General features: G+C 36.1%; 1 protein-coding gene across 4 annotated transcripts; it reads right to left on the reverse strand.

The window, feature by feature from the left end:
• Positions 1-6562: 6562 nt before the first annotated feature.
• Positions 6563-21125, reverse strand: LOC131054264 (probable protein phosphatase 2C 15). 4 transcript variants are annotated; one of them, XM_057988743.2, is made up of 11 exons: positions 20916-21124; positions 20659-20691; positions 20297-20534; positions 19318-19654; positions 17195-17366; positions 16698-16851; positions 16500-16563; positions 16249-16356; positions 15925-16050; positions 15498-15730; positions 6563-7089 (listed from the first exon to the last, which is right to left on the reverse strand). In XM_057988743.2, exons 4-11 carry the CDS (start codon positions 19558-19560, stop codon positions 6873-6875), a joined length of 1317 nt encoding a protein of 438 aa, XP_057844726.1. In that variant the 5' UTR covers positions 19561-19654; positions 20297-20534; positions 20659-20691; positions 20916-21124; the 3' UTR covers positions 6563-6872. The 4 variants fall into 4 exon arrangements, with proteins under 4 accessions (XP_057844726.1, XP_057844724.1, XP_057844727.1 ...); XM_057988741.2 differs by having other exon boundaries at positions 20220-20534; positions 20659-21125; XM_057988744.1 differs by lacking the exons at positions 20297-20534; positions 20659-20691; positions 20916-21124 and adding an exon at positions 20038-20222.
• Between the last annotated feature and the right edge of the window lie 50964 nt (positions 21126-72089).

Here is a 72089-nt window from a genome sequence, read left to right on the forward strand (position 1 = left end):
TAGATGATGGAACTCCTCAATATATTTATTCTTGCATGATCATCTCTTTCTATCTCATGTTTTAGAGCTTCTTAAATAGAATCATCTCATAATATGTAGGCAAGAACATCACTCTTAGCTTAAGAATCATCTTCCTCCAAGCATAGATCTTCTCTTTCCCTTGTCACTACCTATCTTTCTAGATTTGATCCCACCATAATGATGCATTCCCCTTTAGCTTGGTGCATGCAAATCTCACTCAACGTAGGTCTTCCATGGACTAGTACTCAAGGTACTTTTCTAACACTACAATCTAATTAATCACATCTTCTAGACAAAGACTTCTTGAATAGTTGGAAATTTCCATGTGCAACTTCCCGCCCATCTAAGAGATAGCTCTCAGCAATCTTCCTTATGTAGGGTTTTTGCCAAAATTGTCCATGTGTATAGCTTGCACCTCATCATCAGTCAATTCTATGTCCATATCTCTCAATCAAGTGTTCTCTATTGCTTCCAACCTTGCCTAGAGGTCGTGCATCACATTCCCTAAATCCACCACTCTGGGAGCTCAATTTCAACCTCCTCTACCAATAACAATTCCTCTATTCACTATTTCTTTTTTCTCGCGCAATTTCTACACACCTTTTATCCAATTACCAATGTGTCTAAAGATATCTAGATTACCTTCTACTCATAATCATATTTAGTGGAAGATAGAATCTCTCAGCTACCAACATTAAGTCAAAGCTAGGTGATATTTCTCACTACTCTATGAGCCAAACCTTACGCTTTGATATCAAACTGATAGTAGTCATTATAAGAGTTTTAATTTAAGGAATGTCCAATCACGTAGCATAGAGGCAAAATGGAAAAAACATACTTACAATGAAAAAGAATACAAGAAAGATGGCAAAAACAAAGATCTTTATTGATGTACATGTTAGAATTTACAAATTATGATGAATACATGAAAACTCTCGATCGTCACAATCAAATGCTTGAGGATCTCAACTATGTTTATGAATTTCATATTTGAGATCTTTGATTCAAGTTATCACTCACGTTTAAAAAAAAAAATTATGTTCTTCATTCCAATGTTGATAACTTGTATGATTCTACGTGTATCTGTGTACAAATGTAGCCTATTTTATGCATGCTATTTTATGCATGATTCTACATGCGTCTGTGCATAAACATATTTGAGATCTTTGATTCTAAATGCGTCTGTGCACCAAGAAAGATAACAGATAAGACTTTGCAATATTATCTACGCAAGGCCTACTTTGGACCCCAAATAAATCCAATACAAGCAGCATGCGTAAATCAAAAGTGAGAGCCTTTTCCAATCAATTGAATATAATTCCTCAACTGTATGATGTGGTTACTGATGGATGCCAACAATAAACTTCAAGCATAAGAGGCCTGAAGAGACCTTTAGGTTCAGAACCCAAACAACGTTGTTCCTTGAACGATGAGGTGATGACTATTTTTTAATCTATTAGCATAGATCTCACGATGGTGTTGGATCCATTTAACTTTTCTGTTCACCTTCTTGTGTTACATTAAATCCTTCTACAGATATGAGCTTATGGTTGACATATGCACATCCAAAATTATTTGTGCAAAAGGCTTTTTCATGCCATAAATTTGATTAATTTTTTTTTAACATATTTACTAAAGTTCGATTTTATACCAAATATTTTGTTCAAAGCACATGTCTATACAAATACCAAAATAAAATCAATAATTTTGTAATCGGTTAGCACAAACACAGGGACAATGGTCCAAACACTGAGAGGGGGTGAATCAATGTTCTGCAATTTTTAACTTTCCTAATTTCTCCTTTAAACCACTTAATGCAGATGAATGAAAGCAAAATGCAGAAACGCAAAGTAAACAACCACAACACCAGGGTTTTTAAGTGGAAATCCGATTAAGGGAAAAAACACAATGGCATTCCAACCCACAATATTAATATACTCTGTTAGAAATATAAAAATATTACATAAAGGAATGCACATGCATTCAGACACACTGCCTAGAGCTCACTGTTCAAAGTTTACAATAAGGGTCATAACCCGGAAGGCTCACTACCTTGCAAAAGAGTTACAAAGGTAACATACATGAAGATGAACTATGAAATAGCATCTGGAAATGCCTGGAATAGTTTCAGTTAAGCACAAAGTATTGTGTCTTACTCAACTCTATAGAACTGCTCTGTTTTGATATTCTGCAACATACCGGAACACAAATCTTCACCTTGCACATGTGAAGCTGCACATAATCAATCATATATGCACCACACACAACCATCGATCTCCCAAATGATCAAATAAACCTATCTTATATATTTGCATCACCAATTTAGATTAATTCCATGTCGACCCAAAACCGCATAACACGCAACATGAGACGTATTACCCAAGTCAGCTCAAACCGATCCAAAACAACTGAGCGGACCAAAACAAAATATCCACACGCTTCCCACATGTCAGCTCATCGACCTCAAACACATAAACACTCACCAAAATTGATCCGCAAGATCCACACATAGAATTTTCACACGCTACTGCTAATGAACATTGTTCTACCAGAAAATTGTCTACCGAATCTTCCAACCAACACAAAACTTAACCCCAGAGGCCATAAACTTGGAATAAGGTAAATTTCGTATCCACGATACATCTCCCAGATCCACAAAGCAAAATACTCAACCAAAATAATCCATTGACCACCAAACTGTACGCTCTGTCGGATACACTGTTCTCACCAGACTACACAGATACTTGATCAATCTTCAATCAATCTTCTGGAATGATGAAAACATGGACTATGGATGCCAAATCTGATATGAGTTGTCATCAATGACAACATCTCAATATGCATGCAGTGTCTCTTGCCAACACACACATCTAGTATTATTCCCTTTCCTTCAATTGCGATTGACCCTCTAGTGAGTAGGTCACCTCTTCTCTCCCATCGTAATGGGGTCATGGATAATAGCATTGCTTAGACTGTAATTTGTATAAGTCAGAAAGGTCATTCCCCTTCTCCCCTTATTCTTTCATGTGTAGTGAAAGGGAATTCAATTGCTTAGTCTCAAGACCCTTGTCTCCCACTGGTTCCCAGCTCCAATGAAAAGCTTTCCCTCTTTACTTATTTTCCCATCACAGCACTTGTGAGATTCATTCCATTTGCCTTGATGGCTGCCATGTATTGGACCTGGACCCTTACCACCATGCTTATCTGATCAAAACAAATCCAGGGATTTGTTTTATCTGCTATTGCATTAGTTTTATCATCCTTGCATACAAAAGAATTTTGTATTGGTGCTAAAAATTTGACTCCCCGACTCAAAAATCTACGTATGCTTTGGAGGGCACTTTCTGTTCGTAGTGATTAGACGCTTTACCAGGTGTTTGTGTATAGCATTCTTGACACAAACTTTAGTATTGCTTGTTCAAGGGTATTTACAGTTCTCTTAAGTGTTATAAATTGATAGCCTGTTTTGGACATTCGTAAACTAAAATAGTCCAGCTTTTTGTATGACCCATCCGATCAAAAGCCTTCAAATTCAAATTCATATATGATAGGAATCATTTTTCATGACTCTTTTATCATAACATAGACTTCATTTGCACACTGATACGTATAGAATTATACATAAGATGCACAGACGCATGTAGAATCATGCATAGAATAGACTACATTTTTACACAGATACACATAGAATCATACAAGTTATCAACACTGAAGTGAAGTACAGTAAAAAAAAAGTTGGAACTTGAATAACATTGAAAAGGAATGTTGATAATGGAAGCCATCACAAAAGATTGTGCTCAACAGTGGTACTTAATCATTGTTACCTCGTGTCGTGATACTTTATTTTAGTTTTATATGGTTAGATACAGAGTTCCGTGACTCGCGGCGAGTCACGCGAGTCACGCGAGTCAGCGGGCCGGGTGACCCCTGCCGGGTCACAGTGACCCTGACCTGGGCTCGAACGGGTCAGAGGGCGTGACTCGCCTGACTCGCCCCCTGACTCGCCGAGTCCGAGGGTCGTGACCCGGCTGGAGTCACTTAATAAAGTGCAGTTAAAAAAAAAAAAAAAACATAACATTTTTTAATGACTTTTTTCGCCATTTCTCTTTCTTATAACACCCGACGCCTTTAGAAAACAATAAAAGTATTTTTGGCCTCGCGGGGCGCTGCCCCTCGACCCCGCCCTGTATCGCGACAGGGAACGCGCAAGGGGCGCTGCCCCCAAACCCCCGTTGAAAAATATAGGGGGAAACTGTGGCGATAGAAGTAGGGAAAATCTAACCTCTGACTCTGATTAGGCTCCATATAACAACGCAACTTAGAAATCTTGGTAATTGGTATTTAGATTTAGTATTTCAAATTTCCTCTAGTCTCATTTGAAAATGTAATTTTTATACTGTAATACTGTCATACATCTTTTCAAAACTAGTTTTTCAAGTACTATATGTATATGTATAACTATATCAGCACCACCACCCCGCCACCCCCCCGTTGTCGTCCCCCTGCCGTCCCCAAACTTAGGCCCTTGGTCCCCCCGTCCCGGAAACACGTCCCCTCGTCCCCAACACCTATGGCTACTCAGACTGGCACATCACAAGCAGAGACTATGGCTACTCAGTCATCCAGGACCTACCTTAGACGCCTTTCTAGGAGGCAGATAGACGAGGCTGAGCTAGAGCCTGAGCCATAGACTTGTTTTTGTTTACACTTTACAGTTACATATATGTTTGGGAACATTTGAAGTCATGGATTTTATATACATTGGACAACATTTATAACTCTGTATATCTATGTTTTCTAATTCCTTCAGCTACAATTTACATTTCTACGCATGTGATGGATGTATGTTTATGTATGTGATCAAATTAGCTTCTATTTGATGATGTTATAGTGTCTTTAAACTTAATTCAATAATGGGTGTATGAAACAAGTTTTAAATCGTTAAAAATCTCTAAATTTCAAGGGTTTTCTTATATTGCCGAGTCGTTGCCAGGTCACGAGTCGAGTCAGCCTTGCCGAGTCAGAGCCGAGTCCGAGTCTGGGAACTTTGGTTAGATATAATTTTGACTCCCTAGGGTTATGATTGCATTATGTTTTGAAGCTTTACTTTCTGTTTGCCATGTTTATTTGATAATGAAAGCCATCACAAAAAAAGTAAAATCTACAGGAGCATTTGTTTAATCGTTGTTACCTCTTATGGAATGTATGGGAACTGATGTCATGATATTTATTTTAGTTTTACATGATTAGATGTAATTTTGACTCCCAAGAATTATGATTAATTTTTGTTTTAGAGGTTTACTTTCTGTTTGCTGTGTTTATGTTCATAGTGAAAGCTATCACAATCAATCATGCTCGACAGTGGCACTTGTTTAATCATTGTCAACTGTTGTGGATGCCTAAGGACTTTTGTCATGATCCTTATTTTATATGGTTAGATATAATTTCGACTCCCTAGAATTATGATTACTGGTTTACTTTCTGCTTTTAACCAAATGTTTGTGTTTGTCATTCTTCTTGCAACTTAAATACTTGCTTGTTCATAATAGTTTAATGTCCTCTCAAATGTTGAAAGTGACTGCAGCTTACCATTTTGGGCCATTTTTAATATAAAAAAATAAAGAAAAGAAAAGAACAGTTTTTTGGCTGACCCATCGTATGCCAGCCATCAAACTTATGCATCAGTCATAATTACGTATTCAAGTAGAATTTTACTAGTCTCATTTAACAAGTTTTTTATATATATTTCAGAATAAAAAGATGGCTTTCTTTGACTTGTACCTCCTTACAGGGATAAAATGGGTTTGAACTTTCGGGTCAATTACGCTTTTATGCTATTATGGCCTTGATTACATACAGCTTCACTATTGAAAATACTATTTATTTTACTGTCTTTCTCTTTAATTAGTATATTTTTATTTTAAAAGGAGCCCACATACACAGTTTAATACTGTTTGAAATATATTAGTTTGTATGATTTTCTGTAAAATAAAAAAGATTATTTTGGTAAATTCTGTACTGTTTTAATTGCTACTTTCAATAAATTTCTTTTTTTGGACCAGAAAGGAAACCTCTGGCCTTTTTTAAGTGTCAAGTGGCCAGACCAATGAATTTTTGCCAATGTACGGAATCTTGTATTATAGTTCAGCACTATGTTATTGAAGGATATGCTTTTCATGGGCTCCCCCTGCTCGCATGGGCATTTAATGCCAAGATACCCTACGAAGTAGAAACAACTTCAGACAAGTGTCATTTTCCAGTTTTGATGACAGCCTTACAAAAGTTTTCAACATATCTAAAGCAACTCAGATTTGTCTGCTTTTCCACACAGGTCAAATAATTGCACGGTAAGAAATATTTTAGCATAACCGGTAAGAAATATTGTAGCATAACCACCTTTTAGGCTTTTGTCGTAGCTTCACAGTGTAATCCAGCTTTACAAATTAATTTAATGTGCTGAGTACAACTTCAACGGGCAGTAGAATCTAGTAAGGCTGTAACTACAAAAAGAGCTCCCCTGGATTTTCCAAGTATAGAAATATTGAAGAACCACTCTTTATTTACTAATATTAGATACAAATGCACAACGATTAATGGTCAATACATCTGAGTAGTCCTTTCCACATAACACGTTGATCAATGGATCAGCAAAACAGGAGTCGCAATGCTAGTCTCAAAAACAAGACAACAGCAAATGCATTCCCCAAAAAAGAATTATGAACTTTAACCTGCTAAATTGGAGAAAATGAAATCATAAGCCATGCTCTAAAAGCATAGGTTGAAATTAAGAATAGGGGTGGCTCAAGGAAAATATAATTCAAGCTCATCCGCACTTTTAAATCTACAAATTGTTATGCAACTTTTACTCCACTAGGGCGCTTTCCTTCCATTGCATCCTTTTTCTGTCGACAATCTGCACAAAGAAAAGGACCTTCCCATGGCTTAGCACTCGTTGAGAAAAACGATCCTGCATGCACAGAGATTCCTTCACTTGGAGCTAGATCTGCCTGGCAAACAGCACAGGTGAATAAACCCGATGTTGCAAGTGTTGATGATTCTGTTCCCAACCTGCAAATAAATAATCAATTAGAAACGCTAGATGTCTGCCTGGTACAGAAAAAGGATCTGAATTACTTTCAGAATAGCCCAATATCTTTTCATGTCGAAGTAAATGAATAATCAACATGAAGCATATCATCGGGACACTCCCCAGCAGCTTCAAGGTAAAAATTATTGACTTGGGATGAGATTTGCACGGACCAGCATGGGTGATTACATATAAAACCAAAAAGACAGAGTGCCTATTAGTCATATGGATGATAGCATCATATCATCCTTGTTTCCAGAAGACAAGTGCACAGCAACACATTCGTTCAAAATGCATGCAATCATTAGTGTGCATGATGGAAGTTATGGGCAGTGTTGACCACTGGATGTGTAGAACAGTATGGTATTAAATCCTTCCGATTTTGGGGATCAATACTAAATAACTAAATTTACTTTAAATTAAGATCATTTAACTTATAGCCAATGGCTATTTATAAACATTTATTATTTTATTAAGCAGACCCACAAAAATTTAACTTATTTAGCCTTCAACAGAGCATGAAATGTTGTATTAATCAAATTTAGAGTCTAATTAGAATGACATGACTCCAGATTAAGTACAACCTTGTGCAGGCTTTAATATGAATTTTCAGCTTAATCTCTGAATAATACGAGTTCTAATAGAAGTGATTCCAATAACAAAAAGGCTTCTTAATATATTCTTGCAAATAGCTAAAACACAGATACAAAGACCACCAAGAAAATCTCAAGAAAATTCAGATTTCCAGATTTCAATTAACAGGAAATCAATACTATTCAATCACCACTAAAACAAACCCAAAAATAGCATGGGACCAGACCTGAAGTTTGTTTAATTAAAGAAAATTAACAAATATTGCTCATCACAATATATCTACAAAAAAACAGGTTGACTTCTCTACAACTTCAAAACTGTCTTTCTTCAATGCCCCTTTCCAACCCCAAAATAAAATGAAAATGAGGTAACTTTCAGAGTTATTCAATTTTATTTTCCCCTTAGCAAATTACCTATATATGGCTTACAATAAATTTGATCAATGAAATAAACAACTAAGTGCCCTAGGCCTAAATTAATTTACTTGATAAATTAGATCATCATTTTTCTTCTTATTTTTTCTATTTGTCATTGTCCTTTCATTCTTCAACACGGTTTATGTTGTCTTTCTTTTTCTCTTTTCTATTGTGCTCACTTGTTTGATTTTCCAGTCCTTGTATTTTAACCTAGTGAGTATCCGGTTTTTGGAAGCGTTAGGCTAATTCCATCTTTGCCATCCACATTGGAGTTTCTCCCTGTGCTCAAGAAGATAAGGCGTGTTTTCTCTATGTCTATGGCTTGTACACATCTTGCACCCATTTTCTCAGTGATAAGAGGCACACAGATACAACTTCAAGGACACTCACTATACACATTGTCTGAAGAGTTGGACTAAACATGTCAATACTTGTAAAATCTAAATTCATGCCTGAGATGAGAGTCGTGAGTCCTTTTGAAAGGAAAATGTCTTTATCTGCGGTAATTGCATAGAAAAATCAAAAGATCACGAAAACATGGGAACTGTAGCCTTTTAAGTCACTAAATGAATTTGCAGGATACAGTCCTGTTTGTGCATTAGGGATTGGCATGCTTGTGCAGAATACAGTCCAAAAATATTCCGTAGATGGAAAATTATTTGGAGGAGTTGATGTTGAAGTATCGTTGAGTAACTCTGTATGAGATTGATTCTCCATTTTCAAGTTGGCCATCAGTCACATATAAATGGTATTTGTAAACAAGTGGCAATTGCAGATATATTGACAGCATAGTCAGAGAACACTGAAAAAACAGTTGTAAGTACAAAATGAAATGGATCTAAGTTAGGCTAGCTAGCTGGAAGGAGGTTTTATCCTTGTGTTAATATAGCATCAGTAGGTGCCATCTCAGACACCCCCTGTGGGTTGGCAACGGTGGCACAACCCAGAGGAACTTGAAAAGGAACTAGTTCTATGTTGTTTGTTGCCCTGCAATAACACATTCCGTATTAAAGAGATGCTATTGCTGCCCCCTGCTGCTCCCTGAAATGTAGCCATCTGATTTAATCTCTTTGCATTTTTTTGTAAGACAACATTTCCTTAAATCCTTCTTCTAGGAAGTATCCGTGCTGATAAAGAAGAGCTTATGTTTTACTTTTGTTTCTATTTGTAAATGAGTTGCCACCTTGCACTCTCTTTCATTTAGAGTAAAGTTTCTACAGAGAAAAATAACTGCTGTTGCAAATTATAGAAGCTAAGTTTCCAATCTTCAATTAGAAAATCATGATACATTGACAAGACAACCCTTTTAACTTCGTAGTGACTCCATAAAAAAATTTGGTCACCTACCTCGTCTAGGATCAGTTTATCAATGATATATATTGGCAGCCTATTCAGGTGAGGTTGTGAGTGTTCCATCAAAACCTTGGGAATGGACAATCTAAGCTTAAAAAAGAAACCTAGTGGTTCTTAATCCCTCTCCAAGGATATCCTTCAACATTCTTTATTGTGAATCTGATGAATGCGCAATGTGCACTTGTGTGGCAAATGGCAATGAAAGAGAGCAGGTTCAGTTACTTGCCTGAGGTGTTCATAATTGGAATAATTCACAGTTCATAACATGATAAGCACAATTGCAATCAATAAAGTAGGAAGCCATATAAAACCCTGATATCTATGTTCTGCATTTCTGGATCTATGTATCCAAGCGAAAAGAAATGATCTAGGACAATTTGAATATTGTCCCTCTCCCTAAATTTTGACATAGTAAAGCGCATCCAACCATCATCTACATGCACACTATCTCAAGACCCTGTAACCCTGCACATGAGGACCATGGTGTTCCTACCATTTGATGAAAAATTCCATACTGTGCATTGACTTGGTAGTTTTAATGACCGTAATAGTTCAGGATAATAATATTCAACCCAAACATCTTCAAAGTAAGGCTTGGTGGCCCAAGCATCTAACCGTTCCAATGTGCATTTCTTCTTTGGATTAAAGAGTTTATAAATGGGATGCAAGCACTGGGATGAAAAATTGCTGTGAGCTTCTTCCAAGATATATCTGTGCAGGGAAAAAAATCAAATTTGGAAGCTGAAGCTTGTTGCTCAACTGCTGCTTCTCCCATTTCTTTGTTCCCCCTTTTGCCCATGATTTTTTTCCTCTATAGCTAGCACAATACCTAACCAAAGAAAACTGACAAACAATATATTATTATTTCCCAAATATACAGTGTCTGAAGAAATGCAGCTTAAACAGAGGGCAATGGCAGCAATTCTTCAATTTTGGGTATGCAAAAGTGGTGTTTTAAACTTCAACAAATCAAGTGATGTTTATTAATGCTAAAGTGACCTTAATTCTTTCTCAAGCAGTTATTAGTGTTGAAGTTTATAGCTTCGAGAGAGCTCATCTTCTTGCATTGATGGTTTCTCATTCGAACAGCAACATCATCTTTGTTTTTGCATTCGTCAGTTGCAAGCTTCTCCGTCATCGTTCTTCGTGGTTTATTTCCTCCAGCGGTTGTATGTTGAAAGGTTATCTGTCTATAAGATAACTGCTCTGCTTATGTGTGTGTAACTTATGTCTTCGTGAGAATCTTGCATGAGCTGGCTGCCGTGTCTCCTTCCTGGATTGCTGTCGGTGTTATAACTGTCATCTTTCCTTCCGTGCTTGTCTTTTCATCTTCCCTCACCATGAGTTATGTCAGGTGAAATGTTGATTCATTTTGAGCGGATGTCTCTTCGTCTTTCCACTATGAAGAGTCAATTCAATTCGTTTTCTCTTCTCTTAAATATATTTTGTTTTGCCTCAGAGTTGGGCGGTTGATTCTTTTTCAGGTGTGCACTCAGATTTTATTCATCGCTGCTGTGTTTCTTATGGTTCGGAGGTTGCAACAGAATTAAGCAGGCCACTTCTTTCTTTGGAGGTCTAAGTGTGATCAAGTCTAAATCATGATATCTTCAGCAGCCTCAGTTTTCTCAGTCTGATTATTGTGCATATGATTGATGTGCAATCATTGTATTTTGTAGAAGTCATTTATCAGAAGTTTTGGCTTATGCTGTTCTAGTTCAAGTGATGTCAATCACTGTTGACTGAGTGTAAGAGCTGCATGTCAGATTTTCTCATTCAATAAAGTTTATACTTTGGTGTGGCTGGGTTTTTCACCCTCAGGTGGAGAGTTTTCCCAGGATAACTTTTGTGTTCTTGTGTATTCTTGTTTTCAATTTTCTGAGTTTGTTCTTTCTGGTTCTAAATTCAACAATTAGAAGCAAAATTTATGATAACATACAAATCTTTGGGGATCTTCAGGTTCAAACAATTAAGATAATGAAATAACATTGAGCTGTTTTGTCAGTGTAGTATGTTTTAAGCTGTTGGATTAAATGCATGGTAATGATGAAATTTCAGATTGGTTCCATGCTACACAACAAAGTCCATGATCAAAGCAGCACCATGATATTTAGATCTAACTTGTCCACTGATTCCCAGGTTCCATGGTTAAAGAGAAGAATTTTGGAAGACATACAGTAAGTGAGATGTTGTAGGAGGGAGAAACTTATCTCAATTTCATTGCACTGTGAACGCACAAGGGTGAATAGAGTTCATAAATTTTTCAAAGGTTCATGCAAGGAGCTTGCATGCAAGACTCTGAAAAATGGAAGTCCTTTGTAACACAACATATATAACTTTAAAGAATATATGTATGCATGCATGTATGTTTACTTGACTATAGAGTGGCTCTCTTATGTTGGATAAAGTTGAAGAAATTAATGCTTCCTCCATCCTCAGTGATTCTCCTATGTTGGATAAAGTTGAAGAAATGATGCCGCCTCCACCTTCTTACAACTCTGTATTTCATCATGCATGAGGTCTCGAAGGTTGTCAATAGAGATCAACCTCTCAATCAAAGTTATAAAATGGGGACTTGGTAGCCCAAAAATTTGACTTGGACTAGAGACGTCTACATGCTTCAAGAACACCAATGTGATGCAAGGAGCTTGCATGCAAGACTCTGAAAAATTGAAATCCTATGTGACTCTTTTAAACATTGTTTTTATACAAGATCGAAACAATATTTTATGAATATTGAAAAATGCATGGGATGGAGACTCAACACACAACAGTCTGTCAATATTGAAGAAGGCATGGGATGGAGACCCTTTTCTCCATCTCATGCAACTGAAGTGCTTCAGTTCTTGCAGCATTTATTTAAGTTCACACAGGGTTGGGGATTAGGCCAGGAATGAGAGGGCACAGGATAAGGACACTTATTCTGATCTCAAGCAGTCATATTACATTTGGTTTGTTTGTTCTTTTATTTTATTTATATCTTCTTCATAACTGTGAGGGTAAATGGGATAATGACACTTATAATTATGTTGTTCAATATGCTCAAATATTCAAAAGTCATAGATAGTACCATAAGATAAAAAAGATTTACAGTCAAAAGCCTTGAATAAACTACAGATTACAAAAGAGACTAAGAATGCAGTACATAAACATATTATTCTAAGAAAGAAAACTGACTTGCAAAACACAATATACAAAACCAGACTTCTAAACAAAATTAAAGAAAATTTGGAACTCAAACCATGAAAATGCAAAGAATTTGCTCCTAACAAGAAGTGGTTCCAATTTCAGGGATTTGGGTGTACTGGTGACAACAGGCTGGCTACTTTTAAGCACAAACCAAAAAACCAAGATTTCTGAGTTATCACCAATGTCTGATTTCTATTCTGCTGGTGACAGCCAAAAACAAGGAAAGCATATTTCAGGGGGATAGGTTATAGCTTATTTTGAAATGAACGCATTATTCAGCTCACAAAAGTAAATATGAGAAAGAACTCATTTCAATTCAGTCAGTCAAAGGCAATGGACCTTACTGCACAAGGACCTCAAACATTGCAGTAGAAGAGTCTAATTCAGCACCATTGGAAAAATGATTTTCAACATGGTTTTAGTGATCTGCTAAAGCCTAAAACATATGTATTTCATTATGAATTCTGCAAGAAGAGTTTTACAATCACTGAAGAACCAAAACAAAGTAATTGTTTCCTACATTCTTCATTGTTCCCCACAAGAAACCCATTAACAATTGAACAATCACATCCATGGTAACCAGGAAACCAAAATACATTTTAGAGACACAGAAAAAAGCGTGAGAATGCATTAGACACCTGGGATGTCTCCTGGTGGCATTCCCCAACATTTAGGCAACATCTAATAGAGGAATTACAGGTACCCTTTAAAACCAAAAAAAACTACAAAACATACCTTATCTTCTGCCTTGCAAGCTCTAAACACTTTCTTGGCTCAATCTACAGGCTCTCTGAAGCATCTAGATGTTGAAAGCTACATTACCAAAACAGCAGAAAAACCCTACGTTTCCCAGTATGATTCATCTTGATATTGGATTTGGTTGTAATATCGCATGTGGAAATGCGCAGGGTTCAATTTTCAGTGGTCAGAATTGCATAGAATCGTTAAATGGTGTATCCATGTGATTCTAGGGTCAACCTGACATTTACAGATCAATTCAACTGGCAGACAAACCCTCTGAAACCCTGATTTGATATCTTGGAAAGTTATCAGTACTGCACTCATTGCAACTGCCTAGAAAAACTTTATTTTTAAGGTTTAAGTGGAATTAGGTTACCAATTCATCCCCTGCCATGCCCAGATCTGGATCCTGCTTGAACCCAGTTTTAATTCACAACTGATTTGCCAGGGGATTCTGTCAGGGCACATGCAGACAATAGTGTGTTCATCCTGGATGAACCTGGTGATTAACAGCAGCGTTCATCTTGGTACTATAGATCATCAGGAGTTAAAATAGACAGCAAATACTAAATGAGCTGGGGTATTCCGAACAGAGGCCTCAGCCTATAAGATTGTACAGAGCTATAATATATGTGAGCCGTAAATGAAGCACAATATGCAGGCTGCCAATATGTACATCAACAATGTAGTGTGGATGGATAGGGGTTGTGGGTGCCAGTATGAAGCACCTCAATAGTACAAAAAGAAGAAGCCTATAACTTTATTAAAAATATCCAGTTGTACGGTAGAATGGAGCTTGCAATACTTAAAGATATTTAAAACTACGCCCACTTTTTGATGTTGCAAGCCTTAAACAGAGGTCCCTATGGCAACAAAAAAAAATTATTAATGAAACCCTTTAAAAAAAATTAAGACACTATTACGTTAAAATTTATTTAAAACTTCAATTTTAAATATGAATATTAAATGTTCTATAAATACAAATTTAAAAATTATAAATATTAATGTTTTTAGTTTTATTATTTTTTTTTATTAATTCAATAATGGTGTGATGATGTGTAGTGCTAATGAATAATAATTTTATTATTTTACTATTGAACAATAAACTTAATTCCTGCTTTTACTTTTTTTGCTAAATTGTATATGTTATGATTTTTATATGTTTTTGTATGGGTGAACCCAAAATAAACCCAACCCCAAGTTTTTTTTGGCCAAAACCCATGAACCCAAACCTGAACCAGAATTGTTAACTTAGAAGTGGAAATGCGATAATGACTTATTTGAATGAGCATTTTTCATACAGAGAGCACCTCTACAACATCATGAACTGTAAAGTTATGTAGATCTCTTTTTTTCATTTGGTGTAGCTTTTTATTGCTCGCTAGAGGCCTTCGGTTCAAAATTTATGGACTTTTGAGTTTGTACTCCTGCCATGGCCCTAGACCCCCACTAATATCTCAAACAAAAACAACAAATAGAAATTACTGGGGCAGTATTATAAAATAGTTGCTTAAGCTCTTCAAAAGTTCTTTCTTCCTCCTTGTCTACACAAATTTAACTCTTGTCATGGACAAAGAGAAAAGAAATGCCCTACTCTGAAAATTGAGACGGAGAATCCCATTAGCATCAATGATTAAAGACCCACAACAGGATCTTATAATATCTATACAAGAACAGCCAGATCTGAGTCATTGCTGAGTGATCCTTAAGGGTTGCTAAGGACGTCTATAAGAAATTCTCATGAAATTCAAGGCCAACAAAAACCGATAAATTATGATAAATTGATGAACAGATTTGTGATAAACCGACCACTGTGGAGCACAGAATCTCTAATTTCCTGTATTTGATTGATTTCACCATCTATTGGCAGAGTGAATACAATGTAACAGTAAGAATTTGATAATGCAACTTCCAGATGACAGACAATACCACTAACCACTACAACCTAACTCTTTGAGGTTATGTGGAAGAAATGGATATCTTTATTATCATTTGGAGACCATAGAGCATCACAAACCAGAACTACTGTTAATGACAATCAATTGAAAAGCTAAAATGTAATTCTTTCTGGGGAACTCAAAAAAATAAAAACTGCTAACCTTTCATCAAGCATTGCTGAACCATCTTCAAAGAGTTCCTCCGCGATTCCAAGTGCAGAAAGCTTGTTAGCCAACTTATTCATTGAATCTCGTGATCTTTTTCTAAATATAAATGATCTTATCTTGTTTTGCTTCTTAGGAGGTAATGAAATGGGAGCAGAGTGGTCTGGTGGAATAATATCAACTACAATACAAGTTGTGTCATCTTTCAAACCCCTTGACCTCAATGCCTCCTGAAAAGAAATTGAACGGTTAAAAAAAAAAAATTCAAAAAGATAAAAGAAATATTTCACAAAACAGCTTCTTAAAGGAACAAATATGATTGACTGGAAATTCAAGAATATTTATCAGAAACAATGACAACGTTACTGCAACTGGGAAACAGGTTTAACTTTGCAGCAAGTAGAGGTCTAAGCAAATAGTTCACCTTGACAACTTGTCTTGCAGCAAGTTCAGCTGGTAATCCTCTGCAGGCCTTTGCAGCTTTTTCAGAGAATAGTGCATCCCACACACCATCAGAAGCGATGATAAGCCTTCCCCCAGCATTTGAGAGCTTCAATATCAATGATGAATGTTAGAAAACTGTACACTGTACATTGAAAATAATTATCATATGTTTGTAACCGACTTGGAGGATTGTCATGTGTTTTCTACATAACGATATTTTATACATAAACATATGAAGAAAGTACCCAAAAAGTGTACAAAAAAGAATAGGCCAATGTCATAAGAGAGTAGGATGATGTTTCACCTTAATTTGTTTAACATAAGGTATTGGTACAATGAATTCACCAACATCCATGTCTCCAATCGATCTTGAAAGGCAAAGACCTCCGGGCCAACATCGTAAAGGGCCAACCTGAAATAGTAATTTGGAAACATATGTTAAGTTCTTGACTGGAATTTACCGATTCCTAATCACTGCAACAAGAATAAAATTTCTGTATGGAACATAAAGCAGTCTTAAATTTGAGATGATCGCATGTACAAAATAATTTTTACCTCAGCACCACCAACAATACTCAGCCTTCCAACTTCACCTCCACTTGCTGTAACACGTTCTCTCCTGGACAAAAAATCAATTTAGGAGATATTGTTTATTCCATGCATATTATCTATTTGCATCTTCATTTTTTCATGTTCTCCAAGCATACGGCGATCATTTGTAACAACCATGTCTGAATTTTAACAAGTACTCACTCTTCAGCATTTTCTTCTAGCCTGTGATCAACTGTCAGTAATGAGATTAAACCGCCCTGAGAATCCAATATACATCGAGAATCTCCAACAGAAGCAGTTGTAACAGTCCATCCATCAATCACCACAATAGTAACTGTGGTTCCAGAAGTTTCCTCTGGTAACACCCATACAAACAAACATAGGCATCATTTAGCTTACAAATAATTTAAGAATATTGATCCAAACATTGTGGAAAGCATTAGATGTTTCCATTATTATAGGCATTGCATGTTTGAATTGTTAAGGTTATTATATACTTTCCTAGTTGTAGGCATCAAATACTTGCAATATAGTGACTGTGTTCATCAAAAACCAAATACTTCCTCAAGGGTAATTACAATATTTAAAATTTAGCCATGTCAAATCTAAATTTCATTGTTAGCAACACGGTAACAACAGGACATTTGATAATAATTGATGCATATAAAAATAGAATTTACATCTACATACAACCATACCTTTCCTCTGAAACTCTTTATCAGTTTTAACGAATCCTGCCACTAATGCTCGAGGTAATGCTTGTAACCATTCTTCTCTGCTAAGACCTGGATGCATGGCACTCATTACATGGCTAAGCAGGTTATCCCTGCAATATATAGCTGCTGCAGCCCCATTGTGTCCATCAAATATCTGCAAACATAATTTATCACTTTAATCCACAGTCAAGTTTCTGATTTGATTTGCATGTGTGGTTGGATGGGTGGTTCATTGTGAGATTGTGGGTGTGAAGACATGTCTGGAGATCTGGATGCATTTAAGAGTGGGTGGGTGGGTGTGACCATGTGTGTGTGTGCGTGTGTTTTTGTGTGTGGGTGTGGGGGGAGGTGGGAGGGTAGAGCACGGTGGGCAGCAAGTGGGGAGGGATTGTATGTGAGCTTGCATATGGGTACGCTTTTGCATGAGTACACATACTGCAATCATACTTTTATCACTTTAATACACAACAAGTCTAAAATTTGATCTTTCATCCACTCACCAGTTTCAAATTTGATGTATATGTGTGTGGGTATGTTGGGGTCTGTGTGCATGTGGGGCTCTGTGTGTAGGGGGTTATGGGTATGGGTGCGGGTGGGTGAGTGTGGGCATCTGTACATGTACTGCAAACATACTTTTCTCACTTTAATCCACAGTCCAGTAATATATATAAATTACAAAATGAACTGTGGATTAAAGTTATAAAACTATGTTTGCAGAATATGTTTCAACTTAGGCTAGTGGCTTTGCAACCAGCAATTAATCAAATAGGAGTTGCTGCCATATATTTTCTTTCGGAAAGACGAGATCCCAAAACTCCCCTCTCATCTTCGCCACCAGTAACAAACAACCGATAGTAACCATAAAGGAGAAAATGAGCCCCAGACCTATTAGAAAAATAAAATCATTTACATTTCTGTATATGTACGAGCACTATTCTACTATGCCTCTGATTAAGGTTAACAAAGTGTAAATTCATGTATTGGTGCTGGTGTGGATGCATTTTCATGCCTAGTATGGGAATAGCAGGATCCTCAAATTTACAAAGCAGAGATGTGACAATATATAAAACATCATATATACAATAAGAACAAAGAAAAATCATCCCACAACAGAAAACAATATATTGAAAGTGGAGATGCTTGCATACAGAATCACAAGAATATGAACTAAACAAGTAAATACTCAAACAGAAAGATAAAATCTAGCCAGGAAATACCTTATAAATGCATGACACCCTTATAAAATATTATAATTCAATTACATTGCAACTTGAGGATCTCAAATGGCCCTGAAAAATCAGCACTATACCACCCAACAATCTCAATTACCGCTGATGTATGTGAGCAAAGCAACAAAGTTTTCTGAATGCAATGTTGGATTTTATTCAGCAGGTGACTTCTAACATTTCACAATGTTTCTGAACATGAATTTAAGAGTCAAATGTTTTTTGGACCTGTAAAAGCCTCTTGAGCTAACAATTGTGTGAGCCAGCTACTTGGAGAACCCTAAAAGAATGACGTTCAGACGTGGGCACACCAAGTAAAGATTCTAGGAACACTACATCCTATGGGTTAAATATGCATCAATATTAAAAGTAAAACAACAAATACTAAACAGTGGAAACCACATATTTGTCATCCAATTTAGCAAAATTAAACAATTGGATAATATCTTACACTAAGACACAAACTGATCTCAAATTTTAATAATGTCCAAACTCTTCAAGTTCAGCTTTCATTCACATGTGTGCATGTAAGAAATACCTTTCAAAACACTTTATCCTAACAATAGCAAACTTCTGCTGTAGATCTTGCATGCCAGTGACGTAAATCTAACCCTGTAACACAAAATAGGTCTTCAACACTTCTAAGAAACCAACAACTTTCCATGTGCACACAAACTCTGTTAACGTCCCTGTGGAGGACTGGAATTTGCAATTTACGCTAAATATTTTTCTCTACATCGTTTGGTTTATAGTAGAATAGAAAACTCAAAGTGCATTAGGAATTATATCTTAAACATGCAGGTGTTCCAGACATCATAATTACTAATGTCGACCCGTTTAAGCCTGAAAACTTAAACAAACAATCTTAAAAGTACTCACCCCAAACACCGAGAATGTAGAAGAGGAATTTCCGGGGATCCTCTGACAATCCGTTTTGATTAGAAAGTAATCCTCCCCCTTTTTGGATTGGGCGGCATGGCCATACCTAATGCAGGGCCTCTTAACCTTCTCATGCCTAATCTCCTGGCTGATCAAAGAAGCCAGAGGAACTAAGTGCTGCCGTTTCCTTTCTTCCCCTGAAACGGAGCCATTTCTATGTTTCATTGTCGTAATCTCATTCATGCTCCAACCTTCGATCCCTACACCTCTTCCTACTCTTCCCTTAAAATTACAAAGCTACCTTCCACGAATCTCATGTCGAGCACCAAATTCGTACCTGCAATACAGCTCTTCATAAGAAAATAGAAGATCTCTAGTGCCTGACATTCTTCACATTTATTTTTCTGATACAAAAATTATTTTCTATTGTTTGAGATTCTAAGCAATACTAAAAGATCTTTGTACAGCCTAACATCCTTTGCCCATTGAAACTCAGAAATACAAGCAATGAGATTTCACGACACATTTTATTTGCATCTCCTAGTCGGCAATTATAAATTCTAAGCAACAGGAAAGGATCTTCGCAAAGACTAACATCCTTTGCAGATTGAAGCTTAGAATGTAAATAATGACATGACTAGACTTCACATATATTTTATTTGCATTTTCTTATTCAACAAGTGTGAGTTTCAAGCAACGAGGGAGGATCTTTGTACAAACAATGAGGGAGGATCTTTGTACAGATTAACAAGCTTTCCAGATTGAAGCTTAAATCAGTGTTAATAATGTAAATAATAAGTTATAACAACGGTTTGACATTTTCGAAACATTTATGTATGGCAATCTCTTATCAGCAATTATAAATACTTGAAAGATGCTGCAACAGAGAGAATTCGCCTTACATTGAGCTAATATCGTTGTCATCGGAATTTAATATTTGTGTTAGTGGAAAAGGGTTTGTTGACAATGTGAAACTTACACCAACTCTTAGCGCAATCTTCGTGAGGCGGAGTTGTCACGGCGCCGAATTTGGAATCCCGCGTTCCAAAACCGCGTTCTTCAATTTTTCCTGTCAAGTCACGCGAAAAAAAATATCTACTAAACCCTAGCTAGCTTTCACGTCAGGTTTCCCCATCAATAACAGCCAGTAACGATCACATCTACAGAAGAAGTCACTTTCACTGTTCAATCTGAATCGGCGCGGTCTCTGTGGCCCCCTGAAAAATCACAACAGCACATCAAATGTCATGCTTGCGTTTATTATATTATGTTTTAAGCCTGTCAATAAAACTGAAATACAGTAGAAATTTGGATGAAACGGTAGTTGACCGAGATTCGAACCTTAGACATCCACGCCCCCAGCCGTTGGATTCGCTGTTGTGAAAGTACTAAATAAAGGAAACGTTAGTGGAACAATTTAAAAGCGTGCGACAATTTCAACGCACGCAGAAAGACTTTAAAGGCCTACAAGCCAGAGGTCCCGAGCTCGAACCTCAGTGGAGCATGGGGAGCGGGGTCTCCTGCCTGAGCCCTAAAATTTTACATTACAGAAGCACAGATAATATATAGAGCGGTAAATTGTTTATGTCTAACCAAACCTGTAATTTTCTTTTTAAGTTGAAGGTTTGTTTTCAAACACCAAATGTTATCATGAGATCCAACTTCCAAACACCTGGTAGTTTCAAAACAACAGAAATGTCACGGTGATAATGATGTGTACCATCATTTTTTGTACTTGAAAATCCACCAAAGATTTGCAGAGGCGAGATTGGTACAGAGGGAAGGTAAAAAATCCTAGGCAAACCTTATCGCACACTTGCTTGCTTTATTGGCCCGTGAAATGTTTGTTTACCTCACACGTTCTAAGACAAACCAATAAAGCGAAGCTAGGATAATTAATGAACTTCTCAACGTCTATGGCATTTTTATGAAAAACCAAGAAAGATTATTTTATTGTTCAGAAGGTTGGGCTGTCTGAATATGGGTAATAGTAATATGGGTTATAGTAATAGGGGATTGTATTGGTATTCTTAATATATAGAGTTAGTTGCCTTTTACAAATAAAAGTAGTAAAGTGGGCTTAATTTCCAAAAAAATTTATGGTTAAGTACATTTAAATTAGAGTAGTATTGGGATGGGTGACCTCTAAGAAAGGTCTACTACTTCACTTCTATTAGTATCACTTAGACAATGAGTACTAAGTGTACCATTCATTCTCATGAAAGACGGGTTCTTGTGAACCACTACTCATGAAACATGGGTCAATGAATTTGACTTGAAAATTAGGTATTTATGTTATGTAAATTAAAAAAAATTAAATTAAATTGTGGAAGAGAGTTTTCCTTTAAATAGGAGTTATGTTTTTAAGACAAGATTTTAATTAATTTTATTGCATTTGTTTCTTCATTATATATGTTTTTTAGATTAAAAGTTTTATCTAGGAGAATGTTTTAGGAAGAACTCCAATTCCAAAGTCAAATAGTTAATTAATTGAGAAATGAAATATAAATAAAAGATGAATACAATAGTGTAACTATTGGTTGTCAAATTTTGGGAAGCTAAGTTGTTGTGTTCAAATCTCTTAAGGTCCCATGGTGTCCCCTTTAAAATAGATCTTTCAAAAAAATAGTTAGTCCATCAAAGAGATTAATTACGTTGCAAAATTAACATCATTTGAATTGATCCCAACAAAATGTTAAACTTAAAAAATCTTTAAATGATTGTTTTTTATATTAAAAGCAGCCAAAACAAGGGGGTTGACCTAGGAGTAGAACAAGGAAACAGTGGCAAGCCAAGTGTCAGCAGAACATCAGCAAAATTACAGCCCTCTTACTTTCCTCTATCAAAAACTATAATCATTCTACGCAAGTTCAGCAGATATATAAAAGTCATAATAAACATTTTAAACATATGACACACAGGGCAACAGGTGGATAAGTTCAAATATAAACAAAAAATAAAACTATCAGCCCGTAGGCAACTAGGACCGAACAAAAAACCAGACTTCTGAGACATAGAAATGACTATTTCTTTTTTCCATGGCTCCTCTTGGGGAGGAGCTTCCTAGCCCATTCCTTGGTGAGGAATTTGAAAAGGGCCCTGTAGTCGTCGTCTTCCTTGTTTTTGCCTTTGGTAGAACTTTCATGCAGAAGACATAGAGTGGTCGTCGAGCAACGCATCACGTTCAAAGCAAACCTGGAGACATCCTGCAGCTTGTTTTCCATTGCACTAATACATTTGGGGTCAAATTCCGACGGAGGTTTCCGACGGACAAAGAGCATTGTGTGAAAATTTGATTTTTTTTTTTTTAAATGCCCGTGTTCGTCGGAATTTCGATGACCACGGGCATTTTATTAAAAAAAAAACACAACGCATTTTCATTTTGAAAGCAAACCGAAGCAAGAGGTGACCATCTTGCCTCCCTGCCCCCCCCACCAGAGCGATCTCTGCACAAGCAAGGTAAGGTTTTTGGCTCGCTTTTGTCCAGGTGAATTTTCTATCAAGGGTTTAGAATGTTTTTGGCTGCAGTAGAGCGATCAATTCTCAATTTTGTTTGGTAAATCGTCTTCGATTTGCATGCAAAGGGCGCATTGAATACTTGTATAAGATGTAATGGAGGTTATAGAAACTTGTATGAAGCGTTTGTTTCTTCTTGAGTTTCTTCCTCTCTGTCTGTAGATGATTTTTGTGCTTGTATTGAAGTTTCTGCAGTGAAGCTATCTATATTAAGAACTCCTCTACATATTTCAATCCATCACAAGTTTCCTTGTGTCCTGTCATTTGGACTTGAGTAACATTTAAAATGGACGTCTTTCGGCTTTGATACTCAGTGGTCCACTTTCCTAGAACATAAAGAACACAAAGGAGTAGAGGTAGTTAAACTGACAGCAATCTATCATTAAATGTTGATTTCATCAAGCAGGGTGTTCGAAGGATAAAGGCCATTAAAGGCATTTTATCCTTTTAGCTTTGATCATATCATGAACTTCTACGATCTCCTCCTTCTCCTGCATTGGGGTATAATACTCTGGTTTCAGCTTAATTTTGATTAAAGCTGCGTCTTGAAGTGCTTATATGCACATCTTTCACAGAGTAAACATGCAACATACACTACATGTAAAGGTCACACAAAAAGGATGGAGTACCATATCTCATCAAATGCAACTCAATGGGAAAGAGGACTAGATTCCAGAGAGGTGGTAAAGAGTTTTATTGCAATGGCCTAAAGTATTGTCCTAGATGAATCAATTACACCCCTCACAGAAGATGAGGTTACTCAACCATACAGTCTTAGCACTCCAAGAGCGAGCATGTCTTCCACACTCATACCAAGTCCATATGAGCACTCCAAATATAATAGTGCACCATTATCTTGGTTCATTTTAATTTCTCATGTCTTTCTTTAGTTATCACTTAGTTAAGAGATTTCTGCACAAGATATCCTTAGGCCCCTTTGTGCCCTAGCAAATGTAGGAAGTTATTACATACTTCTCTCTAACACCTATGTCCTTACTTCATACTCACAACAGCAAGTGTGGCACAAAAAACAAGGCAAGAATTAAAATACATCAAGTGTGGCACAAATTTGGATCAATAATTTTTTCAATAGTCTTAAAAGGCATATTATGAAAAATCATGGAGTCTTCAAATCTTCCATTCTAAAACATTCAAATTCAATTGCAAAATTCAAATGTTCTTAGATTTTTTCCAAACGTAAAAACCAAAATTTTTATGCAAACTTTATTAATGAAGGTCAAATTTTCTCAAATTTTGAAATTCGAAATACAAAGTGTCCCTTTGGTTAAAATGTGAACATCTAATTCAAGCAATAAACTTTGAATTTCAATCATTTTTTAAAAAATTGTCATGGTGAGGGCACAAAATGTCATTTTTTTTAATTTTAAATAAATTAAATCCTACTCTATTTGCTTCAAATTTCATTCTAAGAAAGAATTCCAATGTTTCCTTAAGGGTGAGCATGGCATCCATTATGCAAAAGGACTCAAATACAAAGATAAAGAATACAATTACCTTCATTTTCAAATTTGAAAAAATGGCTTTCTTGTAATTTCCTCAAAATGGATGAAGTTGAATCCACGCACATATCAAGCAATCCTTTGTCATCCTCAATCCAATTCACTCCCAAGCTCTTACAATTGAATTGAGTCAAATCTCTCAAAATTTTAAATTTTCAAAAGAACGCTTTTGAAGAGCATTTTTCTTTAAAACCTCTATAGCCAAGTGGAGAAATAACCATGTCCCTATAACTACTCAATGCACATGTCAAGAATACCTATTCAATACATATATAGTTGAAGCACATCATAAACACCCAACAAGACCAACATCATAAAAATATAATTCAATGCATCAAGATATCATATAATCAATGAACACATTTAGTAAAACATAAATAATTTTATGCACATTTATGAACTAAAGCATTCAAATAAATGAGGCATATAAACATAACATAGCCACCTCAAATCATATTGAACACCAACAATTGACATGTTAAGGAACCTCATCTTGAAACATGGGGATGGTCCAAACACACCATTCAAAGCAAGGACAACAACCACAACTAAAACTCACAAAAAACAATGAAGCTAAAACATCGTTCAACACCCAAGACAAAAAACACAAGAACATCATATGCATCCCCTAATACATAGTTGAAGTCTAGTGATGTTGAGATCTACATCTCAACAATAGAAATGGGGTGTTACAATTATAATGTATAATGGTTGATATATATGCTAACATGTGGTACACATCCCCCAAGGTAGTTATATTCTTATGCTTTGTAAGTCATTCCACTAGCAAATTAGATTAAAACTGTGTATCCCACGTGTGGGGGAAGTGGTAATGGTAGTGTTAGTTATTTGAGTGTTATATATTGTGGGGCTCAGGAAAGAGAAGGGAAGTGAAAAGTATTTGTGTTTAGGATCTCATGATTTTTATTAAAGGTAAATAGGTTTTAGGTTATAGACTCCTAAAACCCAATTTAATCAAAATATCAATAAAATAGCCACTAACCAATAGCAAAAGATCAAACTAAATGATTTGAAAGGGCCTAGAGTCTTGTCAATGTCATTTCCAACCTAAACAATGTCATTTCCTTTTTTTCAATACACACACCCTTAGCTTGACAATGGGATTTTGAAACAACTCTTTGAACAACCATCCAAGACAGCATTTTCAAGTTCCTTTGATCAAGGAGACTAGAGGGAATCCTCAACCAAAGTCACTTCATGCAATGAGGAAGAATGCCTACCCAAAGATGTTGTATGTTGTATCAATTCCATAGACTAGGCAAGTGCATGACTCCTTGCACACTCTTCTACCATGGTAATAGCTCTTCGATTAAGTCCACTACCCATCCTCAACCATCAAGACAACATCCTCATTAGTGGTGCAGGGGCACCTCATGACCAAGGCAATCATGACAAAGACCGTGAATTTTTAAAGGAATAATGATGTGATTCATCCATATTTGCAATAAGATAGGTTATTTTGTTGATTTTTTTAATAAACCCCACCTTGTTATCCAATGTCATGGATTTGGCAGGATGATAAGCCACCATAGGCATATGGGCCTAGGGGTATTGAATTGAGTATTTTAGGTTTTTTAGGTGTCTTAGGATGTTTTAGACATGTTTTAATGACACTAATACCATTGGATTCAATAGGTGTCAAATTTGGTTAAAATATGTCAAAATTGTAAAAATTGTCAAAGTTGCTAATAACCATTTTTGGTTAAAAAGTGCAACTTCTTTCCAAATAGTCCCCATAGTTCAAAAAGTGGTTCATAAATAATGGGAAGGATATAAATCATGATTCCAACCACCGTTTGGGGGTTTTTGAGTCGTTTGTAATGATTTGGCATCAAAAAAGCAATAAAATTCTATGATTTTCCTGTAATTTTGCTGCTATAATCATTGTACCGTACTATACGGACTTGATAGAAGAATAAAAATGGTGGGATGTGTTATAGGAGTGAATCACCTTTCAAATGAGACTATTCTGAGGTCTTTATTCATTCTTGAAGTGGAGATATCTGCAATTTACTAGAAGTTGCTGGGTTAGGACAGCGTTCCCTAGGTTTTGGCATTAAAATGGTGAAAACTTGCTAATCCTTCTTAGTCACTCAATGGCCCTGGAGGAGAAGCAAGGTTTAACAATTTAATTTAATATTTTGAAATAATTTTGCAGTTTTGGAGTGGAAATGAGCAAGGTTTTGATGCACTAAGGTGGGCAACTCCATGTGGCCACCTAGTGAAGGCATACAAGAAGGTTCCATATCTGGAGTTTGGGGTGTCACCAAGGTCTGAAACCTGGTAGTTTGTAGTTTTTCCATGTAATTTAGAGTTCCATACCATTAATTTTCTTGGGCAGCACTTTTGAAGGGTACTTTCTTTGTAAAATAGACCTAATTGGGGCTATTAGGCCTACTAGCCAAGGGTAGGGTTAGGTCCTTTGCATAATTGATCAGCTTTAACCCTTGGGATATGTGTTAGTACTCCATGGTAGGGGTCTAAATACATTTTAATCCTCAGGTTTCCTTTGGCATGATTGGGAGAAAAACAACAATTCTGGTCTGGCAGGGCTACAAGGGCTTGTAAGCCTCTAAAATAGCAACTTTGCAAAATTACCTTAAGGGAATCAATCCAAGCCTAGGATAAGGTCTCTCTAACCTTGAAACCTTCAAATCATACCATTTTTTGTCACATTTGCATTGGGAAGAGTTCCAACCATAGTTGGACCAATTTGGCCTAGTGAGTCTCCTGCAGCCATTGGGAGGGTTGGGGGGATAGAACCCTGCATAGAAGCAAACAAGTTGGAAGTGATATGGAACATATATATCCAAGTCTTGAACACCCCATGAAGTCAGTTTGAAGTGCTAGGGTCCTTGGTTGGAGGTTTGAGTAGAAGAACCTATTCCACACCTTGCCTGGGGCTCTGCATCAATTAGAGTCTTGGAAATGTCAATGTCCACCAAGATATAGGCAAAATTAGAGTGGTTGGTATCAAAGGTTGTGGAATATACCTTCAAAAAATAACCAATAACATTGTTGATATCTTTATAATAGAAAGCATCTCATAAATGAAAGAGAAGGTTAGGCACCCTTGCCAAAGTGACATTATATTGAGAGATTTTCATCAAAAGATTGAAAAAAAGAAACCAGAATTTAAAAGAAAGAAAAAATTTTCATCCCATATCGTGAGCCTAGCATTTAGCATCAACTCCAAATCATGCCCCAAGAAACCCAAATTGATTATATCTGAAACCTACAAAAATTCATTGTCAATCACCTCTATGATTATATATGTGATGAAGGCTTGAGTGTGTCTTCTTGAACTCACTTATTATCAGCTCCTCTATGATTACCTTAGATCTTTGTGGCTAAGAATTGTTCTTGATGAACTTATGCTCTTTATTGATTTCTTTTACTACCATAATATTATCCTGAAAAAGGCTTGTTCAATGCTCCCTTAGCATGCATGTGCTCTCTTTGTATTGATCTAGGGCTACTCATTAATGTATCTATGGATTTCCCTTATTCACTATGTTGTGACAGTCATTTGCAGATTTGGGACTATCATCTTTCATAATTTCATGTCTTTAAGATGTGGGTACATTGCTTGACAAGAAAAGCTCAAGCATTTGTGAAGTTCAAAGAGTTTAAACCCCTTGTTGAATGGTCATCCAGTTGTTCTCTAAATGCAAAATGCTCAAGTAAATGAGAAATTCACTCAAAATGGTGACATATTGTGGCATTAGTAGGGATTATCTCTATTGACCACACCTTTCAAAGATAGTATCCCCTAGTTCTCCTCATAGAATGGACCATTGGATGGCTCATAGTGGTATCCTATCCTACATTTATCTTGATGGCATTGCCGATAGTTGGTATGTGCTTCTTGGTACGGGTTTCCTCTTACCCTATTATCTTATTTATATCTTTGTTCCAACATGTGGAGATTGATTTTTGTCATGCTATGATGATTTTCATGTTTGCATGTGTTTTGACATTATGCAAATAGATATGATGTCACACCATACTTATGTTTTGATATAGTGTAGGTGATGGTTACATGTTGTTGATCGTAGCGATTTGGGTTCAAAGACACAATTCCACACACACACACAAATATTTGAAGATGCATTTTATATTATTCCTTCTTAGTGGCGATTAGTGTTGGAATATTTGCACACATGTAGAGAGGAACTCATGTTAGATACAATAGGTTGTGTTTGATAACATATGAATGTGCCTCATGATGTATACATATAGCTTTGGTGTGTGAAATGCATGCACATTTTTCCATAAGACACATTGCTATGTGGCATGTGCCCTATGCATGTCTTCTTTGTGAGACACGTTGCTATGTGCAATGTGGCCCTAGGTGTGTCTTCTCTATGAGGTGTATTGCCATGATATGTTAGGATTTGTAGTGTGCAGGCCACAAATGCATGCATGAGGGACTATTATTATAGTCATGTTTTTTGGGCATGTAGCCCAAGCATGTCTTCTCCATTAGGTACATGGCCATGCCATGTGGGAGTTTTTGTGTTCATGCCACAAATGCACACATGAGGGACTATTATTGGAGTCATGATGAATCTTCACTCTATTTAGCCACAATTTCTAGTCGTATAGTTATGTAATGTGCACTTTTAAGGATTGTGAAGTTTCCTTCAATTATTGATGATCTCTCATCTTTGTTGCATGGGCCAACAATTTTATTTTATCTTGTTTTAATTAGTTTAATCACTATTGTGAGTTTTCTCTATTGTGTAGTTATTGTGGCTATGTTTGATTTGCTATTGGAATTGAACACATTTATTTGACTTATTATTGGTACTATTTTTTCTTTCTTTCAATATTTATGATCTTTGGTAGTTTAGTGAAACTCTTGCTATTTTTAAATGTTGCCTTCTTTGTTGTGATGTGATTCCTCACCAAGATCGACATAGATAACCTTGGATGAGTGTATATAAGGAATCAAACATTGGGAAAATCTGCGGATAGGGGTAAGTGTTTGTTGTATGGGTAGCTACGATCCACTTTTACATTCTTAGTGATTATTGACGGCTATGTCTTGGAGGCTAATCCCATTAAACAAACAAGGGGGAAGTCATACATAATCGTATGGATCCTCCCTAGTTGTGTGTGGATTCAAGACCATCATTTCATATGGTTCTTGGTTACTTTGTGAGACCATGGCATCCTCTTAGACCAATATGTGAGCCTTGTATTGTTATCCCTGCAATGTGGACGAATAAGTGTATGTTAAAATAAATGCTTTGCTTAAAATACTCAAAAATGTCTCTCAAAAAGTCTGCAACAGGCAAACTTTTAGTAAGAATTTGCAGACACAATGCTCAGAAATTCACACAATCAGCTACATTAAATATGTTCTCTATTAAGTTCAATGTTTTAAGATGAAAAAGAAGAGTTAAATGGTTTTGGTTCGATTTGCAATTTTTGTGAAGCTTTTGGACTGAAGTTTCCATAGCCTGATTTTTTTGCTTGTGAAGAAAGACCATGTTAGATAATATCAGTGAAGAACAAAATAAGGAGACAATTGCTAGATTATGGTCTAACTTGAAAAGAAAAGGTGATGGGAAATGTTATTGTCCCTGCAAAATTTGTAAGGGCTTAAAGACTAGAAGACTTCTAATCAAAATAGCTAAGAAACATTGTAGGCAGCATGGTCACATTGAAGGGGGACATGATTATCATCCACTCGTAAGTTGTTCATTATATCATTTTAACAATTTATATACATAAGAAATCACTTGATGATGAGATCATGATCATGGTTTATTTATGTATATCAATTTTATATAGGTGGAGCACCCTGGAGCACATGATATGGATCAACAAAACCCTGAGAATATGGTTTTCGAAGTGGAGGAACATGGAGGTGTGAATATCGAAGCTGAAGATAATGATCCCATGGAAGATGACGATCATGCACCAGAAAACACAATTGAAGATGATGGTACAAATACATTGATCCATGACACATTTACTACTGGCACAGCTGGTCATGATGATCAGGATGACCTTGATGTTCATGATTTACCTCTTCTTAAGAAGGCATATGAGCCCCTTTACAAAGGCTCCCAAACAACTCTTCTCTCTGTTGTATTGTTGTTGGTGAACTTGAAGGTTATGAATGGTTTATCCAACATAACAATCTCACATATGTTAAGGTGTGTCATACATGTCATTACAGTTAATAAATGGTGAATCATGTATCATTAATATTCTTTATATTAACACCTTAAACTTTTTTTTTGTTGTAGATTGATAGGTGAGTTTTTCTTACCACCATCAAATATTCTACCTTGCTCATACCGAGAATTATCTGCCATTATGAAAGATATTGGAATGGAGTATCAAACAATAGATGCTTGTCCCAATGATCATATTATATATCATAAACAACATGAATTTGGAACATAATGCCTTGAATGTCATATCAGTAGATATCGAACAGATCAAATAACAAAAAAGGTGCCTCGCAAGGTTCTTCGTTATATTCCCATTATTCCACATATGCAACGATTATTCAGGTGCACTAGCTTGGCACAATTTATGGATTACCATGCACGCAATAGAAGTCGAGATGACATTATTCGAATGCCTGCGGATGGTTCAACATTTATGGACATAGAGGAAAAGTGGCTACACTTTAAAGAAGAACCTCGTAATCTCAGGCTTTCATTGGCAACGGACGGTGTCAATCCATTTGGAGAGTTGAGATCTGTTTACTCGGTGTGGCCTATTTTTGTTATCAACAATAATATTCCTCCATGGATGTCAATAAAGAGGGAGCACATAATGTTGGCAATGATTGTTCCAAGAATTTTATCATTTAATAGTCATCTACATTTAATTATAAATATTGCAGTAAAATGGTCATAATAATTATGTAATGTTTTTGTTCATTCCACTAGGCAAGTACCAAGCTAAAGATATGAATGTATATATTGAGCCTCTTATCAACGAGTTGCTGGAGTTATGGAATGGTGTGACCATGTATGACATCTCTAGACCAATAGGACAAAGACAATTTCAATTCCATGCAATGCTTGTATGGACAATACATGATGCCCCAGGGCTAACACATTTTTGTGGTACGTTATAGTGTTCAAGTTGTGCATGATAATTATAATTATAAAAATTAACAGATTTAATAGAATTATACATTATCTTGTATGTCTTCAAACAAAGGGAAAATTTGCATGTCCAGTTTGTGGTCCAAAGATGAAATCCCGTCATTCAAAAAGTTTAGGAAAGTAGGTGTTTGATGAGTATAGGCACTTCCTTCACAAAAATCATAAGTACTGGAATACTGAAAAACATCTTTTCAATGGGAAAGAAGAGACTACATCAAAGCCACAAAGAATGACTCCTCACTTATGAAAGTTGGAATATAATAGAATTAATCATCAAGGTAATGTCATTCCATCCAATGGTTTATGTTTGGAATTTGAATTTTTCTATCGTGTTTTGTTTACTGATGATGTAATTGATGATACTGAAGGTCGTCAAGGCATGGATGGCCACCTTCCAAATGGACTAAAAAGTTATCCCAGACAATTCAGTAGGTTGCCTTACTACGAGCAGCTACAAATTGTGCATTTGTTTGATACAATGCATATTGGAAAGAATATAACAGAGACATTATGGAAAATATTGGATGGAAGGCGTGACAAAGAAAAAATTGTCAAAATTTGTAGTGACATTGTGGAATCCAATCATGCAATGAAAAATGTCATTCAATCAAATAGCAATGGAGATCAGATTAATATAAGTGCCCTTCCTTGGTTATTAACGGAGCAGCAAAGCAATTCTATAAAAGAAGTCATACGAAAAATTCGATTTCCCACAGGATTTGCTGTGAACATAAACAATCTCATATCAAAGAAGAGTGAATTTGGGCTAGGGATGAAAATGCATGATTGGCATACCTTCATTAAGGTAATTCATGTTCTTGTGTATTTACTATATATTTGTATACTACACATGTACTTTTCATTGTATTATGTTAGAAAATAATGAAAAGATCATTTTATAATTGTTGCAGTACGTTCTACCTCTATCTCTCCCAGACCACTTCGACAATAATATCAAGCAAGTCATATATGATCTTGGAAAATACATGAGGTAAGTAGTGATGTTTGTTCAATTTGTTGTATAGATATTATATTTGCAATTTGTTTTACTTGTTATGCAATATATTGTATATTATTTTGTAAAGTCTCGTTTATATATTTTTGTGTCTTCAATCTCTTTTAGGTGGTTGTCATCTAAAGAAATCCACAAGGAAGATATAAAATATTGGAAGAGAAAAATCCCTCATCTAATGTGTGAAATGCAAAAGTGTCTACCTTCAACTTTTTTCAATGCACAAGAACACTACCTCATACACCAAGTTGAGGTGATCGAATTGTGTGGACCTGTACACACCAGGTCAATGTGGATGGTTGAGAGACACTTGAAATTTTTGAAGGCTTTGGCTCGACAAAGAGCACATCCTAAGGGTTCTATAGTGGAGGGATATATGGTATACCAAACTATGGTGTACATTACTGAATATCTTCCTAAGTTTGCAGCAAAAATCCATGTAGATCGCATTTGGGATCCCAACCCCATTAATAAATTCGAACGGGAGCACTTGATGGGGAAAGGTAGATTGAAGAAAGTGAGAGGTAATCATAAGATGTTATTGTAGTAAATTAATTCTTCATCTTCTAAATAAATCAGTTGTAAGTGGTCTATTAATTATTTGTACAGTTGGTCGGGAGTGGGATGTGCTACATTTGTATATTGCAAACAATCCTGATTGGATGATGGTGTGGATTGAACGATGTCAACATTCTAGTCGCACATTAGCATGGGATGGTGTCGCTTCATTGGTTAAAGAAGCTCATCGTAATGGAGATTCCAATGTTACACAAAGGGAAATTGATTTAGCATATGGTTTAAGAGATCAACAGGTGCGTATAATTTTATTAATCACCCGTATGTTTATCAACTCATGATGCAATAATTTTAATATGTTAGACATATTGCAGGTCAAACACCACAAGGCTATGTGCTACAATGGTCATAAATTTCGCATCAAACAGTTGGATGATATGAAGAAAACTTGTGATTTTGGGATAACTGCAGTCTTTGAGGTGACCAATATTTCATCTAGAAATGACATACATCCTCAAGAGTCTCAAAATCGATACTATGGAATTTTGGATGATATACTTGAGTGTGACTTTAATTCCTTCAAATTAGTTTTGTTCGTCATCAAATGGTACAGGCTACGACTGAATAAAAATGATCCTGATAGAACTGTTATCGAACAAGATAATGGATTTACAATGGTTAATACAAGGTCGTTTGAACGAGTTGGGGATGAGCCCTATGTTCTTCCAAGTCAATGTGAGCAGGTATTTTACTCGGAGGTTCCACATAAACCAGGTTGGTCATTTGTTGTTAGACATGATCCAAGAGGAAGGTCGATAATGTATAATGTGATGGAAGAAGAAGATACCGAAGAAGTAGAAGATGATATAGATGATGATCACGATCGACAGTTACTCGATGATGTTCCTGACGGAAATGTACACGAAGAAGAAGCTGATGATGATGATGTTGTTGTTGCTGATGATGATGGTGATGGTGATGGTGATGGTGATGGTGATGGTGTCGGTGATGGTGATGACGATGATGATGACGAACATGACGACGACGATGACGACGATGATGACGACGATGACGATGATGATGATGATGATGATGATGATGATGATGATGATGATGATGATGATGATGATGATCATCATCATCATCATCATCATCATCATCATCATCATGATGGTCATCATGATGAGTTGGATGAAGAAGAAGATCAATGACATGAATGAAATGTATGAGATGTGATTATTATATTATCTATTTAATATTGATATCTTGATAGAAATTGATTTGAATTATATGGTTACATAAATAATTCATATGTTTTGAATTCTAATGCCATTACTTAATTAATTCATGATGCACCTCTAGCTATGTGATAGATGGTGATTTAAAATACATATGTGATGGATCACATGCTTATGATGATACACGTGACATTTTTTGAACTTTGTGTTTATTTATGGAATGTGGACTACTTATTAGCTATGTGATGGATGGTGATTTATGATACGTATGTGATGGATTACATGTTTATGATGATACATATGTGATTCTTATGATGCTCAATTACATATATGATGATACGTATGTGATGCTTATGATGCTTATGATACTGCAGTATTTATTGTTTATCAAATTACAAATGTAATGCTTATGATGCTCAATTGTTGGTGTAGGAACCTGAACCCCTTTGACGAGGATCCTGCACAGTCTCATGGATCGACAGGTATAAGTTAATACACCTTATAGAAATAATATATTTTTTTAAAATTACAAGAAATACAAACTTCCTCAGTTTTTCAAACCTCAACATTAGCAGCAAATCTAATACAGTTATCAACACTTGAGGCCCCAGTTGGACTTACTCAAATTTTAATCTCAACATCAACTTTATGGCTGACTTCTTCATCAATATTACCCTCATTTGCAAAATATCTCTCTCATTACCAACTAACTCTCTCATTTGATGGTGCACAGGTATCACCAAATAGGTATTTGTCAGATGTGTCTTCCTTGAGTGAGGGAAATGCAGGAATAGAAGAGGAAAGTAAGACATGTAGTAGATCTCAAATAGGGAGATCAACTAGAGGTCAAAAGATTAGAAGAAAATTCAATAAACGCATGGAATTTTTTCTTGCTCAAGGGGGGTCATGTTCTTATGATGATGAGACCAAAGGCGACATTGAGGTGCCCTTGAGGTACAAACATCTACTAAAACAATGTGTACCCAAGGAACTTCCTCCAATAAACACTGATTTTTGTGTTAATGAGAAGATATATCGCATAGAACCTTCATCGTTACATGGTTTGGGCCTATTTTCCATGGACATCATAAAGGTTTGTTACAACAAAGTTGCTGAATTGATGGAGTTTGTTGGACCTTGTTACAATTATAATGATTGGATGCAGATTGTTCGATATAAAAAAAGTATGCGTAGGTATGCACTGTCAGCCAATTATATACAACAAAAAGATAATGATCAAAGTAAACGAGTGGCTGTACACATTGATGGAAGGCCAAAAGCAACAGGGAATATTGCAGGTTTTATAAATAGTACATGACCTGGGTCAACTAATAAGCAACCCAATTGCATATTTGAGGCACGTGAGGGAAATTGTGTGTTTGTATGTGCGATAAAATCAATAAGTGCAGGGGAAGAGCTCCTAATCGATTACAATTTGAATCATATAGATACAAACAAAGTTACTATCATGGGGGTGGTACGTACTATATATATACCATTTAAGCCAACTTCCAATTAATGAATCCAATAAACCATTGCATTATTAAGTTTTTTTGCTAAGTCTATTGGTTTCATTTCACTAACGTTTTTATATTTTTTCTTTGTCATAGGGCCACATGGATCCACCACATAGCACAGATAGGGGTGTAGGTCCCGACACTTCTATGGAGTAGGTAAACCTCATTGTAATTGTACAAATTAGATAGAAGCAAACTGTTACATTATGATATTTTCTTGAGTGTTTTGAAGTAATTTTGATAGTGTTAATTATATTCTTGTCACAGACGGATGTTCGGGATAAGGGAAAGGAACCTGCAGTACCTCAGCACCTCCATAGGGATGTGGGGTGCTCGACAGTGTTATGCACTGATGACATCGCACTTAGTACAAACCCTATACAATTTGTACAAAAGAATATTATAAAAATTAGACAAGAGATTGTTGATTTGGCAACCATAAGCCCTCAGACTGATGAGATAATAGAGAGGGTGCAACTATTGTTTCAGACAATGGAAAACTTGCAAGTAAGCAGTAATGAAAGCTTTAATCATAACAAAAGTTCAATAATGGTTTATATTTTTTTCTCTTTTATTTCATTAACTAAAATATGTATGTGTTGTTTTTATAGAAATTTATAGGGCCTCATCATCCTAGTGGCGATGATCAGGGTATCGCGGGTAGTTCAGGTGATGACCATGTTCTATATATTAAAACCACTCCTTTGGACTTGTGAACTTGCTTTTTTAATGTTTTACATATTTAATGTATTACTCTTCAGGTGCTAACATGGGTCCGAGGTCGACCCCAACTATATTGCCGACTGCAATGTCGACAACACATAGCATGCAGACATCATCTATTGCACCGGCTCGTGTTGACCCACCCACTCGTGGTAGATCCCTCTTTTTCTCTCTCTTTCATTATGTGTTTATTACCCTTGAAGTGTTCTTTCTTGGAGGCATTTCATAGTGGATTCATTTATTGTGGCAGGAGATGCACATGAGGATGCGCCAGAGGCGAGTACTGGTGATAACATACCATCATTTCCTGGATCTTCCCGTATTGCTAGTACGGGAACGTTGCAGGCCACATTGGTGGTGAGCGATGAAGAATTGATTCCCTTGAAGATACAAAAGGTTCCAGGTACTTTAAAATTATTATTATATATAGTCTAATTGTAATTTACTTACTGATCACTCATTTTGGACTAATGATCCCATGTTATTTTTGCAGAAAATGATATTGTTTATAAAAATCTTAATGACATTACATTGCAGATATTTGGGCCCACCATACGTAAAAGGTGGAACATCATACGTGAACTAACCCTTATCCACTATTTTGATTTCATATCATTGCTAGAATAGTTTTCCTTTTATCCATTTCTTGAACTATATCAAAGGTAGCTTCAGTTTCTTTCTAAATCTAACAGGTTTGTTTTTGCTTTAAAGGTGGAATGACCAAGAAAAAAAGTTAAAAGATGAACTCACAAACCATATGGTAGGGTTGTTTGGAAATAACACATTCGACAAGACTAAGCTCCTGGAAAAAGATGGCACATATCTAAAGTATGTGAGGGACCAATACAAGACACATTTAGAGAAGAACGTAAAGTATGAGCGTCCCCCCATGATTCCAGAGAGGGAGTGGAAGGACCTGATTTTGGATGCAAAGGAGAGAATTGAAAGGAAAAAAGGAAATACACCACCAGACGCCAGAATAAGGTATGTGATACTATTAAGAATGTGAATATGTACTAATTATTCATTATATTTATATAATCTAACATATTTTAAACTTTTCATAGATTGAGTGACGCGTCAAAGGCAACCAAGGCAAGACAAGAAAAGCATGGGCAACACAAACTCGGCTTTGGTGGTTATATGAAACTTGCCGCATGAATTGTAAGAATCAGTAAATTAAGTATCACATCAAAATATTTATAAATTGTAAACAATTTTTTTTTGATCAAACAATACAAGCAAAATTCACAATACTAAGCAAAAATGCAGGACTCTGAATTCAATAGAGCGCCCACGGAAGATGACAAGAGAATTGGCTACCAACAAGGCTATATAGCCGTGGCTGAACGGCTACGAGAATTGAGTGAGCAAACACGAGATTCTGATGCATTTGTCACAATGGTAAATAAGCTAAATGAAAATCATTTCAAATTGAATACTTAACCAATAATCTATTTGATGTTAAGTTTCAACATAAAGTGACTATATTTTTTTAAAATAAGCAAGCAATGATAACACTGCGCGTGACATTGGAATGCAGCATGATAATCATGGAACAGAACCTGTACATGAAGGTCCGGATGTGCATCCTAGTAGTGGAGGTATTCATTTGCTATTCAATTTTTTATATGTAATTATTAATACAATTAAACATCTTAAATTGAAAATTAGTGTAGTAAAACCTTTATTGTTAATATTTTAGAGCATGTAGTCGGTGGTGACCAAGTGGAGCATGATCCGGGTAGACAACATCAGGAACGTGATGTTCCCCAATCAGGTAAAGAGGACCACTATTATTCCTTTAAACAAATTTAATTGCAATTGGTGTATTGATTAATGTAACGTTTCGTATTTCAACTCCAGAGGATCTAGAGGGTGTTCAACATGTCGAGGTTGAGGCTAGACAAAATGATGTGGAAGATGATGTGGCCCCATCAAGTAAAGAGTGTAACGTTTGTGTTCTTTAATTTAATGAAATACTTGTAACAATAATAAAAAAATGTTTTGAATTTAACCCAATTCTTGGTTATTGCAGAGGACCCCCCTTTGGTTCAGCATCCTCGTCCTTTGTATAGGACTAGGCATACATCAAGAGCACGAGAAGAGGGCAGAACATCCGAAGATGGGGGAAATGATGAAGAAACCGATGTTCCACTTAGTCTTTTCATAGCTTCAAAGAAAAAACAAAGAAAGAAATGATTGTAATCTACCTTATTTGATAATGACTGATTTTTATGTGTTAATGAATGTAATTATGTGCTAATGAATGTTCATGAATGATATATGTTGATGATTATTGATGAATGTTGCGTTTTAATGAAAGTTAATGAATTTTATGTGTTAATGAACGTTATGTGATAATGAATGAATGCTATATTTTAATAATGGATGAAAGAATGAATGAATGTTAGATGTTAACGGGGAATTTAGAGTGATGTCAAGGGGGGGGGGGAGGGGCCAAATGAGCTTCCACCTTCACGTGGTTGGCCCTGTTAAGTAGAAAATATTAAACTATTCTCGAAACAAAGCGAAGCTCAATAAGATAACACACTTTTCAATATTTCATTATGTTGCACAGTTAATCTTATTGAATAATGTACGTATATTGAATCTTAATTGCAGGGTCCAACAGAGCCAACACAAACAACACCATGGTGCGACTACAAAAGTTGTCAATATGCCTCATCTTGAATAAAACTGAATTAGCGCATTCTCTATAAAATTTCAAATGCTCTATACTTTGGAAGTTTTGAAATTTTTATGATCATATCGGTCCCCTGCCTAAAAGCTTTTTTCCTTGATTTGTTTGTGATACACATTGAGAGATTTTTGTTTTCCTTTTATTTATGCATGTCTTAACCATTCTCCACATGCTTCCCATTCTTATTTAGATTGTTGTATTTTTACATATGTTGGAATCTGTAGTTCCACGTACATGTTTTCTATGTTCTTTGTAACTGTATGAAAAGGTGTAAAATGTGGGTATAGTCCAAAATCTTGATTACCAATAAGCTATTGTTGTTTAATAGTTCCAGTGTTTGTATTAATTGAAACAGTTTAACCCTTTTAACATGTTTCATAGCAAACCTACACTTTGTATGCAATCTTATTGTTACAGTTCAATTACTGAGGTGATGTGATTTATCTTGACAATAGAATGTTGGAATTTATCTGAATTTATCTTGACAATAGAATGTCGGAATTTAATACCATAATCCATGATGAAAACTGCCAAAAATGGAAATTTATCTTAGTTCGCAATTACAAAATGCTTTTGTATAGGCCTCTCGAAGATTAAGTACATCAAATTGAGACTTTATAAATTGAGTGTATGTATTAGCAATCTCCCAAATTGTTCAATGGTCTCCAAACCTTGTCAATTTTGTATTTTTATTTTAACTCAAATATGTATGGTATAGGCATATCATTGGTTGTGTGATTTTTTTTTTCCTTAAATGCTTCTACGACCAAAAGAGACAAGTTTTAGATGAAAATGGGGTCTTATGGGCCTTTTTGGCACAATGGTAGGTTCTTTAGACTTGAAAATGCCCCAAAAACTAGTCGATTGCCTTAAGTTACAAACAAATCCTTGTTTGTGAGCATGCTTCTTGATCTCCAATTTTGGTGGAATGAAAGATAATATTGAATTTCTCAAGCCTTTTGGATGCTTCGAAACCACCAAAAAAAAGCTACTTTGATCATTGAAATGTTGTAGTGACTTGGATAAAAAAAGAAAACTAAGTCTCAACTTTAGAAGTTAGTTTTTTCTTGTCAAATTGTTTTTAATTTTCAAATCATCCAAGGATGCAAGAGGAGTATATTTTGTTACGACAAGATAAAAAAAAAACTTAGAATATTTTGAAACCATTGAAACACGGGGACCCCTTCCCCCCCTCCAAAATCCCTATTTTTTCAGGATGCAATACTTAGGGGAAACATCCCCTTGCCGCACCACTTAGGGATGTCCTAGGGACTCCAAGGAGTCTCTTGACCATCTTGAGGATGCCTATGAGTCTCCCATGGCCCCCAATTAGAAACTCCAATTCTAAACAAAAATGGTGAAATTATTGTGAAAATGTCATCCGTATTAAAGGTTTGGCAATGCCCCCTAACCTTGATGGGGGCTTTGCCCCAAACCCCCCACAAGGGGCACTACCCATTGACCCCAAAATTCTACCCAGCATTCTTATTGTTAATGCAATCGTTTCCATTTTTTTTATGTTGACTGGTTTAAACACTTAGTATGCCAAAGTTTCATCTGCAATTCTTATACTTATTCTTAGTTTGTTCCCAAAGTTCCAAAACTCTACCACCATTGTTAATGTTCAAATTTCAATGCAATCATTGACATATTTTTAATGTTTATTGTAAAATTTACATAGTGTGGCAAAGTTTTATTTATAGTTGTTATACTTATTCTATACACATCCTTTTATAATTAATTTTTTTAAGTTGTATATATATTTGCATCCCACCCCGCCCCCTTCGTCATCCCCCTGTCGTCCCCAAACTTAAGCCCTTGGTATGTTAAGATATGAAAGCTCACAATAGTTTCGTTTGATATGTTAATTGAGGAAAAACCTACAATATATAGCTTCCAAGATTCCAAACCCATGAGGATCATGAAGAGGTAGAAAACCAAAAAAAGAAATTGCTTATCCAAGTTTCCAAATTTGTGACAAGGAAAAAGTAGAATCTCAATCAAAGAAGGAGAATGTGCAACTCATTATCTTATTCTACCTAAGTAAAAATATTACCTAATTAAGCTTTTTAATAGTGGAATATCACACTTAGGATAAAACATATCCAAGGTAAATAAAATATTACATAGATAGGCTTCTTTGGTTGCTCTAAAAGTGGTGCCTTATGAATTATGTTCTTGGATACTAAAGTTTCCAAATTCTGGGCACTCTTGATAGCTTCTCGTAGAGATTGTGATTCGAAGGCTTTAACCAAACCTTTCAATGGTTTCTGTTGATGTGTTTTTTATGCACTATGCAACACAAAATAAAATACTAAGTATTCTATCCTCTCTTGAACAAAATCCTCCCAAGTGCTAAACTACATGATCAAATGGGATGGCTCCAAGATTCCAATAGTCAGGTCTTGACTTTATATTGCAGATAGACTCAATGATTGTGATGTGATATCTTATGGAATCACAAGGGGGACTTACGTTGCTTGGGTCAAGATCTATCCATTCTCATGTTTTATGATTGATTTACACTCCATGATTTAGGTCATCCTTGAGCAACATCTCGACTTAGCCAAATTTTGTTTTTTGTACCCTAATTCTTTAATTTTGACCCCTTACTAACATTGCCTTAGGTTTTATTGGAATTCTTGCTTCTCTAGCATGGGCACATTTCTAGGGTTCATTCGCACAAATTGCTCTTGATGAGCAAGCTAGTATCACGACCATGACTTAAACAAAATTTTAACTTAGTCAAATTATCTCCTCCAAACTTCTATGAGTTCATTGGCTTCATTCTTCATCATTTGGATGTCTTTTGTCATTGGAAGGTAGTTCTTGACCACCATACCTCAATCTTGACCTATGCTACCCTAAAACCCTAGAAACTAGTCATGTTTACAATTGAGATCTTGGTGACTTGATCACTTAATACAGCTTAATCATGCAGGTCTCATCTAACTCCGACTCCAACACTTAAGCAAATCAACCCTAACAACCAAGTACTTTGGGAAATATCTTGCAACTTGACAACATGGGTAATGATGGAGGAATGGAAGGTGAGACCTATAGAGGTGAGAGAGAGAGAGAGAGGGTGAGAGGAAGAGATAATGACCTGGAGAGGGTAGAGAAAGAGAAGTAGAGAGGGAGAGAAGAAGAGAGGGATAGAGAAAGAGACCTAGAGAGGGGAGAGAGAAGAGAGATAGTAGAGAGGGATAGAGAAGAGAGATAGAAGAGAGATACCAATGTCAATCTTTTTCTATAATTTTTTTTTTTGAGAACTCGGCCTATCGTCGGAATTCCGACTCCACAGGGTAAAATTCCGACAGAGGAGTGTCGTCGGATGCACAACATCCTTGTTGAAACTCTCCTGGAGGTCGTCATAATTACGATGGCCTCCAAGAGAGTTTTGGCGAGGATGTTGTGCATCCGACGGTTACGACGGCCTCTAGGAGAGTTTCGATGAGGATGCTGTGCATCCGACAACACTCCTCTGTCGGAATTTTACCCTTTGGAGTCAGAATTCTGATGATAGGCCGAGATCGCGACGGTATTCTTTCTAGGTATGAGCATCCATGGCGGTTGTTGGAAAGGTTGGAGGTGATTTCGGAATTGCGACGACCACAAGGATAGTCGGAACTTCGACAAAAAGTTTTCAACGACTTTTTTTGTCGGTAGTGCGATGAAATTTCATCGGAATTCCGACGATTTGCCGTCGAAATTTTGACCCGAATGTACTAGTGTTGCCTCCATCTTGTTGGTAATTTCCTGCACATTATCAAACAAAACCTCCACTTTCTTACCTAATTCCACCAGGTTGTTGTCTTCTTCCTCCTTTGTGCTGCTCACTTCCTCCACCACCATTATTTTCTCGAACCTGAGAGTCAGGGAGGGAGAATTTATGAATATATTGATTAAATCTAGTTTATAAGTGTGGAGAAATAATCTACCTAATTACATTAAACCCTTCTGATTAATTGATTAATCATCATTAACATCAACAAGAGCAAGAGTTGGGAATAAATAAATAAAAACAATTTCTTCTAGGTTGATGTAGAACTTTTGTCAAATGTCTTGAAGAAATTCATCATTGGTGCAACAAACTAGGGTTAGTTAGACATATGAATTAGAATATGTAAATTCTACATGCTCTCCTATCATAATCTTTTTTGTAATTATGAAATTAATTCTACAAGAGTTATCTTGAACCAAATCCACAAATTTGATATCTACCTATTTATAAGATTTTGTAGTTTTAAGAGTTCCATAGTCCACTTTCCTAGTAGTATTATGTACGTTCACATAAAAACTAGTTTCTGTGCTTCTTATTTTGTTCATGGCAAGCATAATTAGTCACTTGCATAAAACCATTTAAGAGATGTTGATTAAAAGGCTTTTGAATAAGATTAAGGAAAGTAAACAATTGTGCAATGAGTGTGCTCTAGAAATTTGATGTAATGTTGAAATCACTAGATGGCCTTTTTTTAGGGAGCCTATGATGTGTCTTAAAACGTTTTCAATTCATAGTTTTTGCTAGATGTTTTAAATGAATTAAGGATGTGTCTTAAAATATTGATATCACTAGATGACTCTTTTTAGATATATATTGTGTGTTAGAAGGCGATCAATTAATGTGTTTACTATATGTTTTAAATGAATTAAGTTTTATCCTTAAATACAATATTTTGACATATAATACATCTTACAACCTCCATAAAAAATAAACCAACCATATGCATTGTAACATTTATTTTTTTATATGCTATAAAATATGTTATCTTCGACAATATAACAACCATAAAAAATCAAATCATAAACTCTTTGTGTTCTAGATAATTCTAATACCAAATCCATGTTTACGTCATCCAAAAGTTATTTGAAATTAATAATGATTGATACAAATCAACAATTTAACTTCCACATGATTAAGCTAACTAACAAATTGTATAACTTTAGACATATTTATCAATACCCTTTTACAACTACAACATATACTAGTTCTCACCTACCAATGATAGTATTTTGTCAATTCCAAAATTATTTTTTTATCCTCCACTATGTTTCTCACCCATCAAAATTTCTGAAAAGAACTCTAGAAATGCATAAAAGGTTGACTTTGATTATTTTAAATTTAACATTCCAACTATTTTATCTTATCAATACTTACAATTTCCTTACATGTCTTTCATTACTCAACAAAATTTTATATATAACTATTGGTCCATCAACCAACTTCCCAATAAAGTATGTTATAGGATTTCATTCTTGATTTAATTCTACTCCAATTATTGTGTCACTCTCATCACAATTAACTTGAAAAACCATTTCAAAAATTCTAGAGTTGTTGTGATAGTACACTTAAATGTTTTTCTATCATACCCTCATTTTCTATAATATTAGTGCATGTATATCACATTAAAATTCTTGGTAAATTTTTGAAAAAACTAGTCTAGTCATAAAAACTTCTTACCTCTATAATATTTTGTGGTGTAAACCAATCAACATTTGCTTTTGCTTTTTCTAGCTCATCATCTTCAAACTATTTATTTAAATTACTACTACATATACCAACTCATTTTTCATAAAAATAAATTTATTTAAGTTTTAATCAATTATTTATCTTCTCTCAATATTTGCAATATTGATTTGATATGCTTCAAATGTTCTTCCTTAATCTAACTAAATAACAAAATATCATCCTATTTAACTATGAAAAAATTACCCAATTATGGCTTCAATACTTCATTCATCAATCTTATAAATGTACTTAGCATCTTAGTTAACCTAAAATGCATAATCAACCACCCATATTAACTTTCCTTGGTCTTAAAATGTATCTTTCATTCATATCATTCTCCTATTCTTATTTGGTGATAACCACTTTTCAAATATATTTGTTAAAATATTTTTCTCTCCTCATAATCCATCAAATCGTCCATCTTTGGGCAAAGGAATTTTGAGCCCAATTTAGTGATCTTATTTATTACTCTAGAATCTATACCCGTCTACTATTCACCTCATTTCTTTGATGGTATTATTAATATTATCAAGTATAGACTCAAGCTTTCTCTTATAGGTCATTTCGTTAATAACTAGATTGTATGCTTGTATATTCAACTCTTTTTTTAATATGGGTATCATCCAATGAATAAAATTATTTGGTTAACTTTAATACTTCTTACTAATGGTAACTAATTTGGCATATTATCTAACATTATATCACTATACTCCAAAAATTCAAAATCAAATTTAAAATTCTTGTTTACGACTCTCCTTCATTTATGTTAACACATATCTTGGAACTATAGAAAAATGCATGTTCCATGTTTCAACCCTTCAAGGAAACATGAAACTCTCTTACAACTAAAAGGAAGCATGGTTTCTAAAAATGCTTCCTAAAACTAATCTTAGAGTGAAGTAATTTGCAAATTTTAAATCTTTACTACAAAAAGGAGAAACACATAAAACATAAATAAAATTATATCTCCAACAATTTATGAGTTCATCCAAAATGTATTATTGCACTCTTTACCACCTACAATGTTTAACCAAGACGCAAACACATAGTTTTTTTTGCATCACCTTCCTTAAATAACATGGTTGCTTAAGTGCCTCAAAATTCTAACACCTTTAAGATGTCTCTTCAAGGCCAATTGGGAAGTAGTAAAAAAAAATTGTGACATCTCAAATTAGTGTCTCTTTATAACAAGCAATTGTGCACACTGAACATCAATTGCATCAACTTTAAATGTGTGAGTGATGTAGAGATTAAGTGTGGAACTGCCTTCTATAGATAAAAATCGGGGACTTTGGAATATAGTTACTTTTAACATATGAAATGCAAGCATGGGTAGGAAAAGATTATAATCACCATATTTTTTACAACCAAGTGCATTTAATGATAAACTTATTGATAGGGAGCTTGGTAGGAAAGTGCTCACAAGGCTCTCTTGCTCAAAAAGGATCAATTTGTTACCAAAGACTTATAGGTTCTATTGTGTATGTTTTCTCAACCTATATGATTGTCATGATGCCAAGTACTCAAGGGTTTCTTACCTAGCAAGCTCCCTTACTGACGATGGCTTACTCCCATGCTCCAGAACTACTCAAAAGCTTGTGCCTCCCAACTCCAAATGCTTGTCCTTGTCTCTTTGGGCTTCCTTCCTTAGGTTTCAATGTGTACTAGGGTCTTTCACCATGTTCATGTAGGGGCAGTGAGGTTCTACTCACCTTTTGGTGCTCAAGTTCTGGTTTTGAGATTAAATGCTCTTAACTTACTCAAGGCCTTAACAAGGCTCAATTACCCCAAATGAGGTTGCACACCATCCAGGGGTTCCAAAAAACATTTGGTGGATTTTTTGGAGTATTTCTATCTCATTTCATGAGTCACCAAGTTGCATTTTCTACCGGGTACATGAAAATTGCAAAACTGCCAAAATTGTGTGTTATGCAGCAAGGCTAGTAGCCCGTGGAGGCCTAATTGGCCCTGTTTTGCTCACCTAGCCCAACGATGGGAATTTGCACCATGGATCTTGTTTGGAATTATGTTAGGAAGGTCTATACTCAAGGATTTCAGAGGTTTAGTTCACTATCTTTTCACTTTTAGGACTGTCCACATTTTGTGGCATGAATGGAGGGTTTGAAGGGTTTTGAGCTTGCAATGTTTGGAAATATCTCCCACACCACTCTTCAAGCCTCCTCCAAAGTTTGGGACCTCTACCAAATCCTTAAGAACCTTCTCCTTCCTTCTCCCTACAAGAAATATGTCAAACACTTGGCACTCTAACTGAAAATCAGAAAAAACTGCCCCTGTGATAGTCAATACACTGTTCTTTTACCAGTCAGCAACAATGCACCTTTGGAACTGCAAACATGAAGAGTTTTGAATTGTGGAAACACCTCCTATTACATTTCCTTTGAATTTCAAGGCTTGGATTATGCTCTTAAGCATTCCATTAAGCAAAATGACAGCAACTTTCCCAAAAATAGTGAACTCACTGTTTTGTCTACAAATGGGAATGATTACAAGGTGTAAACTTATTCAAATACATGAAGATGGTGCTTCAATTCTTGGTCACATGTCCAGACCATTGTTACAATCATTCTCACTCAATTACCTTTGAGTGCAAACTTTGAGTCTTTATCAAGTTACTAGCCAAATGACAAACACTTGCCTAGTAATCACTCAATAACATCTTCAAACCATTCTTCTGGCACAAAAGGAAAGATATATACACTATATACACATGGATAAACTTGGAAGAATCCATTGGAGGGATCCCAGACTTGGATCAACCAAGTTGACACATTTTGCAACCCCAAACCCTTGGCAAGGCAGCAAGTACCTAGTTTCCAATTATTTTTGTAAAAACACTTTACAAAAGAGAAAATGATGAAATAATTACATAGGAAGCTTGGTTACATCCATATTACAACTTAAAAGAAGGTATAGTATGGATTGTATAGCTACAGTATGGACTACCCCTCAAAAAGGAAGAAAAACAGTCATAAAAGCCAAAAAACACTTGTTTTCTATTGAGTTACTCTTGTAAATACACTCACCAACCTTTCCCAAGGAAAGGAGAGGCCTTATATAGTTTCTCAAGTTTTTTTCCATGCCCATGTATGGACAAGAGACTTTTTAAAATACATTTTTCAAGAAAATGACATTTTTGACAACTTTCTTGAGCAAAATGACAACTTTTCTTGCTCACAAAGGCATTTTTGACATCCTAGCCTTATCAACTTGCCTAAACCATTTAGACATGATTAAAAACACTAAAATAACATGTTTCAATGCTCTTGAAACCATTAGGAGACCTTTTTGGCACTTTTCCACATTTTTGCCAAAAATTGTCAGCTCAAGGCCTGAAATGCAAGATTTGATCTCTCAAGCCCAAAATGAGATCAAAAACACTACAAATGACTCAAAACAACCTAAAACAACAAAAAAACATACAACAAGACTTTACAAACATAAAAGCATGAAAAACCCAAAAATGGGAGTTTTACCCAACTAGGTGCTCCTGCACCACTTATAAGGCATTGAGAGGGGGGGGGGTGAATCAGTGCAAGCAAAAACAATAGGAATTTGATCACCAACTTAAACAACTTAAAACTTAACAAGCATAAGAGGAATATCACCACATAAGCTAATGCCCAATAAAACAAATTTCACATAACACAAGAGATTTATAAGTGGAAGCCCAAAAGGGAAAAACCATGGTGGGAGTTAATACCCACAAGATTCACTATCTGCATAATAGAAATCTTGATCGGTTAAGATATTACAAATATGCCCAGTTAGGAACAGACCTGGTTATGAGTCACCCGATTAAGGGATTTAATATGATGAGCCCTGTTAGGAGCTTTGACTTGTTAGGATCAACCTTGCAAGAGGATTTAAACTCAAATGTTGAGCTACCCTGTTAGGGGATTTATAGATTAAGGCCTATCAGGACCTACTTGATTAAGAGATTTTGATTTTGTAACTGTTAGGATAACAACAATTAAAATGATCTTCATGTAAAACTTCTGTGTCTGATAAGATCCGCTTCAGTTCCTCCAAAACTTCAACAACACACTAATACAGAGCTTCACTAATCACCGCACAATCAGAATCTCAATATTTGCCTTCGATCTCATACATGCATTCATAACTCATCACACTTTTTATAGACATCAACTTAGTCAGCTAACAATCTTGGAATAATTTCGTAGGTTCAATGAATCTAGACAAACTAACATTGCACGTTGAACTTATGTCGGTTACTGCTATAACAAACCAAAAACAAGATAAAACTTGTACCGGTTTACCGATCTAGTGACTTTATCACTATCAGTTAAGTGTCCATCAAAATGCCTGCTCTGTACATCAAATCTCGCTTGTCCAGTTGAATCTATCAATGCGGTCATGAAAATAGCTCCAAATACCTATCTCCATCATTTCTTTAAAACCAGATCATCCTACTTTTCATCAATCGCTTGTACCGGTTGCATGAATGCAACTCTATCTCTATTTATCGGTTGAAGTCCTAATTACCAGTTCTTTGTTAAACTAGCTTATGTACTAGTTATACCTTAGTGGTTGGCTTCCAAGACTTAGATGACTACAAAAGCATTGTTGTCATCAATGACAACACAAGACTTAGTCATCGAACATGAATCTCAATCTCTTCATCACATTCACCAATCAATCATTTACCTGTTGCATATCACCAACAGTCTTTGTCGGTTCAGTCAAATGCCAACATTCTCCCCCTTTGGCATTGATGGCAATACTTAGGAAAAAAATTATCGACTAAGTGTGCAAAAATAAAAATTGACTTCATGACATATACTCCCCCTTTGAAAGTGTGTGCTATTAAAAGACTTAAACTACTACTCCCCCTTTACTTTTACATACAAAATTTTGACTGATAACTATTACTCCCCCTTTGACAACAATGCCAAAAAAAAAAGTAAATACATGAAAGATAAATACATGTTACATCAAAATGTGCATCAAAATTGCAATAGCATATATGAATGTCTTTATAATGCAATCTTAGAAAAAACATCACTAAAATGAGACTTTAATTGTTTCAAATCATTATGCCATGTCTCCAAAACAGTGTCAGTTATCTCCACATGTGTCCTGATATGTCCAGCAAACTTCTCCATGGCATCTATGGTACTCATCTCCAGTGTTGCAAGGATAGCTTCAAATTATTTATAAGCTCTCTGCAAGATTTCCACCTTCGGTATCAATTATGTCTATAATTCCTGCAGTGATCTAATCCTCTTAACCTCTTCATTTTCATAAGCTTTCAGCTTATGCTGAATTTCTACAACCTATCTTCCAAAATTGATAGCAGAGTCATTAAAGGGCTTGAATGACTCACTAAGAACTTCAAGTTCTTGCTTAGCTTCCTCCTTCTTCTTCAAATCAACACAAAACAATGAAAATTTAGAAACAGTTGAGAGGATTTTACCTTTGGTCTTAAGTCCTTCTTTCAAATAGTCCTTATTGATAGTCAAGGTAACTTTACCTTTATCAAATTCATTCATCAATTGCTCAGTTCTTTTCTTCTTGTAATCCTTCTCAACACTAATATAAGTTGCATCCTCAAATCATTTCATTTGCTCTACAACATCAGAAACAAGTTGTCCAAGCTTATCAATAGGAGTAACAAAATTATCTGTATCAGTTTCTGCTAGGAGACTTGACAAAATCTCAACAACATTCTTTATTGTTTTTGCCTCCTTCTGTTGCTCTTTCATCCTCTTCTTCTTGGCTTAGGATTGCATGGCAGTTGCAATATCCATCAACTCAATTGAGCTCAAATTGTCCATGTCTAGTGGTCCTTTGATGCTTATAGCATCATCATCATCTTCATCAATAATTTTCTTTTTAGAATCAAGTGACAAAGGTGTCACTTTAGATTCAGTCTTCTATGCATCTTCAGGCTTATCTTTTGTCACTTCCTCTTTCTTTTCACTTTCCTTATCCTTTTTAGTTTCATGTACCAGTGGGAGCTATGTATCAATAGTTTGAGTTACTACCAGTGGCTCCTCATCCTTCTTTTCTTCTTCATCTTTATTTTCTTCATGTCCATGTTCTTGTTCATGTTGCTCAAATATTTGAACATCAACATCCTGTACATCTACATTGTTAGTATCATCAGCATCATCATTATTACCGATATCATAATCATCAGGGATGTTCACTGGTTCAATTTGTGTGTTCACTGGTTGATCATCTACTGGTTGATCACCCTTTACAATTTCATCAGGTTGAAAGTCACTGGTATCAATATTGTCCAGAATATCTTCTGTCTCAAACTTCTCTGATTGCTCTTCCTCCTCAGGAATCAAACCCAGTAACTTCTTCAATATTAGCTCAGTTTCCATGTGAATTGATTGGGTTTCACCAATTAGAAGTCTTGTCAACCTTTTCTTGGATCTAAAAGATGATTTAGCCTTTACCAAAATTTCATCTATCTCCTCTCTTGTAGCTTCAGGTTGCAGATTTTTAAGAATGTATTCCATGAATTCTCTATCCTATTTTATGGTTGCCTATCATCTAGCCTCAAGCTTTTCATACAAAGAATTTGGAATCTGCCCTTGCAATTCAATTAGGGCTTTACTATATTTATTCATCATAAAAACTATTGCATCCTCTATCTGTCTTTGTTCATCCTCACTAAACTTATCATACAGTTTATTCAGGTCCTTAAGAATTTCACATTCCTTAATATGCATAAACCTCATTTCAAAAATTGTAAGCTTAGTTACTAGTTTCTTTACCATCTTAATAGTGGAAGTTCCAACATCCTTTGATCTCTTACCACTAGCTCTTAAGGCTTTCTTCTCACCTTTTGACTTAGTTGCTTCTTCATTAGTTGTCGGTCTCTTTGCTTGCTCCTTTTTCCTCTTCCTGTAAACTTCTTTCACCTTGGGTGCTTTAGGTATAGGGGGATCAATGATTTTACCTTTTCTCTTGAATTGAATCTTGGAAGGTTTCTCCTTCTTTGCCTCTGCAGGTGTCTCCTTCACCATTGTACTCCTTGTTTCTCTACTGGTTTTGGTACCGGTTGGGGCACTAGATGCTCGTGCATGTTGTGCAGCATGTCTTGCTCTTGCTTATGTAATGGCCTCCTTACTAAAACCTTATTGTTCAGTAAATGCCTCCACTTCTTTTCTCACTTTCTTAGCAATTACTGGTCTATTAAGTTCTGAATGCACTTGAAGGGATTTCTCCTTGTAAGTGCCAAAATGTTCTTATGTTGTATCTACTGGTTGAGCAAGCAAATGATCAGCATATGCAATCAGAAGATCCTTGTCCACTTCATATCCCATGGGCATAACCCATGTAGTCTGAGGCTCAGCTACCTCAATCATGCAAGTATCTATATCAACCATAAAGCAAATTGCGTTTTCATACCAGTTGACAACCTTTGTCGGTATCCTTTCCCTTGCATGCATTTTCTTTTGAAAGTCCTTAAAATATCCCCATGCAATCTTTCCAAAATCATTACCAAGCATTCTTATGCTATTCTTCATTTGCACCAATGCTGGAGTGCCATCTATCCATTGGATATCACCAATACCGAGGAAATAATTTTGAAAGTAAAAGAATAAACCAAGAATTAATTGACCAAATTTGAACCTTAACATCTTATCATTCTTGATGGATTCTAGGTTCAACGTCAGTTGACTCCTCAATGCCTCATACAATTCATAATCAACATCCTCTTTTATCATCCGGTGGGCAGTGTGAATAGCAACAACATGGATGTTGTTCATCGTGCTAGAGTAATAGATCCAGTAACCAATAACCATTGAGGCATATTTCATTGTCGAATCATTGATATTATTCACCGTCATTTCTCTTCCATCCCATCTTGAATTAGTCATCCTTTCAACGTCATTCTTAGGAACGAATCTCAATACTGGAACCTCATCGGTGGCACAAAGTCCGATGACTGCGTGAATAGCTTCCTTAGAAATTTTATGTGGTCGGTCGAGCCACATAAACTAGTCAGGAATTCTGCTAAGAACATATCTCACAAGTTCATTATCAAAATCATCAATGGTGTTTAGGGCATTGTGAAACCTTTTCTCGGCAACCCTTTTGAATTGTTCCTTCAAAATACCATTCTTATCACACAATGCTCTATATTGGTAAAAAATAGCAGCCATACCAAGATCATTTATTTTGCAATGATATAAAGATATAACATCTTCAACATGTAAGACACCATAAGGAATTCCGGATAGGGATCCGACAGGATCAATTGCCTCAAACTTAAACAGGTACCTCTTAAATTCAGGACGGGGTCTATCAATAACATCAACTAGATGTGGGGTGTCCATCTTCAATGATTCAAAAAGATAAGCAAATAACAAGTTGTATGGATAAATACCTTTTACCACTTCTGCACTAGGGTTCCAAACACCAACAAAGCTTTCTCACCGATTGTCGATTGCAAATCACACCAGATCACTTCAAATCTCTGTCAATGCTGCAAACACAAACTCTGCTTTGTTTTATTCACTCTCTGAGTGCCCACAAGAATGCAATGTGATAAATAACATTCAAAAAGTTCCTTTTATTTGCCCATTATCTACCACATTAAATGTCATTACCGGTAAAACCCTAAAATATTTTATAACACACTACCGGTTCTCATAACACATCAAACCTACCGGTTTGATCATAAAATCATTTCTTAATATCATAATACATCAAAGTATGCAAATTTAACATACCTTATGGTTCTTCAGGGGGTTTTGAAATAGATCTAACATCAAGCTCCCCTTAAGCTTTTTAACAACTTAGTTTGTCGATGAAAAGTTCTCCACACTAGGTGAAGAATTAGGATCTTCTGATGTTTTTTCTTCAGTTTTCTTATCATCCTTCTTTTTCCAAATTATGTTCATTTCAACTCTGGTCTTCTCCACAGAAACTTTCATCTTCCCTTTTCGGTCAACAAATTGATTCACCGGTTGGTTCACCTTACTCTGCAAAACTTTGCAATATGTCCCGATTTATGACAATGATAACAAGTCATACTAGATGCTCTCCAAGGTCCTGCATTGCCTCTACCAGTCCTTCTTCCTCAGTTCATAGCTACATGATTGTAGTTATGACAAATTGTGCAAACCACATTCATCCTCTTTTCCATCTTATAGGGACTAAACCGGTTATCATAGGGTCTCTGCCAGTTAGGACTTCTCCGGTCATTAAAGCTTATTTTCCAACCACCACCAAACCTTTGACTCATGTGAGGTGTCGAAATATTTTCTCTATACCTGCACTCAATGACTCTACGTACATGCATGTTGCAAGTGTAACAATAACCATTAATTTTTCTAGGCTTATATCCTTGATATGTATCAGGTCTATAACCATGAGTAACATTAGATTTGCTTCTACAAACATTAGTAATATGTCCTGGCTTATGACAATTGAAACATACAGGTTTGTAAGGTTTCTTACCGATGGATTTCTAAACTTTAGGTGGAGATTTACCTTCTTGCATGTTGTCCTTTTACTGAAAGGCTCACCTTTCTCAAATGTATTGTATCCCAATCCAGTTGTATCACCTTTCATCCTCTGAGATTGGATCTGCTCATCAAGCATGGTAGAACTTTTTTTAAACTTTGCAAGCTTCTCATTAGCATCAACAAGTTCTTGTGTAAGGTCTTAATTCCTTTTCATAAGAGTCTCTCTAAGAGACATTGCCATATCTAGTTCTGCCTTTATTTCTTCTTTTTATTCTTTCTCTTCATACCAATGTGCGTATAGAGTGTCATTTTCCTGATTTAACTTAAATATCTCATGTTCTTTCTCTTTGATCTTGTCTTCTATTTCCCTCCTTGCTTCAAGTTCCTGACTCGTCTAGATGGTTATGGATTCAAGCTCTCTCCTCAAATTAGCCTTCTCATCATTCAATTTCTCCATTTCATCAACCAATGCATCTATGTTTTCTATGTTTTCTTCATCAGAAGATCTGCTCTTGGAAACCTCCAACAATTGTTCGATTAGCTCTCTTCTCTTAGCAAGTGAAGCTTTATACGTGCCTCTTTGTGTTTCTAGGGCTTCCTCAGTTTCTGCAAGTTTATTAGACATCTCTCTATAACTCATATCCCCCATGTCTACCTTAGGGATCCTTCTCGAGCAGTTAAGCCTCAAGGAAGTTTGGCACTGATACCAATTGATAAACTTATAAGGCACTGAGAGGGGGGGGGTGAATCAGTGCAAGAAAAAACAATAGGAATCTGATCACCAACTTAAACAACTTAAAACTTAACAAGCATAAGAGGAATATCACCACATAAGCTAGTTCCCAATAAAACAAATTCCACATAACACAAGAGATTTATACATGGAAACCCAAAAGGGAAAAACCACGGTGGGAGATAATACCCACAATATTCACTATCCGCAGAATAGAAATCTTGATCGGTTAAGGTCTTACAAATATGCTCGGTTAGGAGCAGACCCGGTTAAGAGATTTAATATTATGAGCCCTCTTAGGATCAACCTCACAAGAGGATTTAAACTCAGATGTTGAGCTACCCTATTAGGGGATTTACAGATTAAGGCCTATCAGGACCTACCCGGTTAAGGGATTTTGTTGCTGTAACTGTTAGGATAACAACAGTTCAAATGATCTTCATGTAATAGTTCTATGTTTGATAAGATCTACTTCAATTCCTCCAAAACTTCAACAATACATCAATACAGAGCTTCACTAATCATTGCACAATCAGAATCTCGATATTCACCTTCGATCTCATACATGCATTCATAACTCATCACACTTTTTATAGACATCAAATTAGTCGGCCAACAACCTTGGAACAATTTCCTAGGTTCAATTAATCTAGACAAACTAAGATTGCATGCCAAACTTATGTCGACCACCGACATAACAAACCAAAAATAAGACAAAACCTGTACCGGTTTACCGATCTAGTGACTTTATCACTACCGATTAAGTGTTCATCAGAATGCCTGCTCTATGCATTAAATCTCACTTGTTCGGTTGAATTTGCCAATGCGGTCATGAACATAGCTCCAAATACCTATCTCCATCATTGCTTTAAAACTACATCATCCAACTCTTCATCAATCGCCTGTACTAGTTGCATGAATGCAACTCTGTCTCTATTTACCAGTTGAAGTCCTAATTACTGGTTCTCTATTAAACTGTCTTTTGTACTGGTTATACCTTATTGGCTGTCTTCTAAGACTTAGATGACTACAAAAAAATGGTTTCAATCAATGAAAACACAAGACTTAGTCATAAAACATGAATCTCAATCTCTTCATCACATTCACCAATCAATCATTTAACGGTTGCATATCACCAACAATCTTTGTTGGTTCCATCAAATGCCAACATGTAAATATCACTAAGATTATGGATTCTTTATTTAAATACTATAAATAACTCTTTTCTAGTTGATTCTTTTATGTAAAATCTTAGATACAAGATTAATCTTTATACCTAGAGGAAAACTAATGCTAGTAATATCCTATTTCTTGATCATTTGCTTACTTTGGAGGAACTAAAAATTATAATCTGTCGGTTAACAGATTTGCCTTTCTCTAATTTGTTTTATAATGACTCATGCATACCCCTGCTGAAGAGAAAAAGAAACCAACATTTGGGTGAACCAATTATTGGTTTACCCTCTGCATAAGGGTGCAACTCCCCATATGATATTCAATGAATTTTAATGTAAAGTAATCGCAAAGAAATGCACTTTTTACCAGAAAGCGAGAAAGGCTTTTCACATCCATTTTCAACACAATATGAATGCTACAAAACAATTATTCATAATGTAAAAGCCACATACTTGAACTTTAAATATTGCACTCTTATAAAACCAACTCTACAAAATGTGCTCAATGTATTATGGACTCTAATCGAGACTCACTCATTCCTCAAATGACAAGGGGGATCAAAACATCCAAACAAACATCAAAAAAATAATTTCATTTATCAAATGAATTCACAGACATAATAAGTGGATAATCAAAGAAGTAAGATATTATGCACACAAACATATATCCCAACAGAGATTTTCTCTTTCATTCAAACACATTGATTTGAAGGTTGTGCAAAATATATCATTTCATTCACAGAGAAAATGTCTTCACTGAAAAATCCAAAAGAAAATTAAGTTTGCTAATCCCTTTCCAAAAAATTTTGGGACCTTCACAAAAGCTTGCTTAATTACATATATAGCCTCCAGGCTCATAGTTTTTTTTGAAATAACCAGAGTTCTTTTTTAAACTCTATCCTAGAGTTAAAGAAATTGTCTTGCTTAAAACTAAATAAAACTTAAATGGCTAGCCATAGACAAAATGAAAACTCATTGATAACCCGATCAAGACTCCAATGTGATAGAGGAAATGGCTGGTTTATCATGTTTTTCCGCAGTGCCATGTACATTCTGCCACTCCAAGTGTGTCATTAAGAAGTTGAGGATGACCTGATAATGCGGGAGCCCAATATGTAGAATGCATTGTTTCCAGACTTCTTTATCTGTGTTTACTTGCATGACTTATTTTATGTGCTCGTAGATGATCAAAGCAAACTACTAGCATTGACTCGATTCTAACCACCCTGGAGAAGTCATCCGTAGTTAGAGATTTCACTTCTTTAACGAGCTACACTCTCTCCTTAAAAGTTTTGACCATGTTTGTTGCATGCTCAATTGTCTGTCTGTCATCTTTCAGGAGCTGTATATCGATGCATTTCAAATCTTTCTGCATCATCTCGATGAGCTCTTTCAATCCTTTTAATAATTTGATGGTTTCTTTGTGACCTTGTTTGATGATTGAGTTTCTCCATTCAACATTTTTCTTTGACACATACAATACATTATCATCCAAGCTATCCACAGGCTTCTCGGCAAGAAATTTCATGATCCCAATTTTTTGTACATCATTCATTTGTGCTAAAATCGCTACCCATTTATTTCTTTCTTCGTCCCATGTTGCAACTTCCAAATCCATCTCTTTACTCGCGGCTATAACATTATCATATACCTTGATTAAGCTAGCAATGTAATTTATGCCTTGCTACACTATGGAGTCAAGCCATTCATCAAAAATCTCAGCTATCATACAACTTCTTTGAACCTGATTCAATAGCTTATGGTTTACTGGTGATTTAGGATCAAAAGACAATGACATTTGTGACAGAGGCTAATGACTCGGGTGATGTATGGCATTGATATATTTTTGCCATTTGTCTAACAACCTATTTCATTTCTCGCTTGTCTTTCTCATCCTGTTAGGTTCTGGATAGCATTCTTTTGGTGGAAGATTCCAAATGTTTGGCATCCGTAGCTCTAGAAGCAACTCCTAGATCAATTTTCTCAATGATAAAATCTTTTTCAATGGCATTTTCTGGGTCTTTATCAGAGATAGGCTTTGCCACTTCTGCTACCTAGGGCCCTGTTTCATCATTGACCTCCATCATAGCCTCTGTTTTAAGCTTTTTGGGTTTGGATATTTTTCCAAGACACTTAATAACCATATCTTCCATGGGAATGGTAATAGGAACCACACTGTGTTTCTTGCCAATAGAAGCTCCGAGCCATCGAGAAACACTGGAGGATTCTTTGGCCGGAGGTGTCTAATAATCTGGTAGATCAACAACAGTCATGGTGCATATTGGGTCTGGATTTTCTTCCGATTCTTTCTCTCTATCTGCATCCTGAACTAAAGGATTATTTGACACTTTCTCATCCATGGCCACCTGGGCTTCCTCACTCAAATCCAGGTCCACAACAATTTGGTCGGCTGCTGGTTCTCTATTTCTCTTTCTACTCCTAGAATGAGTGACTCAAACTACTATGGAGCTCAATGGGGATTTCTTTGACCTCTTGGTTTGAACCTCTCCAACTTTCGGTCTTGTGGAACCTACAATATCAACAATTACATTAGAGGAGGAAGTGGGAATTTGTGTTGCAGCATGAAGTGGACCAACTGTTATCTCGTTAGGATTAATGATTGACTCCTTTCTAAATTTGCAGTCCCTCAACCACTGCTTCGTTCTCCTTATAAAATTGAAGGTCTTGGCCTGGATACTTTATTCTTCTCTCCTGTCCCAATCAATTTCAGGGATGGGTTGCCCTTGAACCTTTACATCAAATTCAGGATCTAGCACATCTTCCCCCTCTTCTTCTTGTATTCCTATCATATTTATTAACAATCTCATTGTAACAATCTGTTGCACAGTGAACGTTGACCACAATCTCCTTCTAACTTCAAATTAATCACAACAGTTTTCCCAATAGTCTTCTAATTGGGGTTCATGAAAGAAATTTGCATCAACATTTAAATGTTCCACATCATAGCCTCTACTATCAAACTTACGTCGAGCAATGTAGGGCTATAAATTCAATTTCTTGAACTCTAATTCTAGGTTCAAAGCATCAGAAGTGGATTTACAACTATAATATCCAAGTTCAATTGGGAAGGCTATTGCAGATTTACTCTTTGCCCCTAACTTTTTATCAATGTGAACAAGTTGTCTACAAACTTCAATAAGTATATAGCTATCGAAGGCATACCTGGGAAATTTGAATGGTTCACCTTCAAAGCCCCCTACTCTAATGTAGGTAAATCTGGGAAATTGAATAAAATAGCTTCCATATATGCTAATTAGCTTCATAGCTTTAGACAAAATTCTTTTGTTTGTGTCTCCCCACAGTTCAAAGACAAGTCTTCTTGTGAAAACATCATTTCATCTAGTAACATTTTCAGCATATCTCTGTTGTTGCAGGTGTGGATAATAATCGTAAACCTTCATGCCATCCACCCAAGGCTCATGATGTAACCCTTGCCACTCTCTAGTACAAGCCAAAATATAAAATAGATATGAAGATACGTAAAAACTAGACATTCCAACAAAATTACTCAAACCCTCATGAAGCCTTTCAGCAATAACCTGTGCCCAGTCAAGATATTTTTCACCAGCCAACAATACCTGAATGTAAAAATACATGCAGTCATCCGAGTAGAAAGCATGTGAATTCCCTTTGAGTTTGTTTAACAAAATCACAATATCCCGCACCTCTGTTATGAAATGCTCTCTTGTAAGAGGTTTGGGTAATCGGGAACCCCCTTTCTGAACTTTTAGGAGTCAATTCCTGACAATGACACTCTTGTAGGTGCTTTTCTTCTCAGAGAAGAATGAGTATGAAGTACCAATGGACCAATCTTCATATGGATCCTTATGAGGAATTCCAATTGCGGCCATCACCATTTCCTTGTTGATTTTTACTAACAATTCACCACTGTTAGTCCTAATGCACATGTTACTGATGACGTACATGTTCATACATGCTATCACCAATTCTGGGGAAGGGGCAATAGTTGGGAATGCAACAGCTTCAATCAAACCACTTTTAACAATTCTTTCCATCATTGAGTTAGCTTCAGGGTTTCTAGATCTTTCCAAAAAATCTCCTAAGTCAGCTTGGGCTAAAGAAGTGTCACCCAATTCTGGAAGTGTACTGACTAAGCATTATGTGTGGCCAAGCTTTGGAAGAGTTAGCCTCATGATAGCCACTTTTGCATTCATCAAAAAATTTCTAGAAAGAACAAAATTCTATTCCAAAGCAAATAATTTTATTATATTTACTTAATGAGCTAGTAACACAGCGGAGAGAAAATTATTAGAACTCACTTGTTGCCACCGTCAAATCTGTGAAACCCTCAGATGTATGGAGCTAAAATTATCTTCGATGCCCTTCACTTCTCCAACAGTAACAACTACCAATTTCACAATTTGAGAACTTACATATTAAGAGGTGGAAAAAATGAGTAATACCTACACACGCCTCATGATAATTCATTTGAGCATGTGAGATAACCCATGATTTGATGGGATTCTGACAACTTCCTTTATTACATATCAACTCCACACAAACGGCTTGAGTTTTCATGATTTCTTTCCATAATTAGAATTTTAAAACATGATATGCTCGAAATATTCCTTTTTCTGCACCACCTTTGCTTTATTAATGTCTTCGGAGCCAACTTGAAATGAAATTTTGAACCGTGAACCATTTAACAAGAATTTCAATGGTTCAAGTTCAACATGAGAGAACAAAAGGACTATCACCTTACGACTCAACACAACTCAACTAGGAACGAGCGAAAACTTTAGACAAACATAAAGGTGGACCTTGAACCTTGAACCTTGAAGCACATTAAGAATGGTTCAAAGGTTCAAGTTCAAAGCTGACTTAATACATTGATGCTCACCCACTTAACAACAAAACAAAGTCGCGACACACACAAAGGCACCGATTGAACCTTGAACCTTGAACCAAGACGCAAGTTCAACATACGGGTTCAATGGGAAACAAAAAGTGAATCGCAAAGAAAAAGGTACATAGCCAAGGACGAATCAATCTGAATGGGGGATTCAATATTAATGACACTTTATTTTGCTCAAGACAAAGACTTAACTATCAAAAAAATAAAGGGGTAACATAATCTATCCCATGCATTCTAATAAAAGTCATGATATTTAGGATATTCCTAATAAATTATACTATATCCTTTGGCCTCACGTTCAATAATGTTTCTACCTTGTCTACTTGAGGCATTAGACACTAGTTCAATTAGTCTTATGATTAATTAAAAATTGATCAAATTGATCCCTAAAGGAAAACATGAAATTTTTTTTGAAAGCCGGAGAACTATTACTTTTCTCAACACTCTCTATAAGTTTATTGGAAAAGTAATCTCTATAGATCAAACACAGTACCAAGGATTATTTTCAACTAGAATAAACCAAATTCCTTTTGGGATTCTTTATTCTTAATAATTTATTACTAGACTGGGAATCTACTAAATGGACACAATAGTTGGTTCATGCTTCTCTCCCTATTAAGCTAGACTTTGATAAAAATTTATAATAGAACTAATTGAAAGTATATTTACAAAATATTTTAATGGTTTTGATTTGGGTGTTGGAATCAAGGATCACTGAGAGGCGGGGGGGGTGGGTGAATCAGTGATCTACTGGTTAGGAAATTTTTAGACTTAACTTTAAACCACAGAAGCATAAACATGAAAATGAAATGCAAGAACATAAAAAAATCAACCACAAGATCATAACACTAGATTTTTACGTGGAAACCCAAATGGGAAAAACCACGGTGGTCTTTGAACCCACAATATTATTCCACTATGGCCAATAGAAAAACAATATTACAATATGGGGAATGCACAGGCATTCAGGCACACTACCTAGAGCTCATTGCTCAAATACAATAAGGGCTACAACTCCAGAAGGCTCACTACCTTATTGATCAAATACAATGATGAATTATAGAAAATGAACTCCAAAATAGCATCTTCAATGCTTGGATGAGTTTTGGTTAAGTCCCAAATACATTGACTGAATCACCTCTGTTGTTCTGCTTTGTTCTGCCCTACTCATTGTCTCAGTCAGCTACCGAAACAAGAATGCACACGTGAAATTGCACCAAAATGGATTCTTGATCACCACTCGCTCGCATACAATCATACCATACTACAAAAAGATCATCTACACTGTTCTTATATATCCGCAATCACAAAATAGATCATTTATCATGTTGGTCTGCTAATGTAATGTGTAGTCACTTGTCGGCTTTACCAAATCACCAAGGATAAATGCATATCACCAAAACAACAATAAAATGATGTCTCTATGTCGGCTCAATCAACCCAAACATGATTCATAGCTCCACAATCACTGGAAAGCTTCCAGACCAAAACTGCTTTGTTCATCCTAAATATCGGTTAATTGGCTACCGGTTAACATCCTCTTCCGGAAATCAAGATTTGTGATTACCAGATGGGAATCTCATGAAGATTTGCCATCAATTACAACCCTAAACCAATAATCAACCATCAGAAGCCACTGGATGAGTGTTAATTGCCAACATTGGGCCCATACATAGTAGAGCATATTAAATTTATCTTTACTAATGTTGATGCTTGGTTGATATCTAATTGTGCCTTGTCCCCCAATTACCTCTTTATAATTTCATCCACCAAGGCTTTGCACTAACACCACATATATATGTTGTCTCTATGGATGCTTTCAACTACCTCTCACAATAAAAATCCCATTTTTGATATTATTTTATCATAATATCTCTATCCTTAATTCCAATTTTACAAATCACACCCCATGTTAATTCAAAACTCTCCTAAATTTACAACACTCGTGGTGCACTTTGCCTCTATACATATGTTTTAATTTGACAATTATATATTCACAATACTATATTTTTCAAGAATCAAATAATGAATTGATTTCCCTCTTTTGTGAATTCCTTTACAGTAGAATTACATTCAACATGGTGTGATCACATACCACATTGGTATTTCCTTGTTGTTTGGGTGTTAACTTACATTATATGTAAAAATATTTCTAAATTAAACTCAAGCTCAATTTTATGTTGTGTCTTATAGTGCAACCATTTTCTTTTCATGGCTAGCTAGATTCCAATGGTAAATAAGATCTTTATAGCTAGTCATGTGCATATCCCTTCCTACTAGATTATTTCTAAGGCTTGCCAATAATAGTTAAATAATATTTGATTAAAATCTTTATGTGTTCTTAATAAGGCAACAAAAGAGGTCTCCATTGTATTCATCCAAAAGACAAGAGGGACCTTTGCATTTTTTTATCCCCTTTCTCAATGAGTTTTCTTGATTGATAAATGGATTACTCATTATCTTGTAGGTCATGCTCTAATGAAAGTATCATGTGTATCAATATATCCCTATTGCATCATCTTAACATCTTAGGTGATGGTTGTTAGAAGGACACCATCATTAGTACTACCTTCTTCAAAACACAAGCCTTGGCACCTGTTAATAACCTATAGTAGGCATGATAGATTATGTTCCCACAACTTCTCTGGCATGATCATAGCTATTTTTTGGCCTCATATTTCATACCTCTTCAATTCACTAGAGGCTAACTCATTTAGATTAATTATTTTTCTCTTACTTTGATTCCATATAAAATATGGTCCTAATATTTTTTTAGGGTATTCACACATTCAATGATTTGTAATACCTTTCCCACTTTTGTTGGAAATCTTGGATTTAGCAATAATGTGAGTTCCATCTTCAATATCTTGATCGTATCACTTCAAGAACTCCAAATTCTTATCCCCAATATTTATTATTCAAGATTTTACTTTCCATTTGATGAGGTATCACTAAATAGGTCATACTTTAGTAAATTGCTATGTTATCAATTTGGATGGGTTTTGATGACTATGTGAAATATATAATGAATTATATCATTCCTATGATTATTTTTCTATTACTATTGAAAAAAAAAAGAATGCTTGTGCAAAAAAAAAATCTAAACTATGGAAATATTCAAAATGTACAGTAGAAAAATATTTGGAATCTTATACTAGAAAAACATTCAAAATTTAAACTATAGAAAGCATTCATGTGTTGTCACAAAAATGAAATAAAGTTTTAAACTAATTGATTATTTTGAGGAGCAAGTCTATACAACCAAATTCTTCAAAGAATTTCCAATGAATGGACTTCCTAAGATAAAATTGTCCACTTATTTCTATATCATATATTGCTTCAAGATATATACTAAATATTGCACAAAGTAATATAAATAACATTGGACAACACAAAATGAATTATCCCACATGGAAAAATTTAACAATTTACTTCATCTTCTAAAGATAGGTACTTTAAAATAAACACAATAATTCATAGTAACAATAAAAATACAGCACTTATCTATAATTAATTTATCTTCTTCCCTAATAAAGTGGTCAACTCTCTAGAGGATTGAACTTCTAAGACCTCATAATATCATCGTGCATGGATATGCTACATTGTAAAATCTTCCACTACTTTGCCAAACAGAGGACATGTGTAATGAATAGGGTATTACCCTTATGCTACCATAATTTCTCTAAAACTACCTCCGTGGGTATTATGTGGCTATGAACATTTCGTGGATGTGATAATTTTGGGTCTTATTGATGTATGAGCTTCCATTCCCAAGAGGAAGCCCATTTACTAGAGCTAAACCATCCCTTTTTACTCTATTTCATAAAAAAAAATATCCTTCCACCAAGATTGTTAATATTGTAATTATTTTTGACACATAAAAGGAAAATAGAAATACATTTAATATTCTCAATTAGTATAGCCAATAATTAACATCTAATCATACGAATACTAGCATGATAATGTTTTGAAGTAATATAGGAAGGTACTTTTATTCAAAGTACTAGATTAATCTCCACCTGGTCACCACCCCTATCAACTTTCTCAAAGAATAGAAGTAGCCCTCTAGTTATCCCTTTATAAGATTCCCGCCCAATCTCAATTATCATTGTCTCCTCTCTCTTCCTCTTAGTCGCCACCTTAATACTAAGCATCATTTCCCACACTCTACTTCAACTTGGCCCACCTATTTACTATATCTTTGGTAATCTAATACTAATTATCAATATTAACTTACCACTTATAATCTCCTCCATTTCAAGCTCCCACTTAGTAATTGACTTCAATTTTTCCTTATAACTCCTCTTTTACCATTTCTTCCACCAACCTAAGACCTTCAAGCATACATTTAGTTATTCTCATCTTATTTGGGTTTCACTTTCCTCCTCCATCTATATTGTCATTCTTCATAATCCCTCCAGAAAATATACTTTTCTTGGCTTCTTTGTTTGCTAAAACATCAATTCAAAAATATTTAGAGTAATTTTGATTATCAAATTACTCTATAAATTCCATTATCTTTCCTTTCTTTCCCATGTTTATTATCCATTTGAAGTGAGCTTAAAGGATATAATTTCTAACTTCTCTCTAAAGATGGATTATTTTTTTATTCTTGTCTAAGAAAGCACGACCACATTCAAAGATCTCATGATATAAATCACTATTAGTCAATCTCAACTACTCTCTTGAATCTAAATAGGATATTAGTGTGAGAGTTGAGAAACACAACACTACAAGAGCCTAAAGATCTTTTGCAAGCTGAATAATCTGTTACAAGGAGAAGCAAGGAAGCAAAATAACTAAAAGCAAAACACAAAAAAAATATGCTCAAAATATGAGAGCTCAATATTCACAAAAATGTGGAATGTGATAATAATACAAGGAAAATAAAATTAACCTCTAATAGGTCAAGAAACCCTAAAAGGGAAAACCTAGGCTTGCACATAATAATTAATTATTATGCACCTAATGTTAGCTTAAGTGTAAAAAGAGATAATAGGGAACTTAAAGAATTAAACAAATATTGTTTAATTAATCAAGTAAAGACCCGATTACTCTAACACCCCCCCTTAAGCTAGACTTAGGGAGAAGATAAAACCTAGAACATCTACTAAAAGTAGGAGAGATGGGTCCTAACAACAAGGCCTGATCAGGTACCCAAATACAATGAAATCTCTACGAAACAAAGAAAAAGGAGAAAACCCAGTGGGAAAAAACTCCTCTCCAAAAAGAGATAAAATAACATGCTGAAAGAAGAAGAAGAATGAAGGCCTCATAAAGACCCCCCAATGACAACTTCCTTCACCCCAAGCATAGAGCGCAAGTGAAGATAGCACGACGATGCAAAAGGTTTCGTGAAGATTTCTGCAACCTGCTCGGCAGTGGGAATGTACTCCAGAATGAGAGAACCATCCTGAATCAATTGGCAGATGAAATGCATGTGAAGCTCAATGTGCTTCATCTGCTGATGCTCTACTGGGTTGCGAGAAATATGAATAGCACTTTGACTGTCACACCAAAGAACAGTGGGACTATCAGGAGGAAAAGCAAACTCAGTCATCAACTGTCAAAGCCATAAGATCTCTTGATTGGCGAGCACAACAACTCGGTACTCAGCCTCTGTAGATGATAATGCATGAGTAGTTTGCTTCTTGCAAGACCATGTGATAGGACCAAAGCCAAGATAGAAAATAAAGCCAGAAGTAGACTTCCGATCAGTGATATCACCAGCCTAATCTGAGTTAGTGTAGCCAACAATGTGAGGTCCCCCTGATGTGTAGTGAATGCCATGAGAACTAGAGCCCTAAATGTATCGTAAAATGCATTTGGCAGCTTGCCAATGACTCTCATGAGGATCATGGGAGAATTAAGAGACAAGGCCAACCATAAAGGAAAGATCAGGACGAGTGTGAGTCAGGTACAACAAACTGCCAACCAACTGCCTGTAAAGTGTAGAATCTACTGAAGGAGTGGGACAAGTAGTAATCAAAACAACCCCTAAGTGAAAAGGAGTGGGTGTAGGCTTGCAATCAAGCATACCAAAGCATCGAAGTATGTCAAGAGAATAATTATACTGGTAAATGTAGATCCCATCAAAAGACTGAATCACCTGAAGACCAAGGAAATAGTGCAAAAGACCAAGATCTTTCATCTCAAGCTGGTCCATCAAGGCTCACTGAATATGCTGAATCATACAGGATGAGCTACCTGTGATGAGGAGATCATCAACATATAGCACAAGAATCAGGATCTCACCCTTAAGAAGCTGAATATACACTATGTGATCAAAATGACTGCGGGTGAAACCAGTGGAGAGAAAGAAAGAATCCATCTTCTCATACCAAGCCCAAGGGGCCTATTTGAGACCATATAATGAATGCCGAAGTATGCAAACCAAAGAACTGTCCTGCATAAATCCCTGAGGCTTCTCCATGTAGATTTCCTCTTGTAGGTCCCCATGCAAGAAGGGACTCTTCACATCCATTTGAAAAACAAACCATCCTCGAGAAGCTGCAAGAGATAGTACAAAGCGAATAGAGTTCATCTTGGCGACAGGGGCAAAGGTCTTGGAGTAATCAATACCCTCAACCTGTGAGAAACCCTTCACAACAAGATGTTCTTTGTACTTATCAATAGAACCATCAACAACATACTTAGTACGATACAACCAGCGACACCTAACCATCTTTCTGCCCTTAGGAAGAGAATAGAGATCCCAAGTATGATTCCTCATCAAAGAAGAATACTCCTCCTCCATAGCACAATCCCACTTAGGGTGTCTTGTAGCCTTTGAAAACTTCTGAGGATCATCTGAAATGGCATGACTCAAAATACTAGAACCCACAACATGAGAACGGGTGAGACTAGGATCACCGACAATAGAACCCGCCGCCTCAACTGTAAAGCGAGCCCACTTGGGCATCTGAGGTGGAGCAGGTGGAGGTGGGGATGGTGGATCATCAACACCATCATTAGAATCATCCTCAAAATAATCTCGAAGAGATGCAGTGGAAGGAGTAGGCAGAGGAGTATACACTGGAGTCGGAGTATCCATTGTGGGAAGGTGCTCATCAAACTAAACATCCCGTCGAAACATGACCTCTTTGGAATCAGGATCAAACAACTTGTACGCCTTAACATCCTCACAGTAGCCAAAAAAAATGAGGGGTCGGATCTTCCACTCCATGGTTTTCCTCTGAGCATCAAGAATAAAAGCCCATGCCTCACTGTCAAACACTTGGAAAAAAGAAACATCAAGCTTGTCATGAGACCAAGCCTCCTCAAGAGTCATATGTCAAATCGCCTTGTGAGGCATTTGATTCTGAATATAGTTGGCACAATTGACTGCCTCAACCCAAAAAGATGAATCCATGGACCTGGACTGAATCATACAATTAGCCATCTCCTGTAAAGTTCTGTTCTTGCGCTCAACAACACCATTTTGCTGAGGGGTGTAGGGAACAATAAACTGATGCTACAAACCATGATCAGTGCAAAAATATTTGAAAGCCTGATTCACATACTCCCCCCCATTATCTGTACATATCTGTCAAATAGAACAACCAGATTGCTTCTCTACAAATGTCTTGAAGATTCAAAATGAATCAAAGACATCAGAGTTGTACTTAAGAAAGTACACCCATGTGCGTCTAGAGAAGTCATCGATAAAAGTGAGTACATACTTGGCCCTAGAAAAAGGAGTGGGAAATGACATGAGATCACTGTGAATCAACTCCAAGGGTGCCAAAGCACGAGAGGCTCTTCCCTTTGGAAAGGGATCTCTGTGATGCTTTCCAAGAACACCACCATGAAAAACACCACCAGTTTAGGAAATCTGTGGGAACCCAAGAACAAGTGCCCGTGTACTCATCTGCTAAAGATATCTATAATTGACATGGCCCAAGTGCTCATGCCAAATCTTACTCACTGAATCTGCACGTGCTATAAGAGATGAACTTGCACCTGCAGAGGGCTCAAATCCATCAAATTGGTACAGATGAGATGTAGTATCAACACTCCCAGTTGCCACAACCAAATCAAAGTCATGGAGGTCCCGAATAACCACATCATGTGGTGAGAACTCAACTGTCTTACCAGAGCCAGAATGACAAATATGATAAATGGACAGGAGGTTCGTCGAGATGTTAGGGACAACCAGAACATCCTACAGAGTACCCCCATCCAAAGAGACAAAACCTGAACCCAAGACTGAAAGCTAAACTGAGTCACCCACTGCAATATGTGAAGTACCACAAGAGGCAAGAGAAGTAACCAACTACTGAGTGTGAGTCATATGGTGAGAAGCACCAAAATCAAGTATCCATATGGACCCATAGGTCAAAGCTCAAGTAGTGAGAGCATGACCTTTTCCTATGGAAGGAGAAGATGCCTGAGGTGAGGAGATGTGATGTTGCTACATGGTGTCCTCTAAAGCCTCTAAGAATTTCCAACACTTGGAAACAGGATGTCCTTCCTTGCCACAAAAACTGCAAGTGTCTCCTGATTTCTTCTTAGTCTTGGAGGAAGACTCACTAGACTATGAATATTTCCCATATTTCGGAGGAAATGGTGGTTTAGAATCAGATTTAGGAGGAGGCTTGGAGGAATGCTCGCTGCTAGCAAAATTCTTCTTCGACTTCAGTTTCTACTTTTGCTTCTCCTTAGAGGACTCAACAACCAATGCTTTGTTCTTGGATCCTAAGAGCATATCCAGCTGAGAAAGATGAGACTGCTCATGAGACAAACGCTCACAAAAAAATATCAATAGTAGGTATGGTGAAACGAGCACCCAAGCCATCCATGGTGGAGTAGAAAGCAAAGGAAAAAAATTGAAAATGATCCCGAATCTTTGAAAGAATCAAGTGAATGCACTCTGTGTTTGTCTTGATCTTGCCACATCCCTGAAGAATAGATCTGGTAGTCTTGAACTTGTTCAAAAAATCCTCAATGGTGGGAAAGGAATCAGGTGACAAGGAGACCAACTCTGCCTCAATCTGTAATGCCTGAATCTCATTCACCCTCCCGAAGAGAGACTCAAAATTCAACCACATAGCCCAAGGAGTGAGCAACTCATCAAGGTGAAATAGAAGACTGTTAGAGACATGCAAAGAGAGAAAACCCATGGCCTCATCCATCTTGTTTCTATGCTGAAGAATCTCATAAGGACACTGCAAGAGAGGCTGAACCTCATCCAAACAAGACCACAATCCTCATGCCCGGAGAAGCCTCATGATGCGGGGTTTCCAGGTGTGATAGTTGTGTGAAGTCAACAACTCAACTGAAGGATCTGCCATGAAAACTCTACACCTGCACCTGCTTGTTGGTTTTTTTATTATTATGTGATCTTTCAGAATAGATAGAAGATGCAAAAAGGTTTGTTTGTTTTGAGAGTTTCAGTGTTCTTGATTTCTGATATAAATGATAGAAAGAGAGAAAAAACACCCCCCATAATAGATAAACCCAAACCCTAGTACATACTGATGAGAAGGAAATAGTGCAGAAGCAAAAAAACTTCAAACTGAAATCTCATGTACCTGATGAAAATTCTGAGAAACAAGATCACATATCTGAATAGAGCATGCTGAGAGCTTTCCAATGCCTATTCATTTTCAAAAAACGGAGTCTGTTTGCCCATTCTACAACCCTGGAAGTGCAAAAAGGAGGCTCCACTTTGATTGGAAAAAAGTATAGTCAAACAACAAATTCAGAAAAAGAATCCAACACCACGAGGTCTGGCTCTGTACCAACTTTTCGACACCTATTAGTTTTCCAAAAAATGACTTCGGATGCCCAAGATATGGCCAAAAAATGAACCCCCCCTCAAAAAGGCAAGAAGGTGGTGGTCTAGTGGAGGGGCCAGGTGGTGGTGGTGCTCAGGCGACGCTCTGGGGAGGAGCGGTGGAGTGGCGGGGCTGCGGAGGAGGTGGTCGAGTGCAGGGAGAGGCCAGGTGGTGGCGACACAAGGAGAGGTTGGGCGGCGGGTGGCCGGAGGGCCGGTGAGGGCTGGTAGGGCGGGGCCAACGGGAGTCAGAGGGCGGGGCCAGGGGGGGCCGGAGGGTGGGGCTAACGGGGACTGACAGGTCCGATCGGCCATATGGACAACCGACGATCGAACTATCAGAGGTACAGACCCCTGCGAAACCCCAAGTCAAAAAAAACTTTTTTGTTTTGTTTTCACCTTTTTGATTTTTTTTGATTTTTTTGTTGATTTAAAAAAAAATCAGCTTGCATGCCATAAAAAAGGCAAAAAATATATTTTTTAAATTTTTTCTTGAACTGCGTGCCAGGGTCGTACGACCTGGTATTGAAGAAAAATTAACCCCAAATGCTCATGAGTCAAAACTAGGCAAGTTTTATATGACTATAGGGGTTTTTGGGCCTTCTAAGCACAATGGTGAGGTCCGTTTAGGCCCAAAGTGCTTAGAAAAAGACCTATCCCTAAGTACAAAAAAAAACTTCCTGAAACCCCAGTTCTGCTTCCAATGCAAAAATTCTCAAAACAAGAACAAATAGTTGCAGATCTGAAGCTCTGATACCATGTGAGAGTTGAGAAACACAACACCACAGGAGCCTAAAGATATTTTACAAACTGAATAATCTGTTACAAGGAGAAGCAAGGAAGCAAAATAACTAAAAGCAAAACACAGAAAAAATATGCTCAAAAGATGAGAGCTCAATATTCACAAAAATGTGTAATGTGATAATAATACAAGGAAAAGAAAATTAACCTCTAATAGGTCAAGAAACCCTAAAAGGGAAAACCTAGGCTTGCACATAATAATTAATAAAAGAATTAATTATTATGCACCTAATGTTAGCTTAAGTGTAAAAAGAGATCATAAGGAACTTAAAGAATTAAACAAATATTGTTTAATTAATCAAGTAAAGACCCGATTACTCTGACAATTAGAGATGCTAAGTTGGACAAAATTACAAAGAGTACTATAGTGCCCACCACTCTTGGAGATCATCTTCATAATTAAAGTCCACTAAACTAGACAACCACCATAACATCAAGAACGTGCAATCCATGGTCAATAGAATCATTAGTTGCTTTGATGTTTCCACTTAATGGCCCAT

This window comes from Cryptomeria japonica, chromosome 2, assembly GCF_030272615.1.
Source record: "Cryptomeria japonica chromosome 2, Sugi_1.0, whole genome shotgun sequence".
Lineage (NCBI taxonomy): Eukaryota > Viridiplantae > Streptophyta > Pinopsida > Cupressales > Cupressaceae > Cryptomeria > Cryptomeria japonica.

What these genes read in the sequence shown, in the direction of transcription:
- LOC131054264 (XM_057988741.2), bottom strand. Translation starts at nt 19,560, where the DNA reads ATGAATGAGATTACGACAATGAAACATAGAAATGGCTCCGTTTCAGGG. An exon ending in TAAAGAGTTTCAGAGGAAAG is followed by an intron (nt 16,852 to 17,194) that starts GTATGGTTGTAT and finishes GGGTGTTACCAG; the next exon opens with AGGAAACTTCTGGAACCACA. An exon ending in CTGCAAGACAAGTTGTCAAG is followed by an intron (nt 15,731 to 15,924) that starts GTGAACTATTTG and finishes ATTTCTTTTCAG; the next exon opens with GAGGCATTGAGGTCAAGGGG.